Source organism: Sorex araneus, chromosome 2, assembly GCF_027595985.1.
Source record: "Sorex araneus isolate mSorAra2 chromosome 2, mSorAra2.pri, whole genome shotgun sequence".
Lineage (NCBI taxonomy): Eukaryota > Metazoa > Chordata > Mammalia > Eulipotyphla > Soricidae > Sorex > Sorex araneus.
In genome coordinates this window covers 224,998,058-225,055,735 of record NC_073303.1, presented here as the reverse complement: position 1 = coordinate 225,055,735, position 57,678 = coordinate 224,998,058, and the positions used below count along the sequence as shown (strand labels likewise).

The following is a 57,678-nucleotide window of genomic DNA, read 5'->3' as shown; positions in this document are numbered from 1 at the left end:
CTGATACAATAGGATCGAATGATCAAATCAAAGACTAATTCTCTTATGTGAAATCCTGGGCACTCGGGCAACAATGACCACTCAGGAGGAAATAGGGACTGGTGTGGCCAAAGGGCAAAAGATGGTGAATGGGCAATGTTGCACCATGGCCCGAGCCTTCCCCATCCATTAATGAAGGACAAACAGAAGAACACTAGAGATAACCCTCTGGGTGGACCTACGTGCACCCTTTTAGGAAGGTCTCTGGGAATTTACGCTCCTTTTTTATTTTGCCTTTTCACTTGAATAAATCAACTCCTGAATTTGGTTTCAAGTCCAGAGCAACTGTTTCCAGAGCTCACTGATGTCACGTTGACATTCACACCCGTCTAAGCTCCCTAGGGTGCATTGTTGCCATTTCCTCAGCATACATATCTAGAGCAGTGGGCTCCATATCTCGAAGTTTGCAATTCCTGCCTTTGGGAACCATCAGTGGGAAGGGAGAGGTAATAAGTAAGGGGTAATATGGGAGGTGTTTTGAAGCATTTTTTTCTAAAAGGATGTATATTTCATGGAAGTAATGAGTGTTTTTTTCCTGAAGGCATCAGTTGGCCGGTAATTTTGGGAATCTTTGATCTAGAGTATAATTGCAGTTCAGAGGATGCATTATTTTTTCTTGATGCACAGGCACATTGCTTGCTCCTGAAGTACATCCTGATTTAAAAAACAAAGTGTATTTCTTCCTTGTTAAATATTCTTTAGCTCTGAATGGCTGGAAATATGTTGCTCTAATTGGGAATTTGAGATTGATACTCAGCCAGGCTCTGAAGTGGTCTTAAGAGATAAAGAGAGGGCAGTGAAGGCATTTTTTTAAACCTGGTACCTGGAATAAGAATGTGTATTCAATGATGGAGGACAACATCCTTGCTTGCTCCCACACTACGAGCTCAACATTTATATAAAACTGGTATGGAGAGGAAATCTCTGTGTTAGAACACCAGACTGTTTGTTGCTGTCCCTCTTTGGCAGTGAGGTAGAGAGTGAAGAATGTAGGAACTGAGAATATCTTTCACACGTGTACACACATTTGTCTGAGAATGCTCAAGGATTTGGAGACTAAGAAAAACAATACCAAATATTCATTGTATTATAGATATGCTTTATTTAGCAATTAGTAGAGAGCAAAGAGAAAAGGAAACAAAACATAACTGTGCATCTTAGGACCAGTCACTTGAACTTCCAAGACTAGTGTAAGGGAGATGTCAGCACTGAGATACTGGGATGGGGGAATCTGGGACACTGACAACAAAGGGAACTGGTTGGTTCCAGAGTAGGAGCCCCAAATGATGTCTGTAATAAAAAAGTTGAGTTTAATTTTATTTAAGTGCTCAGCCTCAAATACTAGCAAATAAGGCAAGAGAGCAATATTTCAGAAACAAAAGGACCCAGTTATGATGATGTTGTGATGTCAAAATAGAGGCTGACATGTGACCATGAGCAGTGGACACTCGGGTGGAGCAGGAACAGAGAGATGAGAAAGGCAAGCCGCCAGCCACTTCATTTCTCTTCCAAACAGCAAGAGCAGCTGGAGGCAGGAGAAGAGGAACAGCCTAAGAACAGTGATGCACACGAGGGGCGTGAGACACAGGGGGACCAAGACTGCAGGGGGGGACTTCAGTGCTTGTAGCTCTTCCGGCTGGAGGATGAGGTGGTGGTGTACTTGATGGTGGAGCTGCTGCCTCCAGACGAGCTGAAGCCACCGCCCAGGCCTCTGCCGCTGCCGGAACTGAAGCCGCCTCCCAGGCTGTGACCGCTGCCGTAGGAGTAGCCACTGCCTCCGCCCATGCTCAAGCCACTGCTGCCACCACTGCCACTGCCATAGCCGCCAGAGACGGTGGACTGCACCACAGCTGCAGAGGGGCAGGACAAAGACATGAGCCACGGCAGTCCATTCTGCAGCCTGACCCAGTCCCCAGGGCACAGGGCCAAGGAGGTGGAGGGAGCAAAGGTACTTACAGATGTTGACTTGTCCAACGCCTTCTCCGTTCAGCCTAGGAGGGAGGAAGCACAGGGAGGGTGAGACCTCACAGACAGCTACTGAACACACAGGGGGCTTGGTTGTAAGCAGAGGGCTGGGGGACCGGTCTTGAAGGTGTTACACAGAGTAGTTATGCTGCTGATGGTGGCATTCAGCTGTGTTGCTCATTAGCAAGAGAACTGCAGAACTGTCCCCAGATAATCGGGGAGTGCCAGGGAGGTACTCACCTGCACTCCTCGCCTTCCAGAAGCTTCCTGTAGGTGGCAATTTCTACATCCAGGGACAGCTTGGTGTTCATCAGCTCCTGGTACTCCTTCAGCAGCCTGGCCATGTCCTGCTTGGCCTTCTGCAGGGCGTCTTCCAGATCCATCAACTTATTCTTGGCATCCTTGATTGCCATCTCTCCACGCTGCTCCGCATCAGCAATGGAAGACTGCAGGTTGGCGTTCTAGAGGGGGAAGAATGGCAGGATGAAGTGACAGTGTGGCTCTCAAAGGATACTGACTATGGCTTCTTCCTCAGTGAGAAAGGTTATTGAGAAGGACCTCTGTATCTTGCAGTCTCCTTCCATTATATTTTTGCTAGGTAAAAAATATGGACAGAAGCTAAGTCCTTATGTAATATATATTCTACTTGAAGATGTACTTGGTGATCAATAGAAAACCTACATTGAAACTATCTGAACAGATTTGGAAGAAAAGGACCCACTTAATGAGTATTATTCTCAAATCTAAACCAGGGAATTCTTTATTATTGCACATAATGAAGAAGTATTGTATGTGATATAAGGAATATATTATATTAATATAATATTGCATATTAAATCCATATTAAATATTGCATCTACAAGGATGTTAATACTTTCCATATCTCAATTTTGAGACCTAGCTGTATCCATGCTCAAAGGTTTCTCAAACATATTTTTATTTTTTTATTTATGTTAAGTTTAAAATGGTTACATAATATTCCTTCATATCTATTTGGTATTCACAAACCAATCATTCATCTAATATAATTTCTTTTCTGTCCCTCTAGATGGTACTATTATAACTTTCACCCACTGGGATTTGACCATCAAAACTTTGTGCTGTGATTAGGATTGGGATCAAATGTGGTAACTGTGGGCACTAGCAAGGGAAGACTGCATGTCCTGTTTCCCTGAAGCTTCCTCAGTGTCATGACTTTCCACAGTTAAGAGGAAGACCACCGGAGATCTAGTAAGAAGGAAAAACTTGTGTCCCCCACTGTCCCACACCAGACCTGTTTCTTGACGTGGTCAATCTCAGATCGGAGCCTCTGGATCATGCGGTTGATCTCGGCGATCTCCTGCTTGGTGTTGCGCAGGTCATCACCATGTCTGCCAGCTGACCTCTGAAGCTCTTCATACTGTGATCCGGAGAGAGAGAAGGGGACATGTGTGAGATTCCCATGCCAATGGTGGCCCTCACACAGAATCAGGCATTCATAAGCATCAACCTAATGCACTACCTACGGGGGAGTTTTAAAACAAGCTGAGCTTTTAAGGTCACCGACCTTCCTGTTAGGAGCCCAGAGACTGCCTTTGGAATGACAGTGTTCCACACTGAACCTGAAACCAGATTAGGCGGACAAAGACAGAGATCTTTATTTATATCTATGTTAGTTTTCCTCCTGCTTTGGGGATGACATAATAGTCTTAGACATGTATTCTAGAAATGTGAGTTGCCTTGGAGTAGCATGTCTATCCTGTGAGAGGACTCCTGCTCCATGGCAGTGGAGTTCATTAGTTAAATATGTCACCTTGCTGGGCTCCAAGGAGGGGGAAGGCATTCCTCAGCAGCTGCCGGCTGCCCACTCACCTTGGTCTGGTACCAGGACTCAGCCTCAGCACGGCTTCTCTGGGCGATCTCCTCGTATTGGGCCTTGACCTCGGCGATGATGCTGTCCAGGTTCAGGAAACGGTTGTTATCCATGGACAGGACCACGGATGTGTCTGAGACATGAGTCTGCATCTGGGACAGCTCCTGCAACAAAAGATGGTCAGATGAATATTTCCTGCATTTACACTTGAGAGGGCAGAGGATATTCCTGAAAGCCCACAAACCAAGTTCTTCATCCTTTGAGAAGCCCACAGGAAAAAAACAAATTTGTGATGGGGAAACTTACAGCTTCATAGAACGCTCTCATGAAGTTGATCTCATCCATGAGATTGTCGACCTTGGCTTGAAGCTCCACCTTGTTCATGTAGGCAGTGTCCACATCCTGGGGAAGAAACCAGAAACCTGCAGTCAGCTGAGCCTCCTTCCATCATACCCGCCTTGGACTCTCCCAACCTATTCTCCAGGATCTGGGCAGGGACCCAGATCCCTTCCTGGGCAAGGAAAAATCGTCCCTTAATTTTTCATCATTTGAAAAACTCACCTTCTTGAGGGTCACAAATTCATTCTCTGCTGTGGTACGCTTGTGGATCTCATCCTCATATCTAGAATTGGAAAGAGATGAACCTTTATTGAGACAAGGCTGAGTAAGGAGAGGCAGCCATACAACGACCATCTACAAACTGACTATTCCCACTTTGAGCTTTCATGCCAATAAGAAGGCTAAATCATGTTTTTTTCCCTGTGGACTTAAAGGGCTTCCATTTTTATTCTTCCCACCCCCTTTGAGGTCCCTTTTGTTCTTTAGGCTGGTTAGGGGTTAACTGTGCTTCTCATCTCCATGCCCATATTTTGCTCAGGATTGAAGGTCACCTCAATGTCTGGGTGTGTGTGCTGCTGGAAATGGGGCCCCTTCATCTATTTAACTCACTTGTTCTTGAAGTCCTCCACCATGTCCTGCATGCCCCGGAGCTCAGAGTCCAGGCGGCCTCTCTCGCCAAGGATGCTGTCCAGCTGTCTCCTGAGGTTGCTGATGTACTGCTCGAACATAGGCTCCAGGTTCTGCCTCACGGTCCTGCTGCCCTGCTCCTGGAGCAGAGCCCACTTGGTGTCCAGGACCCTGTTCTGCTGTTCCAGGAAGCGCACCTGGAGGAAGACAAGTGGTCATTTGTCAGGAGAAAGAGACAAGTATTCAGGTCCTCAAGTCTGGCTGCTGGTTCGAATAGAACTTGCAAAGTCCTATGTGCTGGTATCTGCTCCACAGCCTTTTCCACTTGCAACCCATCTCCGTTACAAAAATCTGCCCTTTGCACTTTTGTCAGCCTTAAAGTCAGGGAACCCCTCAGCATCTTCCATCTCTCTCTATTTTTCAAAGAGGTCAACTGGGGGTGGGGAGGTGGGAGGGAGACTGGGAACACTGATGGTGGGAAATACACACTGGTGGAGGGATGGGTGTCGGAACATTGTATGACTGACACTCCATCATGAACAGCTTTGGAACTGTGTATCTCACGGCAATTCAATCTTAATGTTTGTATTGAATTATACTTGGCGTAGGAAGATGTGAGCGAGAGAAAGAGAAGAAATTCGTGTTCTAGAGAGAATGCTGACTTCTCCTGCATGCAAAAAGCTATAAGCAAGTAGGCATTCAGACAGCCAGCAAGATACATGCTCTAGGGAAAACATGGGCCAGGAGCGCAAGCCTTTTCTTATCTTTTTTGAAAAGCTCAACCACACGTCTTGTTTGGTAGATTCTTTCTTAACATATCCACCAACTCTTTTGGTAAGGACCTAGTTCGGTGATACATGTATTTAGAACTTCATGACTGTGGTCCATTGTAACCTATGACGGGTGCTTATCTAAGTTTCCCTTTAATCTGATCTTCTTTAAATGATGCTCCTTCGATGGCCATGCTCTATCTATCTACCAATGTAACATGCTTGCCACCTTGTCAATGTTTCTAGTCCGACCAGAATATCCTTTTTTTCTCAATATTTTTTCATTCTACCCATTACCCAGACTGCCTTTTTTTATCGCATTTTCTTGTATTCTCAGTCTCTTGGAAGCTAGAGACAACCCATTCTGACTGACTTGTCATTTCCATTTCCTTTCTCAGGACATTGAGAGACTGAGCCTTTTTCCTTGGCAGAAAGGGGGAGTATCAGGAGATGGGGGCACCTGGTGCCATCCATCCTTCCTGCCTGTGTCCTCACGGATGCCACCCACTTCCCTAGGACAGTGGGTCTGCGTCCCCTCCTCCTTGTCCTCTGAGTCTCCCTTGTGGGGTTCAGGTCGCCGGGGTGGTGGTGGGGTCCCCGAAACGGCCCCGGGAGGGCAGGTGCTGAGGCTCACCTTGTCGATGAAGGAGGCGAATTTGTTGTTGAGGGTCTTGATCTGCTCGCGCTCCTCAGTGCGCACGCGCTGGATGGTGGGGTCGATTTGCAGGTTCAGAGGGGTGAGCAGGTTCTGGTTGACGGTGACCTCTTGGATGCCTCCCGGGGGGCAGACGGGGAAGCCAGCGCCCCCGTAGCCACCACCGAGCCCGAAGCCGCTGCCGGCTCCACCGCCGAAGCCAAATCCACTGCCCATGCCTCCTCCGAAGCCGAAGCTGCCCCCGGCTCTGCTGCCATATCCTCCGCCGATGGCGCAGCTGCCCCCGCCGATGGATATCCTCTTGGAGCCCCCCAGGCCGTAGAGGCTGCGGCTGCCGAAGCCGGCCCCTGCGCACGCCCCGCCGCTGCCCCTGGAGCGCGACACGGACACGCTGCTGAAGCCGGAGCGGGAGCCCCCGGACACCCGGGCCGAGCCGGCGCTGAAGCCGCGCTGGCTGTTGCTCTGGGTCCTCATGGTGGATCTGCTGGACATGCTGCTTGGAGCAAAGGCTGAAGAGTGGACGGAGAGAGGCTGGGGAGAGCGAGAGCAAGGAGCAGTGTGTGCGGGCAGCGGGTGCCAGCTCCTTATATACGGTGTCCCGGGCTGGGCTAGCCTGGGAGGCGAGCTTGCAGATGGGGCAGGGCTGGGCTTTACCCACGGTGAGATCACATTGGGATTAGCCGAAAGTTATGAAATCGGAAGATTGCGTTTAGGCTTTCTTTAGTCAGGGAAAATTTCTCCTGCCTTCCAGCTCTGATGCGTTCTCAGCACAATGGGGCTATTCTCCATTCACGGAGCTCGGGGTTAGTCACTGTCTCTGACAAAGGTACTCCCTGCCGTGCTCCATCAGGACCTACTAATTGCCCTTAGCACACATGGTCCTCTCCGCGGAGATATTGGAGATCAAAGGCAATCTGTTAAGGCGTCTTAGACGGACGATTATCATTCTTTTCCAATGAGGAATATAATGGGTACTTATTTACCCTTTTATGGATAATTTCACACTGACAGAGAAGTAGAAACGCATCATGTTTCCTTCATATCTAGATCCTGGACTTGTAGCAATTATCTCATGAACGGGCTTTTTCTCCTATTTCCCCACCGAATATCCTACCAACCTTAAATCGGTTGTAGGCACATCCCAGAGACCCTGTAATTTCTTGAACATATTATTCACTCTCTATATCTAAATAAAAGACTTTTAAAATAAATGCAATCAAATCTAATAGTTTTGTACTTTAAAATTGATATAGTTGCTGAAATCAGCAAGGTTTATTAAAAGTCTTTGAAATGTCCTATATGTTTTATTTATTATCTAATATTTTTGGTTGTCAAGTCAGCATCCAAATAAACACTATGCATGCTGTATTTGAATGATATGTCTTTTAAGTTATAAGTCTTTTAAATCCTCAATGTCCTTTTAACTTGCAAATATATATATATATTTACATATATACAAACATACATATATACATATATATTTGCTGTTGTTAAAGAAACTTGGTTATGGGGCTGGAGAGATAGTGCGAACAAGGAGGTGAACTTGTTGAGCAGAGTGACAGAGTGCTAGCAGTGCAGGTGGCTGACCAGAGTTCGATTCCTGGCATCCCTCATGGTTCCCCAAGCCCTGCAGGGAGTGAACCCTGATGCAGAGTTATGAATAAGCCCTGAGCACTGCTGGGTGTGGCCATCCAACCCCCTCCCAAAAGAAACCAGTTTACTTGTGTATGAGGCCTTTACCCATTGTATTTTCAACACTTCATGCTTGTGTGTCACTGAATGGGCTACTGTGTCCTTATTATAGTCTGTAAGGGACAGTTAAAACAAGAAGCCTAGTGAAATGTATCTCTCACGTAGATGTCATAGAATGCCTAGGCTTACTTTGAATATTGTCACTTACACACTCTACGTATTTTAATTTTAAGTAAGTAATGCACATTGAAGGAACAAAATACAAACACAAGTTTGTTCTCCAGGCATCCAATTTCTACATATGAAGGGTAAGTGTGTGTATGTCCTTGTAGCAACATTAAATTTCTATACTTTTCCTGGGGTATGCCTGTGCATGTGTGCATTCAGGGAAGGGAAAAATGAAAGGGGGAAGGAGAGGGAAAAAGTGAGAAGGAGGTGAAAGATCATCAGAGGGAAAGGGTTGGGGAAGTGCATATGTGAAGAGTAGGCATAGTACTGGTAAAACCCCTCTGAATACATGAATTGCAAATATGCAAGGTGGGTGTGTTTACACTTATCTTACATAGAAAATATACAAAGAAAATATATGAAAAATATAATTTATTTATTATGCTTGTATGCATGTACATAAAATGTTATATATGTGCATAACAACATATTCATTGTATGCTTGTGTTGGTTCTACTTTGGTCTCCCACATCTCTTTTCTCTGATGTGCTCCTGATGCCCTCCTGATGCCCATGGTGGGTATTTTGGAATTGCCTGCCCTCCCCATGCTCACCGCATGTCCCTGTGTGTATTCATCAATGGCTTTTCCCTTTGTGCAGCTTTCAACTTAGACTTTCCACAGTGGCTTTACCTTATCTCTGTGCCTTGTCTTAGCTGTACACGTTTTGATCTTGTCTTAGCTGTACAAGTCAATGTTTTGACTCACTGTGTAGCCCCTTGCCCTAATATGTTATGGTATCTTTTTCACCGTGGACTAGAGCGATAGCCCAGCGGGTGGGGCGTTTGCCTTGCACGCGGCAGACCTGGGTTTGATTCCTCTGTCCCTCTCGGAGAGCCTGGCAAGCTACCGAGGGTACCCCACCCTCATGGCAGAGCCTGGCAAGCTAACCATGGTGTATTCGATATGCCAAAAACAGTAACAACAAGTCTCACAATGGAGACATTACTGGTGCCTGCTTGAGCAAATCGATGAACAACGGGATGACAGTGCTACAGTGCTTTTTCATTGAGTTTTGAGTACTTCTTGGTTGTGGCTCTTCCCAAATCAACAGGGATGGCTGCAGAGCGGCTTACAATTCAGTTTTTCTGCTTTATTTGTTTCAGCAATAAAATGCTGCTCTTGGCCTTGACTCTGATTCCTTACTCAAACTCTCTCCCCAGGGTTCTTGAAACTTCATGCCAGATGGGATTCTGTCTTCAGCTCACACACCCAGTTCTGATTGTTACAAGTAAGGGATTCTTCAATTTGCACCTGAGGAAATTTCATTTATGTTGCCTTGGTCTAAATTCCATGAGTCAACAGTGCCTGGCACGTACTAAAATCTCAGTGTTGGCTTCACTTGGTGTTCCTGGTGATTACCACATTTGGTTCAACTTTGTTTGCCTCATGGGGTCATTTATGAAACTTACAGCTGTGGGTATCTCTCTGTTTTCCTATCTGATGTATTTGTAGCTCTTTGTGAGAGTACTCTTATGTTTTCTCCCATTTGAGGATTTTTAAGAACTCTTCCCTTTGGTAATCAAGGGTGGAATTTAGCTTTGGGTTTTGTTCTCCCTCTTGTCTCAGGGTGGGCTGGAGCGATAGCACAGAGGGTCGGGAGTTTGCCTTGCACATGACCGACTCAGGTTCTATTCCTCCGCCCCTCTTGGAGATCCCGGCAAGCTACCGAGAGTATCCCACCTGCATGGCAGAGCCTGGCAAGCTTCTTGTGGCGTATTTTATATGCCAAAGACAGTAACAACAAGTCCCACAATGGAGATGTTACTGGTGCCCGCTTGAGCAAATTGATCAGCAACAGGATGGCAGTGACAGTGACAGTGACAGTTGTCTCAGGGTACTTTCTGAAAAGGGAGAAATACCTCTCAGCTCCATGAAGTTAAAGAAGCCTGCTGTTCATACATTTATGTTTAAAACTCGTATTACAGTAAAATTATTAATATTGAATATTTTTTAATTTGGGCTTAAATTAGCACTAGAAATTAGAATTTTATTAAGTTGAAAAGTTTAATTAAGCTAAAGGAGATATTTTCAATTTTTTCTTTTTTGGGTCATAGCCTGTGATGCTCAAGGATTACTCCTGGCTCTGCACTCAGGAATTACTCCTCACTCTGCTCGGGGACCATATGGGGTGGTGGGGATGAAACCCAGGTCAGCCACATGCAAGGCAAACACCATAGCCACTGTACTATCTCTCTGACTCATTTTTTAAATAGTTTATGGAGATTATTTTATTCAGTGTATAGTTATTCTCAGGCCTCTTCCTTAGAGTCAGGTTTTAAGTCCTCTGATGTTTTTGATGGGATGTCAGATTTACCATAACTAGAAATTTAACTCCCAAATATATCTTTCCTATGTGTTTGTTGTGCTTTGTCTAATCAAAATTTATATCTTCAAAAATTGCATACAGATCCAGTGAGAGAGAGAGAGAAAGAGAGAGAGAGTAGAATATAAACCACTGGGTACCAAACACTTAGATTTAACAATTATAATTTTCTTCTTAGTGTTTCATCTAATCCCTCTTTTTATATTTAAATCCTTCACTTCTTTTTGCAGTAGCTTAGAGGAAATGCAGACACTTAGTCATTGCACTTGTATTTGCATGCATGTCCAGTAATGACTTTTTAATCCAATTGCACAACAGTATAATAGCTGTCATAACCAGCAGTCATTTTTTTTACTTCTGTTTTATTTTATTTTTTTTTTGGAAGAGGGTGGTCATACCCAGCAGTGCTCAGGGCTTGCTCCTGGCTTCATTCAGGGATCAGGTTCTGGGTATCAAACTGATGGGCTGTTTGCAAGGTAATCACCTCACCTGCTATGCTATCTCTTTGGTCCTCATTGTTTTATATACATATATATAATATTTATTGATAAATTCTCATATTCACTATTTTATGAGGGGCTATGTAGCAACTATATAATTTTTTACCTTAATTTCTGAATTTATTAGCTGGGATACATTTATAAGGCAGAACATTTCATCATTTACTCTTCAGGTAACTTAATTTTTAATCCATCAGGAAAAATCTGAATAAATGCTTAATTATTTTCCTTTTCTTACCAGTATTCCCAGTAATTGACAGGAACCATCACCACATTCAAAGGCGGTCAGGAAATTTCTGTATGAAATAATTATAATTTCACAATTAAAAAACTTTATTTGGGGCTGGAGCGATAGTACAGTGGGTAGAGCGTGTGCCTTGCACGCGGCCGACCCGGGTTCAATTCCCAGAATCCCATATGGTCCCCTGAGCACCGCCAGGAGGAATTCCTGAGTGCATGAGCCAGGAGTAACCCCTGAACATCGCTGGGTGTGACCCAAAAAGCAAAAAGAAAAACACTAAAAACCAAAAAAACCTTTATTTCATATATTTATATTTAGTGTAGGCATTGATGCTTTTGTCATTTTATTGGTCCCATTTTAGGCCAATGGCAGCTCTTCAGATTGATTTATGTGTCCATTGACAGGACCTCATTTAAATTGTTAGTATCATATTTTTGTGGGTTGAGATGTCTTGGTCTAACATTGTACTTGCAACAGACATAACATCCTCCCTTTTGCCAACTAGTCCTGGTTCCCGTTCTTGGAAATTGATATTTCTAAACCAGAATTTACTTATTAGTATGGCTCATTGTTAGTGGGTTATCTTTGCTTTGAAATTTTATAATGAATAGAACTAGAAAAAATGCAAAACTATGATTTAAAAAAATCAGAATTTGGGGCCCAGGACGTGACTCAAAGAGAAAGAACACATGTGTGACATGTGCCAGAGTGTGAGTTTAGCCCCCAGCACATTTGCCCAATCCCCAACACTCTTAGATGTGGGTCCTTGAAAACATATACCAGAAGTCTGTGCTGATTATTTCCAATTCTGTAGAGGCTCTAGGATGATTTTTCTTCTGCATCTATTTTTTCTCATACTGAGAAGTTGCCTTTGAATGACATAAGGATATTGTTTTCTTTTGCTGGAGGGGTGATTGTGGTGATGTGATTTGGGCCACATCCGTGCTTAATCCTGGTTCCATGCCCAGGGAATCACTCCTGGTGGGGAGGGAGAGATCATTTGTGTTGCTGGCCACTGGCTGCAAGCAAGGCTAGTGCTTTACCACTGTATTGTCTCTCCAATCTCTTGTTTGTGTTTATTTTATATGTACCTATGAGAGTTTCAAAATGTCAATATCAACAGTACTGTTAAAATAAGTTTAACACTTAAATATCATGTATGCTTTTATGACTTCTTTGTGACCACGTAAATTCATATGTCTGGCTGGGGATATAATATAAATCATTGCACTGTCACTGTCATTCCATTGCTCATCGATTTGTTCGAGAGGGCACCAGTAACTAAAGTAAACATTTTTTTTGGTCTGGTTTTATTACCACCTTGACATAGATAAATTTCACTTGTTTTCCAGGAGATTAAAATATACGAAGCATGTATATTGTTTACTATGCGTTTATATTAATATATGTTGTGAAACTTGTTTCTCCACTAAAATATATATTTACATTACTGCTTTTTTCTTTATTTTTAACTTTTTAATTGATTGGGATACTATAATTTATAATACTGTTAATGATAGTTTCATATGTACATAATTAATTACTGCTTTTAAATACTGTTTAAAAATATTTATTGGGCTTGAAAGTGGAGAGATGGCTCAGTGGGCTGGAGTTCATACTTTGCATGCAAGAGGCCTGGATTTGAGCCCCGACAACACATGGTCCTCTAAGTACTGCAGCAACTGAGTGCCCCAGCAACTGGCCAGGAGGAACCTCTGAGTGCTGTTGAGCCCCTGAGCCCCAAACCAAAAATGAATTAATAAAAGGTTTGCTGACAATTTACCCATTTGAATCATAGTGAGATACACAGTTAAAAAATTGTTCATGATTTGGTTCCAGTCATACAATGTTCCAACACTCATCCCCTTTCCAGTGTACCTTTCCCACCATCAATTTCTCACCACCTGTTTCTCTTCTACCCCACCACTTGCCTGCCTGTATGGCAGACACTTCTGTCTCTGTATCTTTCTCTGTCTCTCTCTTCTTTTGGGCATTATGGTTTTCAATACAGACACTGAAAGGTTCTCAAATATATCCCTTTACCTACTTTAATGAATATTTGTTGAGGACTTCTATGTAGCAACATGGGATGGTTAAAGTTTTCCCTCCACCCTTTGGAGTTTATATACCATGGAAGACATAGTTAATCAACTAACAAATACAGGATAAATAATAACTAGTACTGAGTTTGCCCTAAATCCCTTTAATATGCAGTCTGATAAAGCCAGGATTATTGACTAAATGAAGGCGACCACAAAAAGAGCTTCAGGTGTGTTGATAAACAAAGGGATAAGCAAGGTCATCAGGGGACTTGGGCAGGGGAAACCTTTCCATGAGATTTAATGAAGACTGACTTTAATGACTCAAAGCAAAGTCAAACTGTATGTGTGAGGGTCAACATAGGGTCTAAAATGCATGATGGGTTCAGAGACCCGAGTCCTCAGAAACCATAGAATAAGTAGATGAGTGTCCAGCAGCCTCCATCCTAGAGGACAACTGCTGACCGGGGTTGAGACGATGAAATGAGGAGAGCAACGGAGACGCTAAATTTAGCATGTAATGGAGAGAGGATTGTCCTGCAGGAGTCAAGGTCAAAACAGAATAGAGCTGTTGCCAGAGACGGGCACCTCAACCCTCTCTCTTCCCATCCCATTGAAGTTGGACCTACTGTCAGCTTCCCTCAAGGCCAAGTCCAGTCCCTTAAGGTCAAGTTCTGTGACTAGCTGGGAGGGAGGTCTTGAGGGGTTGCCTCCTGCTTCATGAAACACAAAGAAAAGAGCAACTTACTTTCAATACTTCTTTGAGCCACTGTCCCCCTGACTGTACCCCAAAAGGGGAGTCCATACACTGACAACACTTTGGTTAGCTCACATGCCAACAAGCCGGGTCACAGGATATTCCAGTGAGGCAGAATTTGGAGATAACTACTAACTACAAAAACTTGTATTTGAGGATATTTTTACAAAGATGCATTTCCTCTATTTAAAAACATGGACTCTGTACTGGAGTACGCAATTGGATAATCTTTTCCTCAGTCAAATTCAACATGGAACCACCACTGGACTGAGGACTAGCTCCTTGCCTCAGAAACAAATCTTCGTGGTCTCACAAAAGTTTAATTAATTCATTTCTTCCAATTCAGTTCTGAAGGGGTAAAGGAATCTAAACAAAATATTTTGTTCTCATGGGCTTCGTCTTTCAAGATTTAATCTTTTCTTATTTTGTAATCAGAATATATTAAGAAATTGTGGCATATAGCTGGACTACCATAAAACAGTTTTAAAATACTATTCTACTGTGAGAAAAAGAATGGAACCATGCAATTTGCTACTATGTGGGTGGATCTGGAGAATATTTTGCTAACCAGAGCCAGTCAAAAGAAGAATAGATACAGAGTAACTTTCAACATATGTTGGATATTAAAAAGGGTAGCAAAGAAATAATGGGTGGTCAAAGGTAATAGAACATGAGAACCTGGACTGCAGAATGGAGCTTACCATGATTCAGGAACGAGAGACTGAGGGGTGGGGACACTGAGACAATGGCGAAGGTAAGTGGACACTCTACTGGGTGAGTGTGGACTGGGAATGCTATGAGTATGAAGTCCTACCATTTACAGTGTTGGAAAGCATGTTGTTTCAAATAAAATTAGAAATAATAAAAAAAAGATACATGCAAAATGAGAAAAAGGATATTTACATCCATTTTAGATGTCTTATAATTAAATTAATAATGAAATTCTCTTTTCTAGTCTTTTCTTTTTCTTTATTTCACTCATATTAGTTATCATCTGAATTTAAATTAACTTATTTTCTTAAATATTTATTTTCTGACTTTTATTTATTAAATTTAATTCTTATTGAGTCACCATGAGATACACAGTTACAAAACTGTGCATGATCGGGTTTCAGTCATAAAATTTCCAACACCCTTCCCTCCAGCAGTGTATATTTCCCACCATCAGTGACCCCAAATTCCCTTCTGGAACTCTCTCTTATTTTAAAATAAATTTTAATGATGAGAGTACTACATATTCAACTTTTAAAAAATAAAAAGTCAAGTTTTATTTTTAAAAAATAAAAAGTGGAGCTATCTCTCAACCTATTGAGTGAGAAATGGCTTAACAGACCGAGAGCATGGTATATGCCCGAACCTAGGTTTGATCCCTGGAATCTCATGGTTCCCTGTGTACTACCAGGGATCACTCCTGGACACAGAGACAGGAGTAACCCCAGAACACTAGTGTGACCCAAATCCCTTGCTTCCCCGAATTCAAAAAGTACCCAGTTTAAAAGAAATACGATTTTCACTTTGATTGCATACAATATTTCAACAAAACTCACTATTATTGTTTGGAGAGTCTCTCCCCTAAAGTCAGACCTGCTGAAAATTAGATAATTTGATTTCCATTGCTGAGGATGAAGAGGTATGAGGTCGAGTGACCACACTTAGCGGCCTCTCAGTTTTGGGTTTCTGTAATTTAGTATTTTAGTAACTAAGTCCAGAGAGATATCTGCCAGAAGTTGCATTGTTGCCAACTTGTACTTCTCAGTTACATTATATTCCACATATGAGTGCAATCTTTCTATGTCTGTCTCTTTCTTTCTGACTCATTTCACTCAACATGATACTTTCCATGTTGATCCATTTATATGCAAATTTCATGTTTTCTGACAGCTACATAGTATTCCATTGTGTAGATGTACCAGAGTTTCTTTAACCAGTCATCTGTTTTGGGGCACTGTGGTTTTTTCCAGATTCTGGCTATTGTAAACAGTGCTGCAATGAACATAGAAATACATATGCCATCTCTACTATACCGTTTTGCCTCTCCGGGATATATTCCCAGGAGTGGTATTGCTGGGTCAAATGGAAGCTCAATTTCTAATTTTTTGAGAATCGTCCATATTGTTTTCCAAAAGGGCTGAAGCAGTCGGCATTCCCACCAGCAGTGAAGAAGCGTCCCTTTCTCCCCGCATCCACGCCAACACCGGGCGTGGGGGGGTTAGGGGTGTGAGGGGGCGGGGTGGAGCTATACTGGGATTCTTGGTGGTGGAATATGAGCACTGGTGAAGGGATGGGTATTCGAGCATTGTATAACTGAGATTTAAACCTGAAAACTTTGTAACTTTCCACATGGTGACTCAATAAAAAATTTTAAAAAATAAATAAATAAATAAAAATTTAAAAAAAGGAAAAAAAATATAAAAAATACGATTTACTTGGGTTTACTGCAAATGAGATAGCCACTGTTATTGTTTGACATATACCCATATACCCTTCAATACTGTTGGTCTCATTCTTTCTCTCTGGATTTATAGAATTAGAATAGTATTTAAAAAATATGTGTTAGTGAAGAATATAGATACGCGTGTGAAAACCATGTTGTAGGCCATTTTTCACCACAAACTTTTTGTTTTATAACAGTGTTTGTGAATAAGCCGATTCAGCACGTCCAGTTTCCCTAATGCTAACACTACACAGCAACATGGCACATTTGTCACCATCAAAGCTCAAGGAGGGATGTGTGTTTAAGAACTGGGCCACACTTCACCTTAACTGTTCCCCAGTGTTTTGTATTCCAGCCCAGAGCTGAGATTGTATTGAGTCATGTCTCCTCAGACTCCCTTGGGTGAGATAGTTTGTCAGACTTTTCTTGTCTGGGAGAGCTCGAAAGCTTTCAGGACACTGGCAGGTGTCTTGCATATGTCCACAGCTGGGCTTTGTCTGTGCTTTTCTCCTGGTCAGACTGGGTCTTGGGGATTGGGGAGGACAAACGCAGAGGGGCTGTATGGTTCTCATCCCATCAGGTCATTTCTCACTGCTCGTGCTGATCTTCAGCTGGTAAAGGAAGCACCGGGCAGATTTCCTAACTGTGAGGCTGATCCCCTTTCCATATTGCTCTCTACAAGGAAGTCACTGGGCACTGCCCGCACACGTGGGTTTTTTCACACGGGGTGTGGCAGGATCAGTGGGGAGAAATGCTGAGGTAAGTATTTGGATTACTGCTTAAGAGCTAGCCTCTTCATAAATGTATTCAATCTATTTCCTAAATCAGTATCAGCTCATGAATATTTTATACTTTGGGCTATGAGCTATTTGTGCCTTAAAGTGTTGCAGTTAGCCATTGGGAATACTTTCAGATAACCTTTTGATTACTACCCAACATCTTGGTATTGAAAGATACTTCAGCATTGTCTTGTGTAATTCCCATCCCTTCTCCAATCCCAGTCTGAAAATCTGTCATTTCTCCTTCATTCCAAATCTCAGGGTTCCACAGAGAGTAGGACTGAAGGGACACAGACATGCACATATCATGTCTTATAATATATGACACAACAATGTAATAAATAAAGAAATCTCTCAAAAAGAATTATACCACTTGATTGGAAGTTGGCAAGTCCAATATTTGCAAGGATGATGTCTCAGAACTAATGTTCTTACTAAACAACCTGGAAGCCAGGACTCTACCCTAGTAGTCCTCATTCTGTCATTTACATCATCTGGTTCGTCAATGACTTTACTTCCCCTTGTTCCTCATCATAATAGCACATGTAAGCACATGCTTACACTCCACAGCCAGTCACCACATGGTGGGAGAATCTGGGTAGACTCTGGGTAGAAAATGAGGAGGTGCCCGGTGAGAGCTGCCCACGTTGCTGGGTGCAGAAGGGAACAGTTGAGGTGAACCAAGCCAGTTACTAACTCAACAGCATCCAACAGCACCCCAGCAAGTCAGCTAATCTGGGGGTGGGATTCACTTTCCAGATGAGAGCTGGGAGCAAGAGACTGGGAGCAAATAGAGACCCTGCCAGTGGCTACAGGAGTGGCTGTGGCAGACCCCCTAGCATGATGTCCCCAGGTTCCCCTTACTCATTCATACCAGGGACAGGGAGAGGGCTATGACTCTCTTCAGAGCAATAAGGACCTAGTTGGTTTTTTCCCAGTCTGAGAGATGCTTCTGGAAGAAGGATCCACTCTGGTTTTCCCTCACACTTAATCAGCATCCTAAGTTGTATGTGAATATAAATTCTATTTTCCTTTTGTTAGGCCACATTTGGCATTGCTCCCTGCCCTGTATAGCTCCCTGTAGTGCTGAGGGGACCATGGAATGCTGGAGATCCCACTAAGGATGCCATGCTAAGCCTGTGCTCCAGTCCTGTGAGCCATCTCCCCAGCTCCCTGAAATCTAAAATTCCGTTTTGACTGGCTCTACTTCACCTATTTTCCTTTGTGGTAAAATTCATGGAGATTGACTGCCACGTGCACTCCTCTCCCAGGTGCAGTGCTGTTTCCCCAGGATGCATTTCAGGAGAACACATGTTTTAGTTGCTTTTGACACGTGTTGTCATGCAAGTTTCCCAGTCATTGGCAATTAGGTATATTAATCAAATGCCAGATTCTCTTACAGATGTTCTTTGGCTCGAATGATAGGTAATGTGTTGTTATGAACTTTACAGAAGACCACGAGGGCAGCTGGAGAAGTGGTTAAAGAGGCAGCCAGAGCTGCTGGAACCTGGGATTTCTAATAAAAAAGATGATGGAGTACCTCCTTCCCCACACTTCTCTTGCCAAATATTTTCCTGGAATCTGGCACAGGAAGCAGACCTGGGTGTGAGGGGATGCCAAACCACTGGTTGTTGTGTCTCTTGCAAGGAGGGAAATGAGATTGGGAGTACCTTACATTCATGAACAGTCATTCATCAGATTAAAAAGTTCCAGAACTACGGGTGAAAAATGAAGGCAATGCTAAACCATGCGCCATATTATAAATCTGCTTTATTTAGCGGTTGGCAGAGAGCGAAGACCGGAGGAGCGTATCGAGACACAGACACTGTGTGGAAGAGAGCATTAGGCATGAGTGAACACTGCAATGGAGGAGCTCAGCACTAGAAAGAGGCCGTTGCTGGCACAGTGAAAACCTTCTGGGGTCAGGCTCAGGCAGTGACTACTGAGAGAACACTGGACGTCAGCTGGAGCAGGAACAGAGAGATGAGAAAGGCAAGCCGCCAGCCACTTCATTTCTCTTCCAAACAGCAAGAGCAGCTGGAGGCAGGAGAAGAGGAACAGCCTAAGAACAGTGATGCACACGAGGGGCGCGAGACACGGGGGGACCAAGACTGCAGGGGGGGACTTCAGTGCTTGTAGCTCTTCCGGCTGGAGGATGAGGTGGTGGTGTACTTGATGGTGGAGCTGCTGCCTCCAGACGAGCTGAAGCCACCGCCCAGGCCTCTGCCGCTGCCGGAACTGAAGCCGCCTCCCAGGCTGTGGCCGCTGCCGTAGGAGTAGCCACTGCCTCCGCCCATGCTCAAGCCACTGCTGCCACCACTGCCACTGCCATAGCCGCTAGAGACGGTGGACTGCACCACAGCTGCAGAGGGGCAGGACAAAGACATGAGCCACGGCAGTCCATTCTGCAGCCTGACCCAGTCCCCAGGGCACAGGGGCAAGGGGGTGGAGGGAGCAAAGGTACTTACAGATGTTGACTTGTCCAACGCCTTCTCCGTTCAGCCTAGGAGGGAGGAAGCACAGGGAGGGTGAGACCCCACACACAGCTACTGAACACACAGGGGGCTTGGTTGTAAGCAGAGGGCTGGGGGACCGGTCTTGAAGGTGTTACACAGAGTAGTTATGCTGCTGATGGTGGCATTCAGCTGTGTTGCTCATTAGCAAGAGAACTGCAGAACTGTCCCCAGATAATCGGGAAGTGCCAGGGAGGTACTCACCTGCACTCCTCGCCTTCCAGAAGCTTCCTGTAGGTGGCGATTTCAACATCCAGGGCCAGCTTGGTGTTCATCAGCTCCTGGTACTCCTTCAGCAGCCTGGCCATGTCCTGCTTGGCCTTCTGCAGGGCGTCTTCCAGATCCATCAACTTATTCTTGGCATCCTTGATTGCCATCTCTCCACGCTGCTCCGCATCAGCAATGGAAGACTGCAGGTTGGCGTTCTAGAGGGGGAAGAATGGCAGGATGAATTGGCAGTGTGGTTTTCAGAGGACACTCCCTATAGGTTCTATTCTGAGGGAGCGAGAGCTTTTGAGCCTTGATATTATGAGAAGGATTTCTGATATGGCCCCTTTGCAATTTTTTCTTGTGGCTGAGTGCCTAAGAGGTCTTCCCTTTGTGTCTAGACCTTCGTGAGCAAGGGGGTGATGATTAGTAACAGCAGACATGAATGAGTCTAGGGGGAAGAGGCAGAAATAGCTCAGGCTTGTTATGAATATGTATAGTTTTTGGTGATACATGTGAATGACACAATAAAGTTAAAAGTTATAAATGTCCCCTGAGACGAGGAGTTTTATGTCAATCACTGAGATTTGCCTAAAGTCTCATATTTGTAGGCAACATGAATCCCTATCTTCTCTCTCTCCTAGACCCTTCTCACCTTTAACCTTAGGTGATCTTCACCCAATTTATGGTTGACTTTTTCTTTACTCTTTGCCATTCATTAAAAATTCATATGTGATCTCTTTTCCATATCTCTAGATGGTATCATTATGACTTTTACCTATAGGAATTTGACCAACACAACTTTGTACTGTGATAGATTTGGGATCATACATGCTAAATGTGGGCACTAGAAAGGCGAAACATTGCCTGTCCCTCATCCAAAGAAGCTTCACAGTGTCTAATTTCCCAAATGAAGGAAGAAGACACTGGAGATCTAGCAAGGTGGCAAAGCTTGTGTCCCCCACTGTCCCACACCAGACCTGTTTCTTGACGTGGTCGATCTCAGATCGGAGCCTCTGGATCATGCGGTTGATCTCGGCGATCTCCTGCTTGGTGTTGCGCAGGTCATCACCATGTCTGCCAGCTGACATTTGAAGCTCTTCATACTGCCATCCGGAGAGAGGGGCGGGGGGGGGACATGTGTGAGATTCCCATGCCAAGTGTGGCCCTCACACAGAAATAGGCATCTCATAAATATCAGCCTGATGCACTTCCTACAAGGGATTTTAGAACAAGTTTAGCTCTTAAGGTCACAGACAATTTTTTTAAGGACCAGAGATTGCCTTTGGAATAACAGTGTTCCACACTGAACCTGAGAGCCAGCTCATGGCAGACAAAGGCAGAAATCATTATTCATATCCATGTTTGGGGGCTGACATAATAGTCCTGGAAATGTGAGTTCCCCTGGAGTAGCGTGTCTACCCTCTGAGAGGACTCCTGCTTTCTCGAAGTAGAGTTCACCAGTGAAATCTGTCTCCTTGCTGGGCTCCAAATAGGGGCCTATCTTCAGCAGCTTCCGGCTGCCCACTCACCTTGGTCTGGTACCAGGACTCAGCCTCAGCCCGGCTTCTCTGGGCGATCTCCTCGTATTGGGCCTTGACCTCAGCGATGATGCTGTCCAGGTCCAGGAAGCGGTTGTTATCCATGGACAGGACCACGGATGTGTCTGAGACGTGAGTCTGCATCTGGGACAGCTCCTGCAACAAAAGATGCTCAGATCATCTTCCCTTGCACACTGATCTGAGAGGGCAGAGGGCATTTATGAGAGTCACCCAAATCAAGGTCTTCACCCTTGAGATGTCCACTTACAGCCTCATAGAGGGCTCTCAGGAAGTTGATCTCATCCATGAGGGTGTCGACCTTGGCTTGAAGCTCCACCTTGTTCATGTAGGCAGCGTCCACATCCTGGGGAAGAAACCAGAAACCTGCAGTCAGCTGAGCTTCCTTCCAGCATACCCGCCTTGGACTCTCCCAACCTATTTTCCGGGATGTGGACAGGGACCCAGATCCCTTCATGGCAAGGAAAAATAGCCCCTTTAATTTCTCATCATTTGACAAACTCACCTTCTTGAGAGTCACAAATTCATTCTCTGCTGTGGTACGCTTGTTGATCTCTTCCTCGTATCTAGAATTGGAAAGAGATGAACCTTTATTGAGACAAGGCTGAGTACAGGAAAGGCAGCCATACAATGACCATCCACAAACTGACTATTCCCACTTGGAACTTTCACGTGAATAAGATTAAATTGTTTTTTTTCCTGTGGACTTAAAAGGTTTCCATTTTTATTCTTCCCACCCCCTTTGAGGTCCCTTTTGTTCTTTAGGCTGGTTAGGGCTTAACTGTGCTTCTCATCTCCAAGCCCATATTTTGCTCAGGATTGAAGGTCACCTCAATGTCTGGGTGTGTGTGCTTCGAGAAATGGGGCCCCATTCATCTATTTAACTCACTTGTTCTTGAAGTCCTCCACCATGTCCTGCATGCCCCGGAGCTCAGAGTCCAGGCGGCCTCTCTCGCCAAGGATGCTGTCCAGCTGTCTCCTGAGGTTGTTGATGTACTGCTCGAACATGGGCTCCAGGTTCTGCCTCACGGTCTTGGTGCCCTGCTCCTGGAGCAGAGCCCACTTGGTGTCCAGGACCCTGTTCTGCTGTTCCAGGAAGCGCACCTGGAGGAAGACAAGTGGTCATTTGTCAGACAAAGGAGGGAGAAAGAGAAGAAGTGGTCAGGTCCCCATGTACTGATTAGAACAGTATCTGTACAACCTCTTGAGCTGGTGTTCGCTCCTAGAATCTTCATGAGCAATTGCCTTTCTATGGGAATCTACCCATAGATTTGTCACCTTTGAGGTTTGTCACCCCCCAAATTATGGAGCCTTTGTCTATTTGTGTCTGTCAGCTTCTCACATCAGGTTGACAAACTCGATGGCATATTGAGAGTCTTTCTTATTAAATTGCCCAATTCTATTTTGGTTAAGACCTCATTAACAGTTGCAATCTAGAATTCTGTGATTGAATGTGAATGTAACCAATGAAGAATTCTTATCTAAGTTCCCCATTCGTGCCTGATAGTCTCTAAATGATGCTACTTTGATGGTCATGCTGTGTTGGATCAGTGTTTCTAGTCCTACCAAAAATTCTTATCTCTGTTTTCCATTTTCCCAAGTGCCCATGGACTTTCCTATTGCAAATTCTTGTAATGTCTTAGGTTCTAATGTCAACTCACTCCAACTGGCTTATCATTTCTGTTCCTTTGCCAGGGTCACCGAGAGGCTGAGCCTGTTTCCTTGCCAGGAAGAGAGGACTATGAGCAGATGGGGGCACCTGGTGCCATCCATCCTTCCTGCCTGTGTCCTCACGGATGCCACCCACTTCCCTAGGACAGTGGGTCTGCATCCCCTCCTCCTTGTCCTCTGAGTCTCCCTTGTGGGGTTCAGGTCGCCGGGGTGGTGGTGGGGTCCCCGAAACGGCCCCGGGAGGGCAGGTGCTGAGGCTCACCTTGTCGATGAAGGAGGCGAATTTGTTGTTGAGGGTCTTGATCTGCTCGCGCTCCTCAGTGCGCACGCGCTGGATGGTGGGGTCGATTTGCAGGTTCAGAGGGGTGAGCAGGTTCTGGTTGACGGTGACCTCTTGGATGCCTCCCGGGGGGCAGACGGGGAAGCCAGCGCCCCCGTAGCCACCACCGAGCCCGAAGCCGCTGCCGGCTCCACCGCCGAAGCCAAATCCACTGCCCATGCCTCCTCCGAAGCCGAAGCTGCCCCCGGCTCTGCTGCCATATCCTCCGCCGATGGCGCAGCTGCCCCCGCCGATGGATATCCTCTTGGAGCCCCCCAGGCCGTAGAGGCTGCGGCTGCCGAAGCCGGCCCCTGCGCACGCCCCGCCGCTGCCCCTGGAGCGCGACACGGACACGCTGCTGAAGCCGGAGCGGGAGCCCCCGGACACCCGGGCCGAGCCGGCGCTGAAGCCGCGCTGGCTGCTGCTCTGGGTCCTCATGGTGGATCTGACGGACATGCTGCTTGGAGCAAAGGCTGAAGAGTGGACGGAGAGAGGCTGGGGAGAGCGAGAGGAAGGAGCAGTGTGTGCGGGCAGCGGGTGCCAGCTCCTTATATACGGTGTCCCGGGCTGGGCTAGCCTGGGAGGCGAGCTTGCAGATGGGGCAGGGCTGGGCTTTACAAACAGTGAGATCACCCCCGGCCCCTAGAAAGGTATGAAATAGGAAGATTGCGTTTGTCAGGAAGCAATTCTCTTGCCTTCCAGCCTTGACTTGATCTGAACACAATAGGCCTGGAGATGAACTTACTGAAGTCACGGCTTAGTCATGTTCTCAAACAAAGGAGACAGGAGCTGATCTGTGATAATTGTCTCTTCCTTCTGCTTACGTAGACACTCCTCTGTGCCCCCTGCCCACACAGGGCTCTCCTGCCCAGCACCACCCTTCCCATCAGGGTGCGGCTTGGAGACTTTCAGGCATTTGCCCGGTGGCCTCAGCAAGACGTGGCCTGCAGGCCTTTCCCACCATGTTCCAACTTGTGTGAGCGTCTTGGGCTCCTGGTGGCCTGGGCACGGGGATGGCGACTTCAACTCCGTTTAGAAACTCAGTGTGTTCACACCCTAAGATCAACATTGGGTCTCTGATCTGTGATCCCCACCAGTCTCGGCTTCCTGGGTTTAGCAGTCGCCCCTTGCTGCTCCCGAGAACCTTTTGCACAGCCGGGAACCTCTCCCCAGTAGGTGCTCACCATTGAGCTGATTCTGTACATTTTTCCATTTTTTAATCTCTTTGGCTACTCCTGGTGGTGCTCAGGGGCCACTCCTGGCTTTGTGCTCAGGGAACCAGGTATGGTGCTGGGATCAAACTGGGCTCAGCTGAATGTAGGGCAGTCACCACAAGCCCTATGCTCTCTCTCTGGAAAGTACTTCTTTCTTGCTGGAGTCATAAAACCTTTGCTTCTAATTGGAATCAGAGGCCAGTGGACGGCAGATCTTTGTTCTGGGGCCACGGATCTTTTCCTTCTTTTCAATAGGTTCAGATTTTTCCTTTTGAATTATATCTAGACTTAGTAGGAGAAAAAAATACAAGCACTTCACTGAATTGCATTTCTACAAATTTTGGCACTTCGTAAGAATTCAGTATCAGACAGCTTAATGGGGTGTGTACAGAAAGTTGAGGGCTGTATAGAAACAGTGAATCATGAAAAATGTGCCCTTACAAGTGGGATGATGTCACAAGTAAATTCCAAATTTATATTTCCAATCTCCGTACTTTGAACCTCTCAGAGAGAAAGAGGGTGCTAAGCCAGCAGGACTGATTTAGTGGAAGGTGAAGTTCCACTTTTCCCCCAGTCCTTATATTAAAGATCAGGGATAAGACACAGATAGAGACATCAGAGACTTGTTCTCTGAGCACATGTGGGAAAACGGGCAACCACTGGAGAAAGACTAGTTCCCTCTTTGCTGGAGCAAACTTCATGTGACTGATTTGCACCCCCTCTCCTAAGTGGCTTACGGGGCAGAGCACACAGCGGGCCAGGGCATTCCCTGCCCAAAGTAGATGCTAACTCAGCGCCAGGCAGGAAAAAGCTACCTTCCCAAGAAACGGAAGCAGCTTCCCTCCCTCCTCTCGGTTGCACAATGGTTGACCAAGAAATGTGTTTCCACCCAGTTCTGGGAAAGGTGCGTTGCTTTCCATGCACGAAGCTCTGAGCCACTCTTCCCCTCTCAGCACTGAGGCTTTCAGACTGGGCAGGGTTGATGCTGAGGAGGCACGGGGCAGCAGTAGGGCGGGTAATGAGCCAGGCGGGAACATCATGCATATGTGGCGATGGCTGCCTTTCCCCTGCCATGACAGAGGTGGGAAGCCATAGAGCACATGGCTTGCAAAGCCTCGCAGATGGGCTCTTTTTTTTAATGTTTTTATTTTTAAATTTTATAACATTATTTGATTACAGTCAATATTCAAACACCAATCCCACCACGTCACACCTTCCCACCACCAAATTTGGGATGCTTCCATCCCAAGCCCCAATCCCTGTCCCAAAGCACAACCAAAATAATATGTTTGGTATGGTCTGTTATGGAAAACTGTCTTATGACGTGTCAAGCGGCCACAAATGTGGTCATGCGGTCCAGGAATACATTCCCTTGTAGGTGAGGTTCGGCCCGAGCATGTGGGGAGCGGTCTTGAGCACAGTGGTGGTTGGGTTCTGGAGGTTTTCGGCTGCTGGGGCTGGGTTCCTGGGGCAGGGAGGGCTCTCACCCACCCCCCTCTGTGAAGCCCCGAGTGAAACAGGCTGGCTCGGAGTACAGTGGCCTAGCTATGGCAGGCGTCATGTTGCTCCCTTCCGGGAGAAAAACTCTTGTGATCTGGATGGTGACTGATGAGGAGATTATATGGTGCCGGCAAGAGGTGGCCTATGGGTGTGACCCCTGGGTCGCCGGAGACTGGGGGGCAATGGGGCAGAGAATCTCAGATGAACTCTTTGGATCCTCGAAAGAAGCTTCCCAATTGCTAGTGGAGAACATGGGCTCTGGAGACAGTGCTCAGGCTTACATGCCGGCCTCCCAACCTGCATCCCTTTATGCCAATTTCTAATTTCTCCTAGCTGTAACTTGGGGGTGAAAATAATACCAACGTATGGTGAGGTGGCAAACTTTGCAAGAGACGATTGATGAAAAGGACTTGGCATTGTTTCAATGAAAACGAGTTAACAGCATTATTCTTGTGATGCAGGAAGAGGGTGTGTGTGTGGAAGTCTCTGGAGGTGCAGTGCCTGTATGTGTGGGGAGGGGGAGGGAGGGAAACACAGGAATGAACCCAACGTCACAGGCTTTGCAATACACTGGACGTAGAAACCTTGCAGGGGTTTGCCTTTGCCTCTGAGGCCCTGGAAGGTGGGGGAGCAGCAGGATTTGAAGCCTAGTTTGCAAACCTGCTGGTCCCAGTGGCTGGGCGGAAGCAGTGGCCAAGGGGAGGAGGGGGCATCAGGTCTTGGATGGGGGTCTGCCAGCCGCTCTCCCCTCCACCAGGGCTGGCCTCCCTTGGTGGGCGTAACAGGGTCAGGGGACCCTCATCAGCGTGTCAGTGGATCAACTGCCCTTCAGAGCTGCTTCTCTTTAGCAGGGTGAGGCTGGGCCCTCTCCAGAAGTTCAGAAATTCCCATCAACACCTCCACCTCCCAGGGAGCTCCCTGGGAAATTCCGATCCCCCTCCCACCTTCCAAGGAGTCCCTGGGAATCAATCCCAGTTACTGTGGGTGAGGCGTAGGCCAAGGGGTTCCTGAGAGATGAGGGTTCCTGAGACAGGGGGAGATGGGGAGCTTGTGAAGAGGGGCCCGCGGCAGACCTAGCTCTGATTATGCTCTTTCCTAGTCCCATCAATCTTACAAGGTCAAGTCATCCTTGGTTCTCTGGACCCTGGTTTTCTTTCCTGGGGGGCTGAAAGGGACACAGTGTCCCTTTCAGAGCTCCATTTCAGGCTGAGGCCCACACCAGGCCTTCACTTGACCTGGTAGATGACTTCTTAGGAACTTCCGCTTTAAGCAAAATGTTGTATAATGAAATTGGATCCTCAAATAATATCATTGTGGTCAACGATGTTTCATAGTAAGCTGATGATAGAGAAATATTTCAGTCCAAGCAGGAAGCAGAGTTACACGAGGATCTGAGGCCAGAGAGATAGTACAGTGGGTAGGGCGCTTTGTCTTGTACCTAGTTGACCCAGGAGAGATCCCTGCCATCCCATATGGTCCCCTGAGCACCACCAGGATTGATTCCTGAATGCAGAATCAGGAGTGACCCCTGAGCATCGCCAGGTGTGGCCCAAACACACACACACACAAAAACAAACAAAAGAGAGGATTTGATGTGCCTCCTTCTTCCTCTTCAGTTGGGCCTCTGACCCGTACCTGTTGTAGCTCCAGAAGTGGGCAACAGGGTACCCATCCAGTGAAATCCACCCTGCCCAGTGAGCCTGGAGCCTCACAGTGGCACCTAGGGGACTCCTATTTTCCCAGAGTGCAGGGTGGGGAAATCACCTGCTTCATGAGATTAGAACAAAGGATGATGGTTCAAATAACTATGTGAGACGCACTGAAGCAAGAGGCATGAGTAACAACGAAGGCAGCTGGTTCCTCCTGGCAGGCTCAGGACCAACCTCCAGCTCTGCCTGGAGAATCTCCATCCAGGAGATGGTGCTGACTCCGATGGCCGTGGATGACGAAGGCCTTTGTTCTGCGCTCTGGGCATTAGCTTGAACTTCTTGTTTCTCATTTTTTGTCCTTAATTTTTTTTCCCGTAGCATGCAGGGGGTCAGGAGGGAACCATGATACCTATGCCTACAAATAGTTTGCTTACAGAAGATTTGCCTTCTCTGTCGGCCTCTCTGGGTGGAGCTCTGGGTGAAGGAAGGGTGGGTTATTGCTGTCATCATCAAAAGCTTAAGCCTAAGTGCATCATCCCACAAGTCCCAGCACAGATGATGTTGGTATTCAGGGAATCCCTCAGCCCCATCCCACCCCCAGGAGTTCCCACTGAGAGAAGCAGCAGGCTCACAGATGCACACAGAAGCTGCAAAGTGGGGGTGATCAGAGCAGCCCTTTATGCTACTTTGGATGGTTGAGAATGCATCAAAATGTTCTAAGTGGTCTGGCTTAGTGTACAGGATGAATACACATGTGCTTGCATTTGAACTGGAGCATTTTCTTTCATGTTTCTGGTTTTACACACACTGTCCACCATCCTTTACAGAGAACACAGGGAAGTAGCCAGTGTCTGGATATAATCCCTGGGCAGTTTTAACCACACTCTAGCATATTTCTTCCTTGTTCTGTTGCTTATTTTTTGTTTGGGGACATGAGTACCTGATGCTGTATTCATGGCTTATGGCTTATTCATGGCTTCAGGGGTCACTCCTGGCAGGCTCAGGGGGCCATAGGGGGTTCTAGGGATCAAATCTGAGTGGGCTGTATGAAAGACAAACACCTTATCTGCAATACTATCCCTCTGGCCCCGGAATGGAATTGTTAGAACATTTCTAACATGATGGACTCTGTTCAAGGGATGTAAGAATTCAGAAGATATGGAGAGGCCCCTTTCCCCAGTCTCCCAGGGATGATGGGTCAAAGCACTGCACCATTTTCTCTGGAGCTGCAGCCCACATCCCTGGAAGTCACTCCATGTTCTTCTAGTGGGTGTGAGTCAAACCCCCTTCCACAGGGCCTGGGCAGATGAAGGGAAGCATCCTGAATGCCAGCTCAAGACCCCAGTGCTGGGGGAGTGCCAGTGACGGGATTGGCACAGGCAACTGCCATACTGAGTGCTTGTCCAATCACAGAAAAAAAGAGTTTCCTTAAATGGACTTCGGAACATGTTCATATGGAACCTAGTTACCAAACAAAACATTTTGAAACAAAACATCTTTCCAGCTCTGCCCATGCTGGTATTGGTACTAGTATGAATAAGTGCCCACATGTGTCATGTGTCATTAGCTGATTTGTGTATCACTGGGCTGGGGACTGTAGGGCGTGTTTAGGTGAAAGGAATGCCCTCGGCTTTCCCAACCAATGTGAGGAAGTCCTCTGGAGAGGAGTGACCAGGGACCTGGTTTCTTTTTCCATCTACTGCTCCCCCACCTTCCACTCCCGTCTCCCTTCTTAATCCTGTTTCCACTTGGATCTTCTGGTTTTGCCTCCTCACTGCTGCAGGGCTGATCATTAGACTGTATTATTAACAAATAGTGCAGTTGGCATAAGGATTCCAGCACCCATTTTATGAGATGCATCAATGACTTGGCATAGCTCTTGTGAGAGACAGTCTGAGGTGAGGCCTTATGGAGCAGTGTCTTACTACATCTGCCTTCTGGGTCACCTCTTACATGGGTAAAGGGAAGTGGCAGGTTAATTATGAATGCACTGGATAACTCTCCCCAGTTTAGGATGATGTGGCATAATTGCTACCCCTTCAGCTTTCAGTATCATCTGATTTCTGGACTGGGAGGATCCTAGAGAGCAAACACTCCTGTGATTTCTTGGCAGTTAGTGGCCACTTCCACATGCTAATCCTTTGTAATCTCACTTTAAGCCTCGGGTTGGGTTTAGTGACAGATCAGGGCTGCTCTGGCATATATCTATGGAACTAATGCTATCAAGAAGGCCTCGGGGATCTGATAACTGTGATTTTCTTTCTGTTTCCCTCTGCCTTCCCCCCGCTCCCACGTGAATTCTGGGAAACAGTCCTGATATTCTCACTAGGCACAGAACATATTGCTTGGTCAGGAAAGCTTGGACCCTTTGGTAGAAACTGCTCGTAGACTAACCTAGATGCAATTTCTTGTCCTGTTTGTTTGGGGGCCATGCCGAGTGAGCTCAGGGCATACTCCTGGCTCTGTGTTCAGGGCTCACTTCTGGAAGTTCTTGGGGGACCATATATGGTGCTAAGGATGGAACTCAGGTCAGTCATCTGCAAGACAAGTGTCTTACTTGCTGTACTGTCTTTCCAGTCCCGGATTTTATTTCAAATTTTCTTCTCCATCTTCTCTTTAGCAACTTAAGAATTCAAATATAATTTCTCTTAAAATTTTTGTGATATAATCCATCTAACAATGAAATAAATCTAAAGCATATATCTAAAGAATTCACTTAGTTTAGATAAAACTCTGCACTTAAATAACCACGCAACATTAAGAAACAGAATAATTCTTTATTCTAGGAAACTCATTTGCCCTTCTTTATAATCCCACTTTCCCCAAAATCACTTTTTTTAAAAAAACAACTTAGGTTAACTTGTTTTTAGACATCTTATAAGGGCCAGAGAGGTAGTACAATGGTTATGGTACATACCTTGCAGATAGCTGACCCAGGTATGATACCCAGCACTACATGTGATCCCCTGAGCCCTCTAGGAATGGTCCTTGAGCAAAGAGCCTGAAGTAAGCCCTGAGCACTGCTGATGTTACCCCATCCCATTGTTCCTCAAAACCACATGTATTAGGACCAGAAAGACAGTATACCAGTCAAGATGCTTGACTTGCATTTGACTGACTTTGGTTTGATCCATGAAACCACAGGTGGTCCCTTGAGCACTGCCAGGAGTAAGTCTTGAGCACAACTGGGTGTGGTCCCAAACAAAACAAAATAGAACTTCATAAATAGAATCACACAGTATATAGTTTTAAATGTACACATATACACAAAGATATATATATATTTATATATATATTTACTTTTACTACATTTTTTGTGTGTGTCTGACTTTTTATCCCTCAGCATTTTTTTCAGGATTCATCAGATTGTTCTATTAGTAGTTCATTCTTTTTATTATTGAGTGATGTGTCATTGCTATGAATGTACCACTGTTTATTTTTATTTTTGCTGATGAGTTCCTAAGACACAGTAAATTCTCTGTAAAGAAGTTATGAGTATGCTTGTGTGTCTGTGCAGACAAATTGTTTATTTTGCCTAAATAAATGCATAGGAAGGGAAATGCTCCATCAACAGCAAATGAGTATTAATTTTAAAAAGCTCGTTATACCATTTAAAATAAATTTTAATTTTTAGGGAAGTTTTAGGTTCATTCAAAACTGAGCAGAAAGCACAATGTCCTCATCTACCCCCTACCCCATCACCACATACAGTTAACACCTACTACATATGTCGCAATTGAAGAATTGATGCTACATTCAGCATCACGTGAAGTTGTATGTCTGTGTATGTATGTATGTATGCATGCTTTTTGTTCATTTGGAAAATATCAAGGAAAATATAAATAGCTACATCATAAAATAAGAAATTTACAAGCTATCTTAAAAAGTGGCCCCATAATTTTGTCCTCCTGTCAGTAGTAAATGAAAGCTTCTATTGCTCTTCACTCTCACCAACTTTTGAGAACTTTAGATTCTCACCATTTGAACTGGGTGTAAGGGCCATGGTAAGCCAGTCTTTAGAGGCTGGCGATTAAGGAAGCAATTGAAACGCTGTGTTTGGGTGGCAGTCTTCTGTGTGACCAGCCCCTGTGCTGTCACCTGCACTTATATTTCACTGATTCCTCACTGACTTGGATGCAAAAGGATGGCTGAAAGTGTTGAAGTTAGACTGGTCAAGCTCTAGTAAAATAATTTTTTTCAGGGGCAAGGCTTAAAACAGCAGACTCTGATGTATTTTAGAACACACTTGCCCTCTGTCTGCCAGGGCTTTTTCTGTGAGGATGGAGTGGAATTGCTGGCGGTCAAACTCACATAACTGTGGTGTCTCTTGAGCTCTGAGCTCCCTTGGTGCTTTGGTCTCTCAAACTTACAACACTTAGCCACAAATAATTTGTTATTCATGGCTTAGGTTTCCCAATTCCAATACTACATATAAATACTTTACAACCCTCCCCCCAACCCCCCAAGCAAGCAACGTTGGCTAGAAGTGGATTTGAAGTGATGGTGGAAAATAGGTGAAACTGAGGGTCAAAGCTATAGTACAGCATGTAGGGTGCTTGCCTTGAATGGAACCAGCCTGAGTTTGATCCCAGGTACATCACATGGTCCCCCGAGCACTGCCAGGAGTGATCTCCCACACAGAGCCAAGAGTAAGCTCTGAGCACCAACAGGTGTGCCTCCAGTACCCTCCCCCCAAATTATATACAAATATACACACATATATACACACATATAAATATATACATATATCCACATATGTGTGTATGTATGTGTATATATACATATATTTATATATGTTTGGGGGTCACCCAACTGATAGTGCTCAGGTTTTACTGCTGGCTCTGCACTCAGGAATCACTCCTGCTGTTGCTCAGGGGATGTAATGCGGGAGGGTTGAACTCGGGTCAGCCACATGCAAGCCAAGCACCCTACCTACTGTACTATCACTCTGATTCCATCAACAGAAATAATTTAATAGAAGTAATTACCAAAGAGTGCATTGGATATGCTTATATAAGTATTTGTATTACATAAGTATTTGTTAAATTATATAAGTAATCTCTCTCTGGGGCTAGAGAGATTGTAGCCAGCAGGGATTTTGCAATAGTACATGATAGGGCATTTGCGTTGCACATAGCTAACCCAGGTTTGATCCCCAGCACTTCATATGGTCCCCTGAAGCCCACCAGGAGTGGCCCTTGAGTACTGAGTCAGTAGTAAGCCTGAGAATCTTTGGGTATGGCCCTAAAATAAAAACAAAAACAAAACAATTTGATTCATTTGGAAAATAAAAATTTACTGAAATAATTTATGAAAGACATATGATAGGACATATATTTATTTATATAGAGTGGGGAAGGGTTGTGAGATTGGCTTTATTACATAGGTTTCAAATTAATTTTAACTTCAGATGAAATATAAAATCCCATGTTCTATTTAACAATAAATCTAAAATTTCACTTGTGTCTGGGGTTTCACTCAATGTAACCAAGGTACCCTGGATTCTTTGGGAAGTGGTTGGACACAGAATAGACAAGAGGCAGGTAGGCCTGACCTTACTGACAAGAACAATTGACATACATGACCATTTCATTAACTGCCCCCCAAAGTGGTCATGGATATCTGGATTCAATAAGTAACAGGTCAAAACAAGCCCATGAATCTTACAAGTTGACCTAACAATATGGAACTCCATGGACATTTCCCTGACTAAGTAGCTAAATTGTCCTTCTATAAATTAAAATATGACTTTCAATGAGTGAAGCCCTTTATAAGGGGTCTAATTAGAGGGGGTGATCATGCCCCATTTTGCCATTCAACAATCCAATATGGCTGTTTTTAAACTTAGAAAGTCCATAACTGCACCACAACCTAATAGTGTGGTCACACCTATTGAGGTCCCCTGGCCAATATTACTGAAATTACTGACTCAATCAGCAGTTGGTCAATACATTGCTCTCTTGATTTGTCATAATGCTCTGCTCCATGCCAGTTTGAAAGCCTTAATCACAGCTTGCTTCACCTCTGAAGGGACAGGTGCCCCTGGATCACCTCAAAGCTCATTGCTCATAGTCTCTGAGGCAAAATTTTAAATGCATTTGACTTTCTTCCAGAGCACAGGTATGAGAATGCATTGATGAATCTGAAGAGATTCATTGGATACACTAATTCAGGAATATGCAAATACACAATGACACTCACAGGAATGACACACCAATTATCTTACACAAGTTCTTGCCATCTTCACTGAATTCCTGGAAGTATTTGGGACCAGGAAAAACTCCATTAGTTGGTGCTATCAAGAAATCTCCTCAGCACCCCAAATACTAAGTCAAGCTGAACATCTTTTACACCTTTTTGCTTCTGAAGTCCATCTCTTCCTTGTTTACAATTTTTATGTTGATTCATTTATGCTGTTCCATGCAATGGGCCCACCTGGAATGAAACCCTTCTCTAACAAAGCACTCTAAAATCTATCCAGATTGTAATACCGCACTCATTTGTGGGATGTAAAAATCATTGAATGAGACCAATACCCAAGGATGGTCAAAACTAGGACCAAGAGGACTGATCAAAAATTGGTGACTTGAAGGCCATGTGGGGGAAGGGAGTTGTGGGCTGAATGAGGGCTAGAGACTGAGCACAGCGGCCACTCAACACCTTTATTGCAAACCACAACAGCCAATTAGAGAGAGAAAACAGAAGGGAATGCCTTGCCACAGTGGCAGGGTGGGGTGGGGGGGAGATGGGATTGGGGAGGGTGGGAGGGACACTGGGTTTACGGGTGGTGGAGAATGGGCACTGGTGAAGGGATGGGTTCCCAAACTTTGTATGAGGGAAGTATAAGCACAAAAGTGTATAAATCTGTAACTGTACCCTCACGGTGATTCTCTAATTAAAAATAAATAAATTAAAAAAAAATAAAATTTAAGTCTTGGCTTCAAAAAAAAAAAATTGGTGACTTGCCACAGTCCGTACGAGGGATGTACATGATAACCTAACCTTTTAGTACCTGTATTGCAAACCATTATGCCCAAAAGGAAAGATACACACACAAGGTAGGGGGCGGGGGAAGTGTCTGTCCTAGAATTGGGGTGGAAGGAGGGAAACTTGGGACACTGATGTCTTCACTCTAGAACTTCCCAAGTGTTTGTCTCTGGACCACCCTTGGGGGCCAGCCTCCCTTCAAGGCCATTTGATTCTCCCTGTGAAACATCGACAGAATTGGTCACAGTTGAGCAGATCCATCCTCACGAAGTCTCTAGGATGACTATAGGCTTCCAAAAAACCAATTCTGCACAAGAGTTTATATTATAAAAGCATTTTATTGAACACACTCTGAAGGTAGTGGAGCATGAGAACAAATTGAGGGGCCCAGGGTGGGGACTTGGATGGTTTAGAAACGAGAGACCTTTGGATACTTCTGCCCCGTGGGACCACACTAAAAATCTGACGCCTGATTTGAAGCAGGACATAGAATCATGACACAGGAGACACAGGACTGGGAAACTGGACGCCCCCGGGGACAAAGGACTGTGGCTCTGACTACACGCCAGGAAAACAGAAAACTTGCAGCCTCTTAGGAGAGGCTGCCACAGTGGCTGACGGCTGCACGTGTAGGCGGTGCTTTGCAGCGGGCTCTTGCATCTTAGCTCTTGAAGCTCTTTCGGGAGGAGGAGGTGGTGGAGACGAACTTGACGCTGGAGCTGCTGCCCCCACCACTGCCGAAGCCCATGCCCATGCCTCGGCCGCTGCTTGCACTGAAGCCAGAGCCCCCTACACTGAGCCCGCCTCCTAGACCCATGCCCCCGCTGCTGCTGGAGTAGTAGCCGCCGCCGCCACCACCACCAAGGCCACTGCCGAAGCCGCCTCCAAAGCTGCTGCTGCCACCACCGTAGCCCGAGGAGACGCTGTTTGTGACGACCGCTGTAGAGGATAGAAGGAGGCCGTGGTGAGGCCAGTCGGCCAGACTGAGCCTGCACGTGAACTGATTTGATTCTCTTCAGGGACCTGGTTCCCTTAGAGGGGGACAGGCGAGGCTCGAGCAGTTCAGGCAGGGCCTCACAGTAAATGGGTGGACACAGTGGACAAGGCAGGCTACTGAGAGTGTGGGGGCAGGGGCAAGGCAGGGACAATGGGGGGTGAGATGGATTAGACAAAGGCCTATCCTTTCAGAGGTAAGGCATGAGTCACACTGTTTCATGCCCCAACCTGTGCTCTTCCCACTCCCACCCTGCTTCTCGCTAAGCTATCAAATAACCATATAATGGGATCTAAGAACAGCGGGACTCCAAGTTGGCACCAAACACCCCATATTATCCTTACTGTTAATATTTGCTTAAAGTTACTTACAGATGTTGACTGGCCCAACTCCTTCTCCGCTCAGTCTGAAAGGAGAAAACAAAGTAAGAGTTATAACTCCCTCAAAGACAGTGTCAGTCTGCACACATAACTCTCATAGCTGTGTTTAGAGCTAATTTGATAGCTTTGCCTGGAGCCAGTGTGCCTGCCTGGCTGCTTAAAATAGAGGAAGAATTGCCCTCTGGAGGGACTTCCCAAAGAGGACTTGGCCTAGAAATAGGTTATCTAAGGAAGATTATCATTCACGGTGTCCTCCACCCTTTACATGGAAAGCATGACTAAGATTCTTGTAGGAACTGCAAATATGTATGAAGCCCTTTCATGAGATCAAAGGAAATGGAGTAGTTGCAGAATCCAAAGGCAGGGGAGTTTAACTAAGCAGGAATTACCAGAAAGGAAGAGGTACTTGAGGAACAGAGGTTGGACTGCTTAGTTGTTTGAAGAGAAGGGGGCATCCAAGAATACAAGTGGTGGGAATAGGGTCAGAAATGTGTCAGAGACACAGTATAAAGGTCAGCTTGTGCCAGGTGTCAGATGGGAAGAGATTGGTGATGGATATTATCATGTTGTAGTGAAGAGGAAGCACCATTTTCTTATCTGGGAGACCATCCTGCGCTTCGCTATCTGCCCTGCACTGCCCACCTGCACTCCTCGCCCTCCAGCAGCTTCCTGTAGGTGGCGATCTCCACGTCCAGGGCCAACTTGGTGTTCATCAGCTCCTGGTACTCTCGCAGCAGCCGGGCCATGTCCTGCTTGGCCTTCTGCAGGGCATCCTCCAGCTCGGCCAGCTTGTTCCTGGCATCCTTGATGGCCAGTTCCCCACGCTGCTCTGCGTCAGCGATGGCATTCTGCAGGTTGGCACACTGCAGAGGGAAGGGAAGGAAGGAAGCGTGTGTGAGTGAGCCTTGTCTGAAGTTCCTGGGAGCAGCCAGTGCATTGCGGCTGCTCCTGGTGGATGATGGGACGTCGGAGTGTTGGAACTTGTGTGTGTGTGTGTGTGTGTGTGTGTGTGTGTGTGTGTGTGTGTGTAGAGAAAGAGTTGAACAGAAGAAATAGTCCTCCCTCTCTGGCCCCTTCTCTCAACCTCAGCCTACCTGCTTCTTAACATTGTCGATCTCGGATCTCAGCCTCTGGATCATGCGGTTCATCTCAGAGATTTCATGCTTGGTGTTACGGAGGTCATCACCATGCCGGCCTGCAGTCTGCTGCAGTTCCTCGTACTGGTACCACCAGAAAAGAAAAATGGTTTCAGTTACATGGGCTTGGAAAGCGCTTTCCCCAAGTGCACAGGCAGGAATGACCCAGAGTGTCAAGGGTGTGTTCATCCGGGGCCCGTGGCTTTCTCCCAGAGATCTGCCCTCAGAGGGTCTCCTTGGTGCCTTTGCTTTCCTGGAGATGCCAGAATGACAGCCTCCTTATGGCCTTTGAGACTATGTGGCACAAGCCATGAATCGACAGTGCCCAGAACTCACTCCAAGAGACCTCAGTAACATTCTGAGGTCTTCTCCTTAGAATTTTGTGGTAACACTGGGGTCTGATCCCCTCACTCAGAATACATTGCCCACAGCACCCACCTTGGTCTGGTACCAGGACTCAGCTTCCGTCCGGCTGCGGTTGGCGATGTCCTCATACTGGGCCTTGACCTCGGCGATGATGCTGTCCAGGTCCAGGGAGCGGTTGTTGTCCATGGACAGGACCACGGAGGTATCTGAGACGTGCGTCTGTATCTGGGACAGCTCCTGTGGGGACACTGGAAGTCAGTCATCTGATTCTGGGTTACTTGAACTCGGATCCTCACTCATCGTGTCAGCTTTAGCTAAAAAGACTGGAGCCACAGACTGGAGGCATAGCTCGATGGGCTGAGCATGTGCCCCGCGCAGGAGGCCGGGGTTTAATCCCTGGCTACAATGAACCCCTAAGCACACTTAGGAGCAACCCCTGAGCATGAGTCAGCAGCAGTCCCTGCCAGGGGTAGAACAAAAGCCCCAGATGAGAACCTCAAACAAATAAGCAGAAACAAATGACGGGCCAGGGCTGTGGCTCGGCGGTCGAGTACATGCCTCACATGATAAGAATTAGTTTGGTTCTCAGCACTGCCCAAACCAAAATGTGATAACCACTGACATCAGAAATGTAGGTGAGAGCCTACTCAATTCAAAATCAGAATGAAACTCATTGAGCAAACACTGTGCTCATTCCGGGCCTCCATGAAACTTCTGCTACGTAATATCTCAGAAGCAAGCCTTTGGGGCTTATCACCTATCCTAAAGAAATCTAGTTGTGGGCTTGCCATGCTGGGAGAGAATGGGAGAGAACCCCCGAAAAGGTTAAACTCTGCCTCTGATGTTGGAACCTCATCTGCAGAAAGATCGGTGGTGAGGTCTTTTGTCTTCAGTTTGCCTTTCAGAAAGGGGATTAACGTTTCTGGCACAAAGTTGAATACTACGGAAGGGTGGGAAAGACAAGCCCCACTGCAGTTCAGGGCATGCTGGGGTGTCTCCCACACCCAGAGAGCCTAACACCTGCAGGGGAGGACCCTGGCACCCGCCCCTCTGGACCTTGAATAGGAACCATTCCTTACCGCCTCAAAGAACATCTTCATGAAGTTGATCTCGTCCATCAGAGCATCCACCTTGGCCTCCAGCTCCACCTTGCTCATGTAAGCGGCGTCCACGTCCTGGAGGAACAGGGGTGTTGGTTCTGAGCTCTATTTCCACCCCCAACTTAAGCAAGTGGCACCTTAAGTGGCTGTAGCCCCAGGACACAGATTCTGCCCAACCCACGCACCTTCTTCAGCATCACAAACTCATTCTCAGCCGTGGTGCGCTTGTTGATCTCATCTTCATACCTAGAGAGAAAAAAGGGATGATGGTCAGGGAAAGCTGGGGGCTGGGGCTTTACTGCCTAAAGCCAACGGAGATCATTCACTTTTTTAATCAGGAAGGAATCTCTCACACCAGCAGACAGACAGGGAGGGGCGCCCATGTATAACCCTTGGGCGAGATTTTTTTCCCACTGAAACTATTTCTTCTGTCACTGCCTACTGATATCAAGCTAGTTTGACGGTAACCAAGTTGTCTGAAGAACACTCTGTACAGAAGCTGTGTTATTTCCCCTTAACTCTCCATCTAACCCATTCCCCTCATTTGTGGGGCAGGGGCTTTATCAGCCTTTCAAACATTGAACAAATAAAATCAGCAACCCAGCTGTTGGTTGATAGGGACAAAAGGAATCCTTCGGGCCACCAAGTGGGGTTATGCCATTCAGTTCCTGCCTTGGGGGAAGGCAGTTCAACTCTTACGCTGGATGTGGGGGAGATGGCACCAAACAAGGGCGCATGACTGTGCATTTCGCCAGCTTGGGCACCAGGCCTATAGTGCTGCTCTGACCACAGTGCCTTGCAGAGGAGTGGACCCTGGGGCTGGAACTTTCTGAACATGGACCTGGGTTCCAATGCTTAGGGCATTAGGTGTGTCTGGCAGGTATGTGCTTCTGCACTCTGGCTGTGAGGGGCCTCTGGTGCCAGGAGGCCCCGTACCCTGTCACCACCCCAACTCACTTGTTCTTGAAGTCCTCCACCAGGTCCTGCATGTTCCTGAGCTCAGAGTCCAGGCGGCCTCTCTCCCCGAGGACGCTGTCCAGCTGTCTCCTGAGGTTGTTGATGTACTGCTCGAACAGAGGCTCCAGGTTCTGCCTCACGGTCTTGGTGCCCTGCTCCTGGAGTAGGGTCCACTTGGTGTCCAGGACCTTGTTCTGCTGTTCCAGGAAGCGCACCTGGAGGGCAGGGGTGGGAGATGGAGACGGGTGAGTTTCTGGTTTCAGTGTTAGGGTCACTAGTTTTCCTCCCACTTCCCCATCTTTCCATAACCTTTCCCAGACGAAACCTGGCCTTGGGTGCAGGAGGGAAGGGCCAGAATGGGGCTCTAGGGCTCACATTTCAAAGAGAGTCAGGACTCTCTGTCCGGGACTCAGAAGAGCTGGCCAGCGGGTGGCCGGTGTGCCGGAGTCATTGCCCCATGATCTCATCTAATTGCCGGTCCGTTATATGAAGCACAGATTTGCCTCTGCCCAACGGACCGCAGGAAGCCCTGCTAGGTCTTCCCTGCTAGGAAGGGAAGAAATAAGATCGGCCACACGTTCAAGACGCCTGTCTAGTTAAGAAAGCAGGCACCAGCAGCAAACGCAAACAGGGAACTGCAAACTAAGACGGGGGGTTGCACAGAGCAGAATGTCTCCCCAGGGACTGCATTCCTGGGCGTCGGTGCAGACCCAGGAGGGCGCCTTGGCACCCAGCGCCCCGCTCACCTTGTCGATGAAGGAGGCGAACTTATTGTTGAGGGTCTTGATCTGCTCGCGCTCCTCAGTGCGCACGCGCTGGATGGTGGGGTCGATTTGCAGGTTGAGGGGCGTCAGGAGGCTCTGATTGACGGTGACCTCTTGGATGCCTCCCGGGGGGCAGACAGGGAAGCCGGCGCCACCGAAGCCCCCTCCAAAGCCAGCTCCACCACCGAGCCCCATGCCACCGCCAGCTCCTCCGCCAAAACCAAATCCGCTCCCGACGCCCCCTCCGAAGCCGTAGCCGCCGCCGGCCCCAAATCGGTTCCTGAAGCCGCCACCGCTAGTGCTCATGGAGATCCTCTTGGAGCCCCCCACGTTGTAGAGGCTCCGGCTGCCGTAGCCACCGGCTCCGCAGGCCCCCCCAAGGCTGACCCTGCCCATGCCGCCCCCGCCGCCCCCGGAGCGCGACACGGAGGTGAAGCTGGTGCGGGACACCGACGGGGTGATGGCAGAGGCCGCGCTGAAGCTGCGGCTGCCCCCGCTGCGGAAGGACACGCTGGACTGGCGAGACATGACGGCGTGGCCGGTGGCGCGAGAGTCGGACCCGGGAAGGTGGGAGGCAACTGGAGAGAACAGAGCTGGGAGGTGGCGAGATGCAGAGAGCGGCTCTGCTCCCGCCCCGGCAGCCCCGCTTTTATCCTCTCCCCTGGGCTGGGCGGGAGCACGCAGGACCTCGAGTGATTAAGTGGGCTGGGCATGCCTGGGGGGCAGCTGTGAGCTCAGCGTCACACCTGCAGGGGGGTGCGGGGTGCAGATGCTTTCTTCCTGGCAGCTCTGGGGGCTTGGCAGCGGGCACCGCTACCCTAGGGGGCCCTGGGGGCTGGGGCCAGCCAGCAGGACTGCCAGGAAGCCAGGGGGACATTTGATCCAAGTTCTTTGGGATGCTTCTGAGACCAGGCGTGCTGTCCCCCCAACACACACACAGACACACACAGACACGCACTGCCAACACTGGGCCTGAACGAGGGCAAAGTGAGCTCCTGGCACAGCACCTGGCATGCAGGGCTCTTGGAGCTCTGGAGGTAACTTGTGGCCGCTCAGAGCGCTGTCCTTCACCCCACCAGCTCCTTCCTTTCTCCTATCTCCTGCAGGATCAGGACGGAGGACACTGCCCTTCCCCTGTTCCCCAGTCTCAGGTACCCGCCGGCCCCCCTCAGCTTCTCCCCAGCCAGAATCTTGTGCCCTCTGATCCATTTCCCCGCTGCTCGCTGGAGCCTCTGGAGCCGGGAGGGGGGAGGGGTGGCTGCACTCTCTCCCTCACTGAAGCCCTGACAGGGGGGAGCTGCGGTCTCTGCACCCCCAGCTGTGTTCCAGCAAGCCCTCAGCTATGCCAGGGAAGAGGTGAGTCATCGTATCTGTTGATACAGGCTGGAGGCCGCTGCAAACACATACCTGCAGGAGCCTCCTAATCTCATCAGGAACATGTCGAGCGTCTGCCGGCCTGTTATAACGGGGAGCTGGCCTGCTCCAAGCAGCGGGAACGGCTGCGTTCACCTGAGCTCCAGCCCAAGGGCTCTGGCAAGGCCCAGGGCATGGAAAATGGAGTTCTAAGTCTGGGGTGGTTCTGCCAGGACGGGCTTGGGGGGCAGACGGTGGGCTGGACAATCTGCCCCTGGACCTTAGGAGGGATCCTCTCCCCCGAGTCTCCTGTTTGTCTGGGTGCCTTGGGGCACTAGGGGAAAGAAGGGCTCCGACTAGGCTTTTCCTAGTCTTTCCTGAACTACAGCGTCTCATTTGGGCTGTAGGCCTGAGTGGGGTCACCGCTTTGCCTCCTCAAAGCAAAAGCATCTCAGGGCGCAGAGCACTTGGGCCAAGAAGAGCTGTGAGGGGGACCCAGGCTGGAACTGGAGGGAGGCTGGCCCGGGGGAGGGGCCGACACTTCAGGGCGGAGGGCTACAGTCTCAAGAGCAAGGGCTCAGGGACCCAGCCGGGCTCAGGGATCTCTCACGACAGTCTGTGGTTGCCACAAGGAAGTGGAGACTGAGAAACGGGCTCTGAGCCACGGGGACCAGCCCCATGGGGGTGTGAATCCAGAAAGGGGGTCCCAGGACCCAGAGAGCTCAAGGGCACAGCTGATGGGTGCAGGCCTGCCCCTGGCCTGGAGACTTCCTGAGACCCTCAGAGAGGAAGACACTGAATTCATCAATGTCATATGCCTCTTGGAGGACAGATTTGAGTGTCTTGGGGGCCCTGAGGCATATGGGAGTTTCTTGGGCTCCACTGGAACCTCTCAGAGTTTGATACAAGTGTCTGGGACCTGCCAGCCTGAATTTCTCATCTCCAGTGGAAGAGCACTATTCAGAGAATCACACACACACACACACACACACACACACACACACACACACACACACACGCACGCACTCACCAAGCCCAGGCCAGTCTCCCCCTGCCCGTGAGGCAGCCTCGCCTCTGAGACACTGGGGCATTCTCTTCTCCCTTTGCTCCTCCTCGAAGCTGGGGCGTAAGGAGGGGCCCTGGCGGGGCAGGAATGCATCTGGTCACTCTGAGAATCGCGGGCAGGTGCCAAGTTCTCACGCACATGCCAGTGACCAGCGGAGTGTGGGAGGCAGCCACTGTGGCGGGAGTGTCTGGGTGCCTCACTCAAGGGACAGGCAGGGCTTTTCTGTCCAGCTCGGAGGGAATGTGCCCTCCTTCGCTCCCCGCCTCCAGGCAGGCAGGAGGGAAGCCCTCTGAGATGCCAGCTCCGGGCGGGCAGCAGCGGAGGCATCTGCAGGCACCCCTCGAAGGGTGCTGCCAAAGCTGCAGGATCCATGACGGAGCTTCCTGAGCACCACTGCCCCCCACCTTCAGGCACGGTGCTGCCCCCTCCCGAGACGGAGCAGCTGTACGGGCACCCGTGCCTGGGTCTGGGGTGGCCCTGTCAGAGCAGCATTTGATAGAGAGACACATGCCCCTCCCCCCGCTGCCACCACACAGGGGTAGGTTGGCTCTGGGTGTTTCAGGGGTTAGTATAAAAGCCCAGGCCCCCCTCCCGCCCTGGGAAACCTGCTGTCACCTGGGGTCTTTAATGGAAGATTATGGAATGGGGGGCTGGAGCGATAGCACAGCGAGTAGGGCATTTGCCTTGCATGTGGCCGACCTGGGTTCGATTTCTCCATCCCTCTCGGGGAGTCCAGCAAGCTACTGAGAGTAACCCGCCCCCACGGCAGAGCCTGGCAAGCTCCCCATGGCGTATTCTATATGCCAAAAACAATAACAAGTCTCACCATGGAGATGTTACTGATGCCCGCTCGAGCAAATCGATGAGCAATGGGATGACAGTGATACAGTGATGGGATAGGACCCTGCAGACTAGGCGCTCTCTAGAGGGGTGGTACTCAGGAGCAGACCCACCTGCACATGTACTATGGCTTTTGGCAGAAGGTAGTGCCCCAGGGTCAACTGTGGATTTGCACCAAGAAGGACTCACCAGCACTTTCTCAACTGCAGAGACAGAACATACCTCTGGGGCCCCTCCCCCACACCTCTGCATGGCGGGGAGACCCTGCTAGTGCCGCCTCGGCCCCTGCTCAGGATCCTGTCCAGGGAGTGGGTGTCCTTTCTCCTTCAAAGTAGACACCCCAGCTCCCCCTGCCCGAGGGACCTGAATTCTTCCTCTACCACCACCTCGCCTGTGGCCCCCACTCTGCCCCAGCCCACTCCGGGAGAGGGACACGGCTGTGGCATCCCCCCCTTTGCGGGCCTCTATCCTGGGCTCGCTCAACACAAAAGCGGGGCTCAATAGTTGTGGCATGAGTCACCTGATTCCCTCGGTGGATGTTGGCAGCCCCACCTGGGAGAGTCGAGAGCCAGATTGGGCAGGACAAGGAAGGGCAGGTGGAGGGGTGTGCCGGCCCCAGCAATTCTCCATAAAGCCCTAGCCTCGGGGAGGAACGGAGGGAAAGTTCTGCCTCCACCCAAAACCAGCGGGAATCCTGCCTCCCCCCGCCCCCAACTCTGGGGCCCCGCTTGCGCTTCGAGAATTCTCAGGGCTGAAAGAGGTGGGGGTCGCTGGTCTTCATGGAATGAGGAGCTGGATAGCCCATGTCTGCCCAAGGCTGTCACAGATGATTTTTAGGTTCTGTTTCTAGAAATAGGTGTGGAGAGATGCCAATGAGGGCATCGGAGCTCTGCCGTGGGGTCCTGGGGTGCCCCCAAGACTTTGGTAGCCTAAATTGGGGCATTTGACCCAACGTGGGGTTGGGTGTATTTGGCCCTGTGGAGTTGAATCTTCACATTCCAGGGCTCTACACAAATTGTGGGTCACAGCGCAGGTGCCAGAGCTGGGAGTCCCTCTAGACCTGTCTAGATCCTAATCCAGTCTTTTTTTTGGGGGGGGCGGTCATCATGCTGGCTCATCCCCCAGCCTTCCTTGGTGTCCCTCTTGGGGGCAACCAGAAGGAAAGGCATCACCCTGCAGGGTCTGGGGAGCTGGAGCCGGCAGGAAGGGTGGGGCAGACACGCAGGGGCTGTGGGAGCAGCCTTGGCCCCCCTCCCTCAGCTCCAGCAGGCAATTGGCAGTGTGGGCTGAGATTCGCAGAAGAGCCTCGCTTCCCTCCAGCAGGTCCCTGCAAGTCTGGGGAATGTTCTTCCCTCATTGGAAGGGTGTTTTGCCAATGACATACCAAAGTCTTTGAAAAATCCCCCTCGGTGGATTGAAACTAGGGGTTGGAAATCAACAAATATTTTAATTCTTCAGAGGAAGTTTCTGTTCTGTTTTGTTTAACTAGAAGAACTGACTGCGGACATCGCTGTGCTTCTCTTTCTCCTAGAGGGTGGTTTTAGCTTTTCAATAATCCCTCAACTCACTGTGTCCGTCTCTGTCCTACAGACTGTGTGAATCAATCTAAAGGTGGTGGGTATGCAAGGGGGCCTTTCGCATTCCATGCTCAGTGTTTGCTTGTGTCCTTGACTGGAGAGCAAGTGTGCCTGGTGCTGTGGGCATCTACAACTTCTCTAACATGGTCAGGCAGGGAAGAACTCAGTTACCCCGTCCCCTAGCTGAGACAGGTGGGGAGGCTTTGTCCACACTTCCTTTGCTTTTTGGTGGTATTTGGAGACTCCTCTGAAGGAGCAGGGGCTACTCCTAGTACCTCTGGCCTCATGCAATACAAAACATTGAACCAGGCCTCAAGAGAGCAAAGCCTGTGCTCCAGTCCTTGCTGCTATCTTCCCATGCACACACGCACACACACACACACACACACACACACACACACAAAACACACACACACCACACTCTTTTTTTCTTTTTGGGTCACACCCGGCGATACACAGGGGTTACTCCTGGCTTTACACTCAAGAATTACTCCTGGAAGTGTGCTCAGGGAGCCATATGGGATGCTGGGAATCGAACCTGGGTCGGCCGTGTGCAAGGCAGATGCCTTACCCACTGTGCTATTGCTCCAGCCCCCACACACAATACTCTTAAGCTGTCCCATGATCTCTTCCACTCTCAGCGGGTGGATCCACTCATGACCTCCTACCACCTCAGCTACTTTCCTGCCACGAGCGGCTGACACAGGCTGTCTCTGCTCTCTTTTCCCCAATTGTGGCTTCCCTGTGAAACAAGAGGCAAAGACTTAGAAACAGTCTCTCCCAAAGGGGATAGACAGGTCTGGTGATTGCTGGAGGGCAGGGGGAGGGGGGTAGGATGCTGAAATCCTGCACTTTTCGTGACCCTCCAAATAGCATAAGCCGTGGGTGGGGGCAGAGCTCAGCAGGGTTCCCCCAGAGGTGTGGTAAGTGTGGTTCACATCTTGGTTCAGCCTCAGCATCCCCTTCTATTTCTCACCCTTTCCAACTCTGCAACTCCCTAGGGCTGAGAGGCCAAAAGGGACCTGCAGAAATTTGCAACAGATGGCAGAGGTCACCAATAGGAGGAGAAAATGGATGATCCAGCCTGAGGGTTGTTTGGTGCTTTTGATCCTTGGATCTAATCCCTCATACCCTCAGAAGGATTAGACCAACTCCTTGCATGAGGCTGCCAGAAAAGAAATGAACCCTATTCCTTCACAGAGGAAGTCTTTGCTTTGGGGGGAGGACAATGGGCCTAACTCCAGGCTCCGTCCAGATGAATGGCTATTGAGTGTTTACTCAGGCCTGACACTGTGCTTTAAGATTCGGTGTGGCTAGTGCTAGGTACCACTCCCACTATCCATTGGCTACAAGGCATTTCCCTGTTTTCAGAAACCCTGAAAGGAAACACACCTTAGCTAAGGTCACATGGTTCACGAATACCAACCCTGAGCCCTGGTCCCAGGTCTGCCTGTTCCCAGGGGCTATGATTTCAAGCAGCACGCAGAAGTTTGCTTCATAGCCCCCACCTGCAGTCCACGTGCCAAAGCACCCTCCAGTGAGCACAGCACTTCATTAACAACAGTGAAAATCCACTTAGCGACAGGCTGCCACACCGTTGTCTCTTTCTATCTGGAGAGGCCGCTCCGAGGGCCCCACTGGACCCACCAAGACATTGATGGTCCCACTGACCCTCCTGCTCCAGGTAGCGAGATGGAGCATCCCAAGTCTGTTCTCAGTGTTCTTCACCTGCTGCTCGGCCCATGCCAGGGAAGGAACAAAAGCTGCATTCACGCTGACTCTCCCCCGCCCCACCAGGCCCTTCTTCCCCTCCCAGTCATCAGGGAGTCCCAACCGGTTTCTGAGTCTGCCTCCGGGGCTTGTCCCACCCAGCGGCCTCCTCACCCTTCAGACAAGCCCACGAGGAGTGGCCTCCCGGTCCAGCGGAGGGAGATACTCAGTGGCTATCAATGCCTACAACCAGATACTCATGCCCCAGCCTCGCGGGCAGTCTCCAGCCGCCAGCAAACCCGGGCATCCCTCAGGGTAGGCCCCCTCACTCTGGCGCCAGGCTAGGCCTCCTGTAGGTTGGCACACTGCCCTCTATGGAGAACAATAACACGTTATGGTCTGCAAGACCTCAGACATAACATGGCTCCATTGTTCCGGGCCTGGAAAATGAGGTCACACTGGCCCTGAAAATTGGGGTTATGCCCTGTGCCTCCATAAAGCACAAGACCATGGTCTTTGCTCAAACCATGTGGGAGCTTCCTTGGGGTCCTGACCTTCCTCACCTTTATGAAAGACCAAACAATGACCTGCAAGGATGCCCATGCCCTACTCTCCAGGACCTGAAAATGTGTCATGCACCACAGCAAAGGAAATGGGAGCTGAGGGAGGAATGAAGGTTGCTAATCGCATCAGGGGGATGGCCCCCGATCACCAAGAATGGCACAATGGAATCCCAAGGGCCCTTATGTGAGGAGGAGGAAGACAAGAGGAGACCCCAGAGTGATGCACCTGATGCCTGCCACCAACTTTGAGGAAGGAAGGAAGGGACCATGCCAAGGCATGTGGGCACCATTCAGAAACTAGAGATGGCAAGGCAATGAATGGGTTACCCCCGACAGCTTCAAGAAGAGATGCAACCTCGCCAACACTTTAGACTCTGATGTCCAAAACGAATTTGTATCTTTGGCTCATTTCTTATGGCAGCAACAGAAAATGCATCAGATTTTGCTCTGACACAGGGAATCTGCTCCGTGTCATTCACACCCAGGTCACCTTCTCCCGACTTTATGGTCTCGTACCTCCATTTCCTCCCAACCCTGCCCATCTCTCCTTCTGAGTTCTGTTCCTCTGAGGATCAAGTTTCCTCTTACTTGCCCACTCCACGTTGCACCTGCAGGTGCAGGTCTAGATCTGCTGAACAGGGACCAGGCTCTGTGTGTGTGTGTGTGTGTGTGTGTCTTTGGCCATATATATGCTTCTCTGCCCTGGGGTCTGTGCACACTGTGGCCTTTTGTCCACTCCAGAAGTCTCTCAGTTGGAGAGTTCACAGTAGATTGGGCCCCTGCATATTCATTTTTCTCAGCAATGACCTTTCTCTCCTAAGTCCTGTGAATTTCCTTTCCTTACATGGTACCTTTCTTTTGTCAGTACTCACTGACCACTGGATGGAGGCAGGAATAAATCCAGCTAGAATTAGACTGATTCTTTTTTATTCTTTGATGAAATTGACTCTCAACCTCAGCCCTACTCCTCATCTCCATTGGGATTTGAGGCTACTTGTGCAGATCACCCCACTTTGCTGCCAGGTCCTGTTCTTTTCCTTTATTTCAGATTGCTCAGTCAATTGATTTCACCCATTGCTGCCCTTGTCCATCCTGAAATCCCAATTACCTGCTGCCAACAACTGGTCTGGTGAGGCCAAGAAAGATAAAGATGCAGCTGTCGGGAAGGGTCTATCAGTGAATCAAAAATGTCTGTCCCAGGGTCATGCGTTGTCCTGGTGAACAAATGCAGATATTCCCGGCTCTCTCTGAATGGGCACTGGATCCAGTCCTAAGCCTCCCCAGACAGTCCCAGCGAGCTTACCCCAAACAGGACCCACACTGTCCTTCTTCCTAAAGCTCCCTTGCCTTCTGGGTTGGCGGAGAACAAAAAGAACCCTTTGTATTAGAATTCTGAAAGAGGTTCTACAGCTTGAAGAGAACAGGGCCATGCCAAAGGGGGTTATCTCATAGTGATCTCAACTGGAAGCGCAAGCTAAAGACAATCCTCTACCTGAAAAGAAAAATGGCATACTAGGTATACTGTCCTCTTCTTCGTTACTCGCCTCATGCGGGTTCCCACTGCTAGGGTCCCCACCATATTCCTCTAGGGGAAATGAGTGTGACTGCCCCACAGTTCTCTACTGACAGGGGACAGTCCCAGACGGAAGAAAACGGAGCAGAGGAAGAGATAGCTTGGGTTTACTCCCCAAGGAAACCAACCCAGCGTGGTTTAAGATACACCCAACCATTAGGTTCAGCTTACCAAACTGAGCCCCACCTCGTGAGTCAGTAGGGCTGACACTTTCAAGGGCCTCCAGCACCATCAATTACCTGGTCTGATACCAAAATTCAAGCTTGGCCTCAGGCTGGGCGGCAGGTTGGCCACGTTCTTGATGCTAATATGCTCAGAGTCAGCCTGGGGTTGTTTTACATGCACACGAATCTTGGGCAGGGTCTGTATGCAAAAATCTCCTGAAAGCTGAGGGACAGAGGCCTCTCTAGGGGCTTTCAGAGTCTCACTGCCCTGTTCTCATTCGTATCATTCCAGAACTGGTCTTTCGCCTATTAGTTAAGTGTCTCTTCTTAGATACCAGCTAGGACTGGGAACAGCAGCCAACAAGCCATCTGGTCGACCTCCTCAGTTACTCTGAGAACAATTGTTTATCTCCACACCACCTCCCCACTGCAGGACCATATTGTACTTGCCTGGAAGTACCAGTGAGGATACCTTTCCCCAGCACCTGTAGAGGTCAATGAAGAGAGTTCTCCTCTCACCTGATCCATGAGCAATTTTCAGACCATGAGAAAAATTCTTCCTTATCATGGGTCAGCTTTTCTTTCTGGAGAAGCAGAGAAGTATTTGCTTCTCCATCTTGGTTCTACTCTATGGAGCTACAGAGAATAGGTATGTTCCTCCATTCTTAAACAAATATTTCTCTATTTGGGGACACTAACTACCCTGCCTCTGACTCAGCCCATGCTAATTCCCAGGGAGAAGAATGTGGTTACAGCCTCAGCTACCTACACAGCGGCCCAACACTGCCCTGCTCACACACTCCTAGAGCTGGCTGTAGCCTCTGTGGCCCACCCAAACCCCAGATCTCCAGCCAGCGCCTGTTTTCCTTCCTTAACATGGACACGCATCCTTCCCAGGTTCCCACACTGGAGTCATTCAAGTCCCCATCAGGAATTTTCAGATCCACAGATCACCTGTACTGACACTTTTAAAAAATTTCTATTAAACTGGCTTCTCAGCTTATCTGATAAATTTTCCTTAGAAGGCAAGTTTGTTAGCCACATCATTTCTAATACAGATTAAACTATTGCCGGGGCTATGAGACAGGTTGTGACACAGCCAGACATGATTCTGTGCCAGCAACACAACTGTCTCTACTGGGGGAGTCATAGCGTTGATGAGTCTCAAGGAGCAAGCTGGGTCTCACTGTCCCCTGGTCACCCTCCTTCCTAACAGGACGACCTTCCTCCTTCCAGGGCCCGGAGAACAGTGTTAGAACTCCGCTTCCTGTCCCTTTTCTAGCCCCTGGCGAGACCAGGCTCCCCTCTGGCTGCAGATCTGTCCCACCTCAGTGGGAGGGAGGGGGAACCCCTTCTGTGACAGTGAGGAGAGCCCCCCACCCCACCGGCTGCCTTCTGTCCGGGAACGTCCAGCTGTGGGCCTGAACCTGCAGTTCACCTGACTCAAAGTCAGGGAGGTGCTGAGTCCATTTCCGTAATGACACCCTGGAGAGTCTGGAAACCGCAAATGAGCACTTGGAAAGCCAAATTATAGTCCTTACAGGTGAGAAGGTGAGTAGAGCAAGTGGCAGCTTCTGACCAGGCCGTCAAAACAGCTGCAGCCGTGGGAGGTTCAGTGCACGTGGGAGAGGGAGTGCCCCGTGCCCACCCTCTGTCCGTGGTGGGCAGCACCCGGTGCCCACTAGAGATACTGAGAGCTCTTCTCACGGACCTGGCGGGGCCCGGGAGATATTCCCAAAAAGCTTCTCACCTCAGGACTTCTGGTCCCTTCCCACTCCAGGGCACTGAACCCACCACCATGTCCCCACTGGCCACATGGCCTTCAGGTGCGGTCTTGACCATCCCTGGCAGCCCCGTCAGACTCTGGTCTTTGACGCCCCCACCCCTGGAGTACCCAGCTTTTCTGGGCACCTTTCCCAGCACCAGTGTCCCCCTGTGTGGAGCCTGAGACTCAGGACCAAGGCTAGAGCAGAGACAGGAGAGGACGGGGCATCCCAACCCTCTCCTCTGTGGCTCTGTCTCTGTCTGTCTGTTTCTCTCTCTCTCTCTCTCTCTCTCTCTCTCTCTCTCTCTCTCTCTCTTCATGTGACAAAACCATCCTGGAAGCTGGAAGTTTCACCTAGCCCCATCCCTCACAGAACCAGGCCTGGAACCCAAATTTACGTAACCTCTCTACCTCTGGGTCCCCACTGCACTGCCACTGTTGCTTATCTATTTGCTCGAGCGGGCACCAGTAACGTCTCCACTGTGAGACTTGTTGTTACTGTTTTTGGCATATCGAATTCACCACAGGTAGCTTGCCAGGCTCTCTGAGAGGGGTGGAGGAATCGAACCCGGGTTGGCCACGTGCAAGGCAAATGCCCTACCCGCTGTGCTATTGCTCCAGCCCACGGACCACCCTTATAGCTTAGACTTTGCTACTGCTCCCATGGGCTTCTGTGATGCCAAGAGATCCCAAGGCCTTGGAGTCCGCATTGCATTGGTCCATTCTGAATCCTCTGACCAATCCTTGTATATCAGCCCAATTCTTGCGTCAGAGTGGGCTTCTGTGACTTAGTCTGGCTTATCCAGAGAAACAGGCCCAATCGGAGATGATGGGTAAGTGGACAGAGAGGGGTGGATGGGCAGGTAGAGGGAGCAATGACTCTGCAGACTTGGTTTCTGTGCTAGGGGACTGTGAGAGCAGCGACGTGGATCCACAGATCACCCGTGCCACTGAGCTTCGGGTGCAGTGCTGGTCGGTGCAGGACCACAAAGAGTTGTTGAGACCAGGGGGGAGAGCAACGTTCTCTCAGGTACTCAAGGTAGCAAATTTCCGTCTGATCCACGGTCGTTCTATTTGGGCCTGGATTTTCAACTGATGGGATAGGCAAGAGCCCCCGCACCTCCTGATTGGGAGGACCATCTGCTTTACTGCCTCTTGATTCAGAACGTCCAGGTCACCTGGAAACAGCCTCAGAAACACACTTAGAGTGGTGCTTGGCCAAACGTCTGGGCACCCCAGGACATTAGCCCTCATGCTCTGTTTAATGAAGAGAAGGAAGCTGGCTGGGAAACTCTACATCCCGTTGTTTTCTTCACTGATGAGTACCCTGCCAGAGTAGTCATCTGGTTTCTAAGAGTCAATTGCCAAATTTTCAAGAATGTTTGACTTCTCAAGAATTTTTAAGAATTTTGTTCTAAACAGAGCCAGTTTAGATGAAATGATAAAAACTTACAATTCATCGAATTAAAATTTTGGTTTATTTTTAGTTTTGGATTTTTGGTACTCAGATCTTGCTCAGGGGACCATATGGGATGCCTCGGACCAAATCTAGGTCAGGCACGTGCAAGGAAAAGGCCTTATCTGCTGTACTGTTTCTCTGCCTCCATCAAATTAAATTTATTTTTATTTTATTATTTTTTTTAATAGTGAATCACTGTGAGGTACAGTTACAGACTTACAAACTTGCGTGTTTGCATTTCAGTCATACAATGATTGAGTACCCATCCCTCCACCAGTGACCATTCTCCACCACCAATGATCCCAGTATTCCTCCCTCCACCCCCACCCCATCCCCCCACCACCCCACCTCTGTGGCAGGCTGTTCCCTTTTGTTTTCTCTCTCCTTTTGGGTGTTGTGGTTTGCAATAGTGACATTGAGTGGCCTTGTGTTCGATCTATAGTCTACATTCGGCTCGCATCTCCCAACCAAGTGGGTCCTCCAAAATGGGTCCTCCAAACACCCTTTACTTGGTGTTCCCTTCTCTATCTGAGCTGTCTTTTCCCCCAGCATATGAGACCAGCTTCCAAGCCATGGGGCAAACTTCATGGTCCTTATTTCTACTATTCTTAGGTGTTAGTCTCCTATTCTGTTGCTTTATATTCCACAGATGAGTGCAAATTTCTATGTCTCTCTATTTCTATTTTTTTTTGCTTTTGGGGTCACACCCGGCATTGCACAGGGGTTACTCCTGGCTCATGCACTTAGGAATCACTCCTGGTGGTGCTCAGGGGACTATATGGGATGCTGGCAATTGAACCTGGGTCGGCTGCATGCAAGGCAAACGCTCTACCTGCTGTGCTATCTCTCCAGCCCCTATCTCTCTCTTTCTGACTCATCAAATTAAATTTAAAGCAAGTGTAAGGAAGATACTACTTATAACTCACAATCCATAGTTATTTTACTGTTCTCTCTCTCTCTCTCTCTCTCTCTCTCTCTCTCTCTCTCTGTGTGTGTGTGTGTAGATGGGGGGGCATATTTCTGGATCTTTCTGATCAGCAACATTGAATCCAATTATCTGAAATCCTACCTGGGAGAGCAGACCCACCTGAGGGAGCCCCAAACACGACAAATAAGGACTTAAATTTTTGTTTGTCCAATTCTCCAGAGTTGCCTATCTCACTAACCCCATATCAGTGAGCCACCGAGCACTTAAGTATGGCTCGTCCAAATGCTGATGTGTGTAAATGTGAAAAACTCTTTGGGTTTCAATGCCTTAGCAGAAAAAAAATAATGTGACATTCCTAATTCATAATTGTTGTTTTTGGTTTGGGGGCCACACCTGGTGGTTCTCAGGGCTTGCACTTGGCTCTGTGCTCAGGGCCCACTCCTGGGAAAGCTCAGAGAACCACACGTGGTGCAGTGTGTTAGGGTGACAGCCAGCTGCGTGCAAGGCAAGGGAGCGAGCACCTTATCTCTCTGTTTACCGCTCCCGTCCCCATGATTGATAATTTTACATTACATGTTAAAATTACACGTTAAAATAATAATAGTTTGTGCATATTGGGTTAATCATAGTGTATTGTAAACTTTTCAGTAGGCTTTTAGATGTGGTTACTAGAAAACTTAAGAACTATATGCTTGGCTTGCATTATGACTCTGGTCTCAATTCAATTAAGGTATGGGGAAAATGTTAAATTTATAAGAGTCTGACCATTACATGATAACCTTTATGCTGTAAAAACTTAAGACATTTGACACAAGATGTTTCCAGTATTCACAAACAATGACTCGATTCAGCAAAGGAGTCCCTGACGTCATCTAGGAATGAGGGCATTTCCGGCATCCACCTTCGCTGTTATGGTTACGATGAAAATATGAACCCGCGCTTATATATGGGAGCTATCTGATCATCACAGATTTCTCTATGGATAGGAGCGAGTTTAACAAAAGTCACTCAAAAGCATTTTGTAAAAACCAGCTTTGAGAGTTTATCATTAGTAACATTGTGTATTTTATGATTGCTTGTAAGTCTGCGGTGTATCTCACATATAATAATCCTGTGTGCAGGCACATAAACGTGCACACTCATGCACAGGTATGTGTAGATATGTGTGTGTCCCTGTCATAGATACACATTTTTCGGATTGCTGATTCAGCACTTACGGATGTGTGATGTCTCTGTCCCTCCCTTTACCCCCCTCCCACTCCGTCTCTGCCCATTCAGGCTCCCACGGACCGTCCCTCCCCACCCTCTCCAGAACCACAGTGTAGATTACAGCGCTCTGCCCTCCTGACTCCCCTTCTTTTGTTCTCCAGAATGGACGTTTGTTTTTCAGCCTGTTCTCTCACCCACCCTGGCTCCCCGCCCAGTTTCCAGACACCAGCCCTGAATCATCGATCACAGTGCCATGGAGAGAGATTCCATGCTGGGCCGGACGCCCGGTCCAGCCCGGCCTGCCTGCTCTTGCCTTCGGACCCTCCAGTGCTCACTGACTCATGGATGAGAGAGAGGGGGCCCCAGCGGAGCTGCAGAGAGGGGTGCAGGGCGGGGGAGGACTAGAGCCCTGAGCTCAGAGTCCAGCTCCATATGGGATCTAGTCCCCACTCACAAGACCAAAAAAAAAATCAACTTTGGCTTATAGCGGATCTACTGTAAACTCCACCCAAGAAAGTCTTGTGCCGGCCGCATCCCAGGCTCTGCCCACGGCAACTGGGAGAAAAGGGACACACGTCGGGGAGGACCCAGGCAGGCTCCCGAGGCCGGGAGCACCGATCCTGGTGGAAGGAAGGCTGCACACACAGTCGCAGCCACAGATGGCCGCTGCCGTGGGCCAGCCCCGGGCCTGGGTGCAGGTCGGGGCTCTGTTTCAGGGGGAACCACGTGCAGGGGAGCCCCCTGAGCAAGCAAAGACTCAGTGCCCGCAGCTGGGAGACAAGACAAAGAGACCTGGGAACCCAGTCCGGATCGAAGGCCCTAGAAACTACCGGTGGTTTCTCGTATAACGGCTGTTTCTAATAATAGCAATGGAACCGGCAAGAACAGCGCCATTTATCCCCAGCCCGGCGCTTCTGTCTCATCCACGGCAGGGCCAGGAGGTTGTTTTGATGACCATTCCCGTGCTGCAGGAGAGGAAGCCCACACAGAGGACCGGGAGCTGCTGGAAGCTCCAGCCCTGCCCGAGAGTTCGGGTCCCACGTATCTGCCCTGAACCCCACTCTTCCGCCACCCGCCCCGGCATAGACTCTGCCGGGGCCTCGGCATCTGTTTCGTCTCTTCCAGGCCTCGCTTTCCTCGGTGCTTTTGGTGATTTTCTAACGCTGCGCTCGGCAGGCTTTCCTGGAGAGGCCGAGGGTGCAGGGCAGCGGAGTCTCCCAAGGCACCGCCCCGGGCCCTCCCTTCCGCCTGGTGCTAGCAGGGAGCTGTGAGTGGTGGGTGGTGTCCATGGCCTCGCTGTGTAATCCCCAGGGCTGAGCTGTATTCTGAGAGTGGTTCTTCCTATGCTCAAACCGCCCTGTGTCTGGGGGCCAGAGAGATAGTGCAGCATGTAGGGCGCTTGCCTTGCATGCAGCCCACCCGGGCATGATCCCGGGCACTCCTGAAAGGCCCCCCAGACACTGCCAGGAGTGATCCCTGAGCGCAGAGCCAGGAGTAACCCCTGAGCATTGCTGGCTGTGGCCCCAAAACAAACCAAGTGAAAGAGTCCCTCTGTTCGACAAAGGAAGTGGGCGGGGAGTCTTCGTTGCTTTTTTAATGCCACAATGGCAAGAGCCCAGGTATCAGATCTGAGGCGGGTGCCCTGCCCTTCCCCGGTTCCCCACTCCACTCTAAGTACTCACAGGGGTTCTGGTGGGCTGTGGAAGTCAGCAGGCAGTGCCTAGGGGGTAGCCCACCCCCTCCTGCCAATTGGGACAGAAAAGACAACCTTGGCTCCAGGGAGAAAGAAAGGGGTTCCAGGGCCCGGGGCCTGTGCTCGCCTGCCCGCTGGGGGACACCACGCCTCGCCGGCTTCCGAGGGGGCGGTGCCCCCGCCACCTGCCCCAGCCTGCTTGCAGCCCCTTCCCTGGGGCTCTGCTGCCGCGCTGGGGAGGAGACTGAAAGAATGTTCCCACTCTGCCTGTGGCCTCCAGATCGCAGCTGGCTAAAAGCTCTGACTCATCCACCTGTCCTCATCTCGAAGGTTCTCCAGGCCCCCTGGAGGCCCCTCTCTCCTGAGCAGGGGGGGTGGGGGGGAGCCCCGGGCCCCAGAGATCTGGTCAGAGCAGGACACACTGAGATGAGCACGTTCCTTCCAGAAAATGGGCTTCGCCACCCGTCGGACGGGGAGAGCCCTGGCCATGGCTGGCTGCCAGTGAGATGCCTAGAATGGGAGTGTGTGTGTGTGTGTGTGTGTGTGTGTGTGTGTAGGGGCGAGGGGTGGCGGGGGGGCAGCCAAGGCAGGGAGAGGGAGAGGGAGAAAGGTGTGCTGCGGAGAGACTGTCAACCCGTCAGGTTGGGCGGAGGTGCCTGATGAGGCGCAGGGGTGAGGGCAGAGAAAAGGAGCTGACCTCCAAGGCTGGGCGAGGCAACAGTGTGCCCGTGGGGAGGGGGCCCACCTCGGAGCAGACCCTTCCCCGGCTGGCTCTGTGGTCCCGTCTCTCCAGAGGGCCAGCTAGGGTGGGGCTGTGGTGGCCACATCTCTCCTCACCACGCTGGGGGCTGACGAAGGACGATGTCCAGAGGAGCCCCCCACCCAGCGGGGGCTTCACCTCTGCCTCTCCAGATCCCTCTCTGCGGGGGTCCTGGGGGAAGGCAGGTCAGTGCTAGGCCCCAGGAGGGGTCCTGCTTCAGCCCCAGAGTACCCCAGGCAGTGCCCAGGCCCACGTGATGCTGGGGCACCCAAAGAGGGTCATTTGAAAACATGAGCCTGTGCCAACCGTGCCGTGGCCCAGGCCCTGCTCCCTGATCCTTCTTGCTGAGTTTGTGCTTTTTTTGCCATCTCTGTTCCCAGGCTGGACTGTCCCTGTGGGCTCTATTCTTTCCCAAATGATCCCCCACCCCACCGACCCCACTCCCTCGCACCCTGTGGCTC

General features: G+C 48.9%; 3 protein-coding genes across 4 annotated transcripts; all 3 read right to left on the bottom strand.

Moving 5' to 3' along the window:
* Positions 1–1,502: 1,502 nt before the first annotated feature.
* On the bottom strand, positions 1,503–6,739 carry LOC101542546 (keratin, type II cytoskeletal 6A). The gene is made up of 9 exons (XM_055127094.1): positions 6,227–6,739; positions 4,805–5,019; positions 4,418–4,478; positions 4,163–4,258; positions 3,856–4,020; positions 3,278–3,403; positions 2,245–2,465; positions 1,996–2,030; positions 1,503–1,889 (listed from the first exon to the last, which is right to left on the bottom strand). Exons 1-9 carry the CDS (start codon positions 6,737–6,739, stop codon positions 1,654–1,656), a joined length of 1,668 nt encoding a protein of 555 aa, XP_054983069.1. The 3' UTR covers positions 1,503–1,653.
* A 12,293-nt stretch (positions 6,740–19,032) lies between these two features.
* On the bottom strand, positions 19,033–23,966 carry LOC101544121 (keratin, type II cytoskeletal 6A). The gene is made up of 9 exons (XM_004601500.2): positions 23,454–23,966; positions 22,410–22,624; positions 22,026–22,086; positions 21,771–21,866; positions 21,494–21,658; positions 20,942–21,067; positions 19,959–20,179; positions 19,710–19,744; positions 19,033–19,603 (listed from the first exon to the last, which is right to left on the bottom strand). The coding sequence occupies exons 1-9, from the start codon at positions 23,964–23,966 to the stop codon at positions 19,368–19,370; spliced, it is 1,668 nt and encodes a 555-aa protein (XP_004601557.2). The 3' UTR covers positions 19,033–19,367.
* An 11,234-nt stretch (positions 23,967–35,200) lies between these two features.
* Positions 35,201–41,085, bottom strand: KRT5 (keratin 5). 2 transcript variants are annotated; one of them, XM_055128270.1, is made up of 9 exons: positions 40,540–41,085; positions 39,794–40,008; positions 39,022–39,082; positions 38,816–38,911; positions 37,803–37,973; positions 37,329–37,448; positions 36,877–37,097; positions 36,226–36,260; positions 35,201–35,799 (listed from the first exon to the last, which is right to left on the bottom strand). In XM_055128270.1, exons 1-9 carry the CDS (start codon positions 41,083–41,085, stop codon positions 35,522–35,524), a joined length of 1,743 nt encoding a protein of 580 aa, XP_054984245.1. In that variant the 3' UTR covers positions 35,201–35,521. The 2 variants fall into 2 exon arrangements, with proteins under 2 accessions (XP_054984245.1, XP_004601558.1); XM_004601501.2 differs by having other exon boundaries at positions 37,329–37,454; positions 37,809–37,973.
* Between the last annotated feature and the right edge of the window lie 16,593 nt (positions 41,086–57,678).

Bases quoted from the DNA above. Each gene is read 5' to 3' on its own strand.
- LOC101542546 (XM_055127094.1), bottom strand. From the start codon at position 6,739: ATGTCCAGCAGATCCACCATGAGGACCCAGAGCAACAGCCAGCGCGGC. The intron at 5,020-6,226 runs GTGAGCCTCAGC...GTCTTCCTCCAG, and splicing joins TCGCCTCCTTCATCGACAAG to GTGCGCTTCCTGGAACAGCA. The intron at 4,259-4,417 runs GTGAGTTTTTCA...TTTCTTCCCCAG, and splicing joins AATTTGTGACCCTCAAGAAG to GATGTGGACACTGCCTACAT.
- LOC101544121 (XM_004601500.2), bottom strand. From the start codon at position 23,966: ATGTCCGTCAGATCCACCATGAGGACCCAGAGCAGCAGCCAGCGCGGC. The intron at 22,087-22,409 runs GTGAGTTAAATA...TTCCAATTCTAG, and splicing joins GTGGAGGACTTCAAGAACAA to ATACGAGGAAGAGATCAACA. The intron at 19,745-19,958 runs GTGAGTACCTCC...CCTCCCTCCTAG, and splicing joins CTGGAAGGCGAGGAGTGCAG to GCTGAACGGAGAAGGCGTTG.
- KRT5 (XM_055128270.1), bottom strand. From the start codon at position 41,085: ATGTCTCGCCAGTCCAGCGTGTCCTTCCGCAGCGGGGGCAGCCGCAGC. The intron at 37,974-38,815 runs GTAAGGAATGGT...GTGTCCCCACAG, and splicing joins TGAAGATGTTCTTTGAGGCG to GAGCTGTCCCAGATACAGAC. The intron at 37,098-37,328 runs GTAGGCTGAGGT...TTCCCTCTGCAG, and splicing joins TCGACAATGTTAAGAAGCAG to TGTGCCAACCTGCAGAATGC.